Source organism: Azolla caroliniana, unplaced genomic scaffold (genome assembly GCF_043228905.1).
Source record: "Azolla caroliniana isolate FFs.n. ecotype wild unplaced genomic scaffold, voAzoCaro1.0.p SCAF_4, whole genome shotgun sequence".
NCBI classification, from domain to species: Eukaryota; Viridiplantae; Streptophyta; class Polypodiopsida; order Salviniales; family Salviniaceae; genus Azolla; species Azolla caroliniana.
This window is the reverse complement of record NW_028230439.1, coordinates 1,654,268-1,715,215: the sequence shown is the minus strand read 5'-3', so window position 1 is coordinate 1,715,215 and position 60,948 is coordinate 1,654,268. Positions and strand designations below refer to the sequence as shown.

Genomic DNA, 60,948 nt, shown 5'->3' with positions numbered 1-60,948 from the left:
ATTCTCCATATTCTAGCCTTTTGAGTGCCCACCTCATTGGACAAAAACCTCTCCCACTCCACTAATGCATTCCCTTGGGCATTGATTAACTCAGCCCATTTGAAACCTGTTTTTTGGCCTATCATCAGCCCATCCACATCTCTAATCAATGGATTCCACACAATTGGCATGTATATCCGCGCATATGCATCATTTCTCCACCTACATATGATCCCCTTTCTGATTTCTTGCCATGCTTTCATAATTCCGATAGCACAAAGACTCTGCATACTTCCCCAATATTTGGGCCTCATTTATGGCACAAAGCCCCAAAATGGGCTGCTAGGCCAACATCCACCTTGTCTTGGCAGCCACATCTTCCATCTACGCCGCCATAGAACTTTCCAAGGTGCCTCATGAGGTTGTAGGCTCCGGACCACTAGTTTGCCTAGCAAGGCCTTCGTTTGCATCACGGGATCTATCAATCCCACCCCCCCTTCACTTTTCCTTTTTATAAGTGTGGTCCAAGCAATCTTTGCAACGGCTTGTTTTTCCTCTGTGCCCCCCCATAAGAAATTTCTAATGATCTTTTTTATCAATTTCATCGACTTGGGCACGATTATCCAGCATGCAGCAGTGTGCCATATAGTGGCCATTAGAATCTGATTTGCAATCACAATCTTTCCCGCAAAGGATAGTTTTCTTGCATTCCACCATATTAGCTTCATTTTTATTTTATCCACTAGTAGATTGTAGTGTTCTGCCCGATCAATGTCCCTACCAATTTTGAAGCCCAAGTATCTAGTAGCTTCTCCTTTCCTCAACCATCTAAAATTGGGGTCGGGGACCCAGTTTAACATGGGTTTATTACTGATCCAAATGCCCACAGATTTATTCCAATTTATTTTAGCATCGGATCCCCTACAAAACTCATCAATTGCATTTTGCAATCTGCCCAAGTTGTGTGCATCACCTTTGACATAGGTCATTGTGTCATCAGCATATGTCGTATCAAGCACCATAACTTTAGCATCGGGTAAGGTAAGGCCTTGTACTTGCCAAGATCTATCAGCAATTTGATAATGCAAAGCTTCTGCTGCAATTATGTATAAATACGGGGCTAATGGGCATCCTTGGCGTACCGAATGTAGCATCTTAAAGCTCTTCCCCATACTTCCAGCCATTAACACTTGGCTGGATGCACCTCTGTAGAAGGCACCCATTCCACGGATCCATTGTTGTTCAAAACCTAGGGCTGCCATCACTGCCTCTAGGAAATCACATTAGTTATTGGTCATTTCTTGTTAATATGTAGGTTTTTAGTTTTCTGTATACCTATGTTCTCTCTCTCTCTCTCTCTCTCTCTCTCTCTCTCTCTCATACACACACACACACACACTTCTTCCACTACACAAAATCACACTCGATTATTTACAGGGTCTATCTCAAGTATATTGACTCCATCAAATAATGTTATTTGTATTTGACCAATTTGAGAACTACACTAACTGAGTATATTGCTCAAGTAAATAAATGCTATCTATACTCATAATATCCTCCCCAATTTAAGAATTACAATATTTATGTTGGATAATATCATAAAAAATCACACTGAATGCATGTTCATTTGGTGGATATATGATAAAATAATGCTAATTAAATCTCATACCCATAAATGGCCCCCATAAATCTCACCATTTAGGAGATATGATGCAAGATACAATTCATGTAATGATGGTAGGTTGATGATGAAATCCGTTTTACAAAATTTTAAGGACTACAATAATGAGTATGGAGCCAAAATCTAGACATGCCTGTTTATAAAGTGTTTGCACCTTAGAACAATGATTAATTCACAATATAATATATGTATGTTTTCATCAACAAAATCGATCATCTCACAAATCATTTATTTTCATATGATATATATATCCTAACCATTTGGATGATGAGGGTGGGTTATGCATAAGGGAAAGTAGCAATAAAGTGATTGGAAAAATACAAAATGGCCATTGAAAGTGAGATTACAAAAGTGGAAACAATCATTAAAACAATGCATGCAAATCTTATTTACCATTCATCACCAAGGTGGAGCAATTTTGGAGATCATATGATTTTTTCATAGAAGACGGAAAAAAAATGTAAATCAATTTAGAGATTCATATGGTAGCATGGAAGTCCTCAATGTTATCAAAGTTTGAGAAGTAAATTTAGCCATGAACTCATAATATTGCATCAAGTAGAATGTACTTGAATGTATAATAAGTATCGTAAGTTATAACAATATAATATTGAAAGCAAATAACACATATATGGCATGGAGTTATAGGGACTCGATAATCCATGTTTTCTAACGTCTAGGGGAGTAACTATTAAAGCTACTCCGTGTCCACATTTGGCTTGAGAACATAAAATGACATTTTATGACAAAAACATAAAAGTTAACCAAAGTTTTATGTCATGGTGTGTTGCACATAAGATTGAAACTCGCACAATCATCGATCATTATTTTGCATACATATATGGTATACACTAACATATACATCTATATGAATGTGAATGTATGGTATATATACATGATACATGTATGTACATATTTATTTCTACAAGCATGTCCATTGAAATCAACGTGGTTCCACTCTCAAGCCATATGTTATTTTGATGTCATTCAAGTTGTTTATGGTTTGATTGAGGCCATTGTCGGAAGGAAGAGAAGTGGGGAATGGAGGAGGTAGTATCACCATGTGATCTGGGGGAGGTTGTAGCTTTCTTAGTATCTGCTCCAAACTTGCTTCTACAGTCTACCATCAATCAAGCTCCAATCAAAGGTTAGAGTATGTATGTACGTATGTACGTATGTACGTATGTGTGTATGTTGCATGCATGTGTTTGTGTGTATGTCGTTATGTTGCGTATATTTGTCTATATACATGTGTGTGTGCACGCGCGCGTTGTGTATCCAAATTGTTTGTGTTTGCATATTTGCATGTATCCAAACGAGTATTTGGGCATATTCTTAAATGTGTACATGTATATACATATGTGCAAATGTATGTGTATGTTTAAATGCATATGTGTGTATTTATTCTCACTTGGATTTTTGGTCTATCATTTCTATCATATGTTGTGCAGTGTATTGCAATCTCTATCACTTGTTTGTATTCATCAATTGGATAGTTCAATCCAAGTCTTGGATCAATGATAGCCCTCACATTCCCAGTCTCTTTGAGCTTTCCATTCACCTGATCAAGATAGGAGGGGTTTATATACAACCACCATTCTTATCGTAGGCAAGTGTTTTATATATGTTCTTTACATTTTGGTTTATCACTAATGGTTGCACCTACACATTTATTTTTTTTGCCTTTGGTCCTAAACCTTGGCTAAATAATTATTGGTCTTCTTATGCCTTAATTAGTCATTTTATGTGAAGAAAGTCATTGCAAGAGCTTTATACAGTTTTATTTATTTAAGAAATGAGATCTAAAATCAAGTCCCATTATAACTGAACACAACAATGCATATATCTAGAAATTTTCCTTAGATGGAATTCATCTCCATTTGATTTTTCATGTTATAAAAAATTAAGGTGTCTACTAGTTCAAATGCCATTATATTGTATACCTAATTTGAGTGACTAGAGAACTCATTTAGAATAAAAACAATGTTGCATATTTTGTTTGACCGCTTCCTAAATACCATAAGTAAGAGCTTACTCTAGCTTTAATTCACCCATGATAATGTATTTTAAGCATATGCTCATTGTAACAACATCTACAATATATAATATCATGGAATCTATTCATTTTATTCTTTGGAAACATCCTTAAATCACTTCAAAAGACAAGCTAATTACCCAATCGACAAGGTTATAATCCTCGATACGCCTGTGATCAATGGCAACTTGACCTGTGAGCAACTCAAGCAATACTACTCCATAGCCATACACATCACTAGCCGTGGTTAATTGACGTCGTAAGAAGTACTGTGGATCTAGATAACTATAAAATAACGATTATAATCGCATTTGCGTTAGGCTTTGTTTTAAGAAACTATGATAAGTTCATTGTGTTGTCTCTTGTTTCATTTTAAACTTGATATTTTCCTTGTACTTTCTCAATGTTATAAGAAATTATGATATGCCAATGTAGTGAGTAAGTACTTACCCAGCAGTGCCGGCTGGGCTTGTTGATACATGTGTATCCATTTCTGGATTGGCCTTGGATATGCCAAAATCTGATACTTTGGCGATCATATTGCCATCGAGTAGAATGTTGCTAGGCTTCACATCTCTATGGATAACAGGAGGATCCTAGATCCATAATGCAATAACACATCACCTTCCTCACATAAGGCACATACACATGAATAAAGTATATATATTCTCATACGCACAATTTCAATATTATGTGAACACATAACAAATTATTTACATAGAAATCGAGTCAATGAACATTTGCCAATTAGACATATAGTGTGGGCATCTCAAATATATGATTATAATCTGTTTGATAAGATAAGAGTCGATGAATATTAAAATAATATCATGCATATAGTGTGGATAATTATGGTTTGAAGAAAGTGATTTTGGGCTGGAAATATAAAGAACTAATAGGCCTATATATCTTTAGGCCTTGTGTATTTGTACATCAATCAAGACATTCACATGTATATTAGGCTGTAGGAACTTACAGCAAAAGTGTGAAGATATTCTAGGCCTTGAGCAACGCCAAGTGCTATCTCAAGTCTTCTATACCAGTTCAAAGCGGATGCATCCTTATCTAAAGCGGATGCATCCTTATCTGTCTCATGAGATCACAAATAGCACCAAGTAAGATTCATTTCTCATAAATTGCCCTTCAAATTGGTTCTTATATTAGAAAATACCCTTAACAATTTTTCTGAAATTATGATGTGATTCTTGATCTTATGCCTAAAAAAAATGTAGAGTTAGAAAACAAAATACTCAATTTGGACGGGCGTATGAGATATATCATTAGATAAGTTCCAATTGAAGGGTGTGTTGTGTTTGAGAGCATCCTCTTCATTTCTAAATATAATTGCAAAGTTAGGTGTTTTTACCAAAGAGATGTTGATGCAAGTTCCCATTTTTCATATATTCATAGATGAGAATCTACAACAAAATCAATGTTCAAAACAGATAAGTTTCTAGCTTGGTATAGATTTTTAATGCTAGCACGTTCTAATACATATATTGTCAAGAGCCTAGAGGCACCATACACAATATACCTGCTCATCTTTGTCATCACAAAATCCTTCGAGCCGAACGAGATGGCGATGGTGTAATCGACTGAGTAATGTAATTTCATTCTAGAACTCTTTTATACCTTGAAAACTTACGTCAGAGGCCCTTTTATCGCAACTTGTTTATTATCATCAAGGTGTGCCAAGTAACCTTTTCCGAAACCAACTTCTCCTATTTCACAATCCTTGTTAAATGATTTTGTGGCTTTCATTATCTCTTTGTATGTAAACCGCCTAACACCAGGGGGAACTTCCCAATCACCAGTATCTTGATCTACTTCAAAGATTAAAAATAGGAAATTATAGGTTATGCACTTAATTTGGAGAGATCTTGATCCTTAAATGCTTAGAGGATTTGTGATCACACCATTTCTATATCTCATACGATTCGTTGAGGTGGAAAAAGGCATGAACCACCATATTAAGGTAATTATTCCACATAAGATCACCACCACTCCAATCACGGATCCAATGATTGCTCCTATTGGAAATGTTTTTTTCTCTAGAAAAGAAGTTGGAGATTTAGGTGCTTGCAAATAGTCAAGAATTTGGTGCATTTTATAATGATTTGATACACATGTTAAAACGTAAAACCAAATTTCGATAAATGATTGGGACCAACCCTTAACAAACGTGGGATTCTTTTCTCGTCTAATCAAGGGTTAGACATCATATAATCTTGCACTTTATACGACTCTCTTAGTGATCCCTTGGTCTTGCTTTCTTTCTTGATTACTCTTTTTTACCATCTCTAAATAGTGGGTACATGGTCACCAAGGTCCTTACACTCATGTTGTGGGAAGGCCATGTTCGGCAAGAGTCAACATGCAACTATAATAAGAAGTCCTAGGCACCTCCTACGCATATGTCATACTATAAGTTTGATGTATGTAGTACCCTACCTAAAGGAAATCAACAGGATACTTTGATCCAAGCCCTCACATTCCCGATCCATTTGAGCTTTCCATTCACTTGATCAAGATTGGAGGGGTTTATATGCAACCACCGTTCTTATCATAGAAGTGTAACTGTATATTATTATGTTCTTTACATTTTGGTTTATCACTAATGGTTGCCACCTATACATTTATTGTTTTTGTCTTTGGTCCTAAGCCTTGGCTAAATAATTAAACGGTCTTCTTATGCCTTAATTGGTCATTTTATGTGAAGAAAGTCATTGCGTGAGCTTTATAAGGTTTTATTTATTTAAGAAATGAGCTCTAAAATCAAGTACCACTATAACAGAACCCAACAATGCATATATCTCGAATTTTTCTTTACATGGAATTCATCTTCATTTGATTTTTTATGTTATAATACATTATGGCGTCGACTAGTTCAAATGCCATTACATATATTCTATACCTAATTTGAGTGACTAGAGAACTCATTTAGAATAAAAACAATGTAAGTGCATATATTTGTTTGAACGCTTCCTAAATAGCATAAGTAAGACCTTACTCTAGCTTTAATTCACCCATGGTAATGTATTTTAAGCATATGCTCATAGTATCAACATCTACAATATATAATATCATGGAATCTTATGCATTGTTATGTATTCTATTCATTTCTTTTAGCAAACAAATTACTCAGCAATTTTTGGAAACATCCTTAAATCACTTCAAAAAGAAAGAAAGGAAAGTTCAAAAGACAAGCTAATTACCCAACCGACAAGATTATAATCCTCAATATGCTTCTGATCGATGGCGGTGGGCAACTCAAGCAATACTACTCCATAGCCATACGCATCACTGGCGGTGGTTAATTCTCAAAGTTTTCCGATTAGGGTTTGCACAATATACTTTCTTTTCAATTCCTCTATCTGTTTCTATTGTCAGAATTTATTCAATTACTCTTCTTGTCACTTCTTGGGTGCAGGCTTACTCATTTGTTTTCATTCCCCGTTTTCCCTATCAATTTACTTTTGGTAAGCATGACTTCGTTTCCTCATTTCTCATATCACAAACTTCCTTTTATGGGGTTAAGTTTTACTAATTTTTTCTGCTTTTAGTTCTTCCAGTAAATGTGCCTCTGCAAACACTCATCTGTGTTTCTCTTGGTTCGTTCTTCTAAAGCCTAAATGTCACTCATGCATTCCATTTTTCACATCATCGTGAGAAAAACAGGCTTTCTTGAAGTAAACATTGGTTAAAGTTTTGGTCTTTTTCTTCAAATATAATGATGCATTTAGGGTTTTATTGAAGTAATCTCATTGTTTGAAGAAAATATTAATAATTTCATCATTCTTCATTTCACTCATAGCTGTTGGCATCATCAGTCTCGCTGTTAGTGGATTAGGCGTTTTTTGTTTAAAGGAAACTTGGCTGACCTTAAGAATATTGTTAATTTTTGAGGGAATTTCTGCTAATTTGACACGTCTTTTTTCTGAAAGAAAAAAATGGAAATGATTTAAGTGCTTACTAGGAATCCAAATTTGAGATAAATAGGATAAAGATGCACAAATGTAAATTTACAAGTTCTAGCTATTAATTTATATATACTATTCAGGTTTTGGTTCTAAGTTTATGTCAAAGGCAAAAAGAAGCATTAATAGATGTATTTTTGTTGAAAATGACCACATTCATTATTTAAGTATTGGCAAGTGCACCTCTCTCTCTCTCTCTCTCAGTGTCTGGCTTTAAATGTGGGGTTTCTGGCTTTATATTAAGATTTTAATTGAGATTTATATTATTGCTTATATACTAAGATGTGGATCAGCATGCAAACAATTGCATGTGATGCATATAAGCATACAATCCTTGATACCTGCATATAAGAATAAATACACTAATGCATTTGTACATATATCCGGTCTTGTATGTATGCATACGCATACATATATTCAAGTTACTAGAAGTTTATAAAAAGGTTAAAAACATTATGGAAAATTGTTTCACGTAAATTGTTAGGTCAAGCTTTTGTTTTCAATTTTTGAGGTTAATGTGAAGTTCCTTGAAAAACATTTGTGCTTGTTTCAACATGTCTTTGTTCGATGGACATATGATTGTATCCATGTCATTGCAAAGTAAGTCTGCAGCTATATGGCAACAAGAAGAATTTTGATGTATATGTTCTCAAAACATAATAAATGTGGCCCATCGAATACCAGTTGGACTTGTATCTAAAGTCATGTAGATGAGCATGTAGGAGGTTGGAGGAGAACATTGGACTTCTGATTCTTTGCCTATACTATGTAGGCTCGCACATGCTGCCAGAGTCTTTGTAGAACTTTAAGTTGTGATCAAGAGGGGTGGAGATGGGCTTACAGTCGGCTATGCGGAATTTAAATAGTAAACTCAATATGTAATGGCATTGCGTGAGTAAGATCCTATTGGATGTCCGGATGACTTCAATTCCAAGGAAGTAATGGAGCTCATCAAGATACTTCATCTCAAACTTGATGTTTTCGAGGATGTCTCTTCTAATCACTAGGGCATTGATATACAAGATGATAACGAGCAAGCCTTGTCGACTCCAAACATACAGTGAGTTGTCCGATTTCAACACTTCGAAACAAATTTGGTGAAGATATTGAAATCAGGTGCACTTTGGACTTGGTTCGAGGTGGTTGTACCATGTACATTTCTTCTTCAAGCTCCCCATGGAGGAATAACAATAGTATTCATGGATTGTGCTAGCTCAAAGCAGCTAACTGGATATCAATCTCATTCCTCATGTAGCTACATAGTTTACACGGTTTACAATAAAGTGTGCTTTCACACACTTCGGTTTATACACACATGTGCGCATGTGTTGAGCTTGTCTTTCAACAATATGCATATATGTGGCATGTTGTCTTATGATTGAATGAAATAAAAACCTTCACAAATTGGACCCTAACCATATGGATGATGATTGTCGTTCAAAATTAGATTCAAGTGGTTGGAAGAATATAAAGAGGCCATTGCAAGTTTATAAATGTGGGAACAATCCTTAAAAAAATGCATGCAATCTTATTTACCATTCATCTCTCAGTTGAAGGGCCAAGGCAGAGCAATTTGGACATTATATGATTTTGTCGAACCTCTCCAAAACATCGAAAAATATGTATATTAACCTAGAGATTCATATGCTAGCATGGAAGTGCAAAGTGATATATTCAAACTCTGGGAACTAAATTAAGCCATCAACTCCAAAATATTGCATCAAGTAGGCCTTTCTCGAATGTATAATACTTGGTCTCCACACCCCCCCCATGATATACTCGATCTCACAACATTTTAATGACAAAATGTGTTTCAAGATCTTATGTTGTGGTGCGGAGCACACACGATCAACACTCATTTTTTATTAGCTTACATGCATAAGCATGAATAAATATGTGAATAGATATGGTATATACCAATCTCTACTTTCACACAGATGAATGTGAATGTATATATATGATGCATGCATGCATGCATACTGTACATACACAATGCATGCATGTTCATTGAAATCAACGTGGTTCCACTCCAAAACCATATGAATGTCTTATTTTGATCTCTTGCAAGTTGTTTGTGGTTTGAATATGAATGTATGGAGTATATGTATATACATCATGCATGCATTTTTCTGCATACAGGTTCATTGAAATCAACGTGGTTCCACTTCCGATACATATGTTATTTTGATGTCATTCAAGCTGTTTGTGGTTTGGTCGAGTCCCTTGTTCACAGGAAGAGAAGTGGTGGATGGAGGAGGTACTACCATCATGTGCTCAGGAGGAGGTTGTAGCATGCTCAATATCTGCTCCAAACTTGCTGACACATCCTAGCATCAATGAAACGCCCAAATACAGGTCCATTCCTAAATTAGCCCATTCTTCCTTTGTGTGTGTGTGTGTATGTGTGTGTATGTATGTATGTATGGATAGATGGATGGATGGAAAGATGTATGCAAGTATGCATGCATGCATGTGTGCATTTATGTCTTTATCTGCATCTATGCATGCATCTAAACATATGTTCAAACGCATCTGTATGTCTAAATGCATGTGTGCATCTTTGCATGTATCCAGGCTAGTGTTTGGGCATATTCCTAAATGTGTATATATGTATATACTTATGTCCAAATGTATGTTGTGTATGTCTGTATTATGCTCACCTGCATTTTTGGTCTATCATTTCTGTCATATGTTGTGCATTGTATTGCAATCTCCATCACTCGTTTGTAGTCATCAACAGGATAGTTTGATCCAAGTCTTGAATCAATTATAGTCATCACATTTTCGTTCGATTTCAGCTTTCCGTTTACCTGATCTTTCATCAACAGTGGAGGGATTATATACAACCTCAGCTTTCATCATTGGTAAGAGCTTTATGTGTTATTTATCTCTTCATTTATCACTAATTGTTCCACATATTCATTTGTTTTTGGCTCTTTGGTCCTATGTCGTGAATTCTTGGTCTTGTTACATTATATCTAAAATGGTGAACTGGAGACAGTCATGTATATATCTAAATTGGTTGTTATACAACGAATTCATCATGGGCCTAGAGTGAAGTATTTGATTTTATATTTTATGACATTTAGATCCCTACCAATTTTTCAAATAGCATGACATTCTAGAACTAATTTAATTGAGTGCAGTGTTGTTTTAGACTGCAAATCATGTTGCATCTTTTATTTGAAAGCTTCCTAGATGTTGTAAAGTAGAGATTTCCAATCTTAATGCACAGCATAGTTTATGAATATGCATTTGTCATGTATTGTTCCGATTTGTTTGCAGCAAACAAATTGATTAGCAATTTTTGGAAACATCCTTAAATAACTTCAAAATGAAAGGAAATTTCGGAAGGCAAGCTAATTACCCAACCGACAAGGTTATAATCCTCGGTACGTTTGTGATCAATGGCAAGTTGACCTGTGATCAACTCAAGTAATACAACTCCATAGCCATACACATCACTTGCAGTGGTTAATTGGCGGCGTAGGAAGTACTCTGGATCCAGATATCTGTAAGGTAATAATTCAAATGGGATTTTCATTAAGTCTCTCTTTGTATTGGGGACGAAAGCTATGCTTACCCAACAGTGCCTGCTGGTCTTGTTGATACATGTGTATCCATTTCAGGATTTGCCTTGGATATGCCGAAATCAGATACTTTGGCGATCATATTGTCATCGAGTAGAATATTGCTAGGCTTCAAATCTCTATGGATAACCGGAGGATTCTGGATAATGGCCAAGGATACAGAAGTCACATGCATGTTTGAATGAAAATTGTTTTTCAAGGATATATATTCTCTTATTTGGAATTTCAATGTTATGTGAACACATAACAAAGCATTTATATAAGATTCGCCTCAGTGAAGACTTGCCCATTAGACACATACTATGGATATCTCAAATAAATAATCATGATCTAAGAAATAAGATAAGAGTGGAGGAATGTTAAAAACAGATTGTAGTTCCACCACATATATAGTGTGGATAGGTGGCAATCTTGATGAAGCATTGGCAAGAATCGAAGGCATGAATCGCAGGCATGAATGGAGGTCCAAATAAGGCTAATAGCTCCTAAAATGCTTGTACAACATTCAAGACCTTCACATGTATAATAGGCAGGAGTCACTTACAGCAAAAGTGTGAAGATATTCTAGGCCTTGAGCAATGGCCAGTGCTATCTCAAGCCTTCTATACCAGTTCAAAGTTGACACATCCTTACCTGTTACATACCATCATGATTAGCACCAACAAAGATGCATTCACGATATATTGCTCTTCAAATTGGTTTAGATGTTTCAAATTTTCAGCAAGATATTTATAATTATTATAGAATGCCTAATTCAAGGGTATGTTGTATTTGAGAAATTCCTCTTCCTTTCTAAATATAATTGCAAAGTTACGTGTTTTTACTAAAGAGGTGGCGATGCAGATTTCCGTGTTTCATAAATTCGTAGACTAGGATCTACAACGAAGCCAACATTGAAAACAAATAAGTAAATTTGTAATATATATATTACCAAGATCCTAGTAGAGGCATCATATACAAAATATATACCTGCTCATCTTTGTCATCACAAAATCCTTCAAGCTGAACGAGATGGCGATGGTGTAATCGACTAAGTAACACAATCTCATTCCGAAACTCTTTTATACCTTGAAAACTTACACCAGAGGCCCGTTTTATTGCAACTTGTTGATTATCATCGAGTTGTGCTAAGTACACTTTTCCAAAACCACCTTCCCCTATCTCAAAATTCTTGTTGAATGATTTTGTGGCTTTCATAATCTCTTTGTATGTAAACCGTTTGACACCAGGGGGAACTTCCCAATCACTAGTACCTTGATCTATTTCAAATGACCAAAATTTAATATATGATCTATTTCAAATGACCAAAATTTAATATATGCCAAACCATTTCTATGTCTCCTACCTTGCTTTGGTGATGAAAAAGGCTTGAACCACCAGAGTAAAGAAATAATTCCACATAAGATCATCAATGCTCCAAGCACAAGGCCAATGATTGCTTTTTTAGGCAATGCTTTTCCATCTGTACAAGAAGTTTGAGATTTTAGAGCTCATAAATAATTAAGAATTTGGTATATTTAAATATGAAGGAAGTTTGTTATTTGCCAGTTGGCACAATGTTGTTGGTTGCAAGACAGTGAGTTTAAGTTAACATGTTAGCACTAGATGGCAAAAAAAATGTGTCTCAATATTCTCTTCCTCCCTAACTTGAATAAATGTGGCTATATTGTCATGTGTGCAAGCATGTTTTCAAAGTGAATATATGAGAAGTGCAATCTTATGGAGAAGAGATTGTAAAGAGCTCGTGATCCTTTGACAAGCCTCTAAAATAAATTAGCATCTTTTTATTACTTGTTTGTGTGCATGTGGGGAAAGGATCCTAGATGTTTCTACCATATAATGAATAAACGTACGAGATATTATTATTGAAAAGGATGATGTTAGAACTTGAAATCTACATAATATTAAAGACACATCAAATCACATCTAAAAGGAAAGAGTAAGTAGCTTACTTGGCAATGGATCACAACTTGTATTGTTTCCGCAAGAACTTGGCAATGGATCACAACTTGTATTGTTTCCGCAAGAACTTGGCAATGGATCACAACTTGTATTGTCTCCGCAAGAGCTTATAAATTGCTCACAACTTGTCTTGTCTCCGCATACTTGTTTGTGAGCCCCAAAGTCTGAATCAAAGCAATTTCCTTTCCAACTAGATGGACACAAAAATGAGGATTTATCTTATGGCTTTTAACATCATTGTTTCATATATCTAGTGAAAAACTACTGAAATACCCCTGGAGTTTTCCGTTATTTTTTCAAAGCCATGAGTTATTAATTCCTTGGCTAGATCTAGGAAAATAGTTGTTTTGCTAAAAACTTACGGGCATTTGAGGAAATAAAGGAGAATTTGGAGCTATTTTTGGAGTTTGTATTTTTATAGCATTTGAATTAAGATCCACGAACATGGTTTCAGAGTATATGCTCTTTAGAGTGCTTAATGTTTGTATGCTTTTCATCTAATTTGGAGAGTCTAAAGCTAAACCATCAATTTTCAATAGTGTTTAGTTCGTGTTGCTTTGACGACGGTGGCTCTTTTTTATGGTTAAAAGTGTTATCCTTTAATTCAAGATCTTATCATTTATTAAGGGAAGATTGATGGCACAAATTTAATAGTGTTAAGTCTCTTTGATGATTAGAATTAGTATCCCTTGATTTTGGAACCCATCATTTAGGAAATTGCATTTAGTAGGTTCGCATGACTTACATGCTATCGTTAAAGAAAGTTGGGTATGGTCCTTGTAGGAAATTGCATTTAAGGTCCCTGCAATCCATACATACATATATGAACTTTAAGAATTTTTATTCATATGAAAACTTAAAGATTTGGTTTTAAAAGGCATCTCTGTATGTATATATGTATAGTTACATATATTTGTATACATATGGTATTCTTATATATTATGCTTACATGCGTAGATAAATACGCTAGCAACATGTATGTCATATTTATATATTTACACATTTGGATACATGAATGTACATACATACAATAGTTTTTGCTTGGCTCTTACACTCTGTCAGCAGTAAGTGTGAGATATTTCATCCAAGATGGAACAACGCCACTCAGCTTATTCCAACTCATTCGCCTGTGTATAATATAATAAGATATTGTTATTTAGGTAATTTGTTATGATTGGGGTGTCAGGATTTTCTGCCCTAAATAAGAAACAATTTTTATGCATACAATTCCTTCAGATTTGTCATGCGTGCCCAGCTCTCAGGAATAGATCCTGTCAGATCATTATTATAAAGGACCCTACATACAATTAAGAAGTAGAATAAAGTTTAAATTGCATCTTCATGACATTAAAAAACATTGCATATATATATCAATCCATTCAATGGTTATGTAAAAGAATAAAATCTTCTTTCCCTATATCAAGTGAAGATTAAAAATGGTATTGAGCAAGGTTTATGTGGGATACATACAGCCTTTGCAGTTTAGTGAAGCTAGCTCCCCACTCTTCTGGTAAAGTCCCTGTGAGGTTAATATCATGCAAATTCCTGTCTAGGAAAAGAAGACTTCAATATACATCATTTTAAATTCGATGTCTCCTGATTCAAAGATGTTTACTTAAAAAGACTCTAAATTTGGTCTAACTTATATAATATGCATCATTTATTGATCAATAATGATTATTAGTCACTTCATTTGGTTTGGTATTAGATCAACGCAATGCTTAATTGTGAATAAGAAACTGAAGGTAAACTGGAGTCGGGCAAGTCCTTCACACAAAGCCATGTAACACAAATGCTTATTTATACAATCATGCAATGAAGGGAATTATTATGCTCTAGTGAAAACATGAAGTTATTTAATGGTTTGTATGCACTTCCCCATGTTTACATGTAATCTTCTAACCATTACTTTAGCTAATGGCTTGTATGCACCCAAATCGCTTCAGCATAGACCAATATGAAATCCTTGCTTTTTGTATGGCAACCTTATAAAAAGAGTAAGTTGTTCACTTACAAGTATGTCAAGTTGACCCATATTAAACCCCATTCTGATGGCAGTTGAGTTATTTGTAGATCAACATTCCCCCAAGCACTTCTGTACAATGTCAGCAACAAAACACCCAATTCTTGTGAACACATATTTTGGATTACTATGACAAAAGAAAACCCATCAGAGGCATCAAATAATTTGTGCTTACAAAACAGTCAAGTGAAGAAGAGATGAAAGACTTTTGGGTAAGGATGTGAGTGAGTTATTTCCAAGCCACCTGCACAGGCAATTAGGCAATTCTCTCCCTCTCTCTCGCTCTCATATATATATATATATATAGTATGTATGTATATTGTTTTCTTCGATTATCTAATTGGAACAACTAGTGAGCGCAGCTTATTGGGCTCACAATTCTTGGAGGTTGGATAAGGCAGATATCCCTTCTGGAACTGCACCTTGGAATCTGTTGTTGTCAAGGCGCCTGAAAAGAATTGTCAAAGACTTTTTACATGGTAATGCATGTTGTCTTTATTTTGTTGTGTCTTTCAAAACGGCATACAGACTTTGTGAATTCCTTCATGTATTGTTGTACATCAGATTGCATGCTTCATGTCAATGCGATAACCAATTGTGTGGATGGAGAAATCAAGACAAATTATCAAACAACGTACAATTCTATGAGTTGTTTTAAGCTTAGTATGTCGTTTGGAAATTCTTGGCTGAATACATTGGAACTTAAATTCCTGCAATGTAAATGTAATGTAAGAAATTACTAGTATTAGAGTAATGAGTTGCAAGTTCGTTAAAAAAACAGAATAAGAGCTGGTCTATATTATTTTCTGAAAGGGAGATTCACATACAAGTCATGTAATTGTGTCAACATAGATATCGATGGCAAAGGACTTGTCAGGAAATTGTTTGATAGATCCAACGATGTCAATGCCGTAAGGCTTGCAAACGAATCACTCGGTAATGTCCCTTGCAATCCAAATTGTGGCATAATCCTAAAATGAAGTTAAAATATTCATGATGATCATAATTAGAACGCAATCAATGATAACTACATGGCAAGTTAGCATTTGTTAACTGTTGTAATAGACCATAATTAGCACTTGCAAGAGTGCATAATTAGCATTAATGAAATATACAACATACTTTGCATTAATGAAATATACAAAATTAACATGAATATGGCATGATTAGCATTTATCGAGAGGTAAATGGAAAATTATGGAATAATTACAGAGCTTTAACACGATTAGAGGAGGAGCATGTGACCCCGGTCCAATTACAAGGATTGGATGCAGAACTATTCCATGATGTTATGATTGAAGCTGAACCCCCGACTGCAGTCTTAATACTCAGGAGTGCTTGAACTGTAATTGATGTAAGCAATCAGTTGATTTAGATTATTAAAAAATAATGCTCTCAACAAATTAAATCTAGTAGGCAACACGATTAATAAAGACCAAATTATGAAGAGAAAGTAAGGACTGAATGATGGATCAATTTAATGGTGACAAAGTAGCGATCAAGTGATGGATCAAATTGAGGATAAAGTAAGGATCAAATTGAAGAATAATAACAGTCTATCCAACGAAGAATAGACGAGGGAATGATGCCAGATCAAATGAAGAACAATCAGAGATGCAATGTAAGGTAGCAAAGATGGAAAGAAACGAGATTGTGAAGAAAGATCGTTGCTAGATACAAACAATTTCTATAGTGACGCTGAAGATTGATTATGGATCAAAATTCAAATGGAGAATAAGTGAGGAAAAAATTGAAAGTAATTGAAGGATATATCTGAAGAATGATTCTTAGTATCAAATAAAAGATACTTAGGTATCAAATCGAATTTATCTGTGGAGCGTAGGTTGTTAATAAACAATGTTGGCATCCAGAAACTTGTAATTACCTTCATTGTTTTGAGCTTTGACATGGGAATGTTGGGGAAGAAGAAGAATCAGAAGAAGCAGAAGAATGACAGAGAAACACGCATAAATTGGTATGATCTTCATGATGTGGTGATCATGGGGTTTCAACATGAATGAAGCAGGGTTTTGTTTTGATTATTAAGAGATTTGGTTTAATTAAATTGGTTGAAGCTAATAATGAATGATTAGGTAGCTGTGCAGAAGAGGAAAGCAGTGATCAAACTTCCTAGGAACGTTCAAAAATACAAAAAACAAAACTCCACCATTGATTGATTGTTTGAGGACATATCCCCACCATTGATTTGAAAATATGTAGAAAGACATCATCAGTCTAGTCTTCGTGTGAATGGGTCTTCAGGCATGTCCCATCCATAATTTATGTCAGTGGATAAAGTAGGACTAATTCAATACACTCCTTGCTCCATGTGACAAATTTATGTTTTCGCCATGTTCCATTCATAATTAGGTTTAAAACCAATGTAATCAACATATTACATACATTTGAAAACACTGTGAATAATTGAGATAATTGCAACCTTGAACACAATATTGATGATGATGATGATAAGGAAGAATCAAGTCCACCAATACAGTATTAGCTTGTGAGGAAAAATCACAACGTGATGTACGATGACGATGTGAAAAAATGGAAGGACATGAAAAATGAGATGGAGACTGAACCCAATGTGAGAACTTTGTCGGATATACTCACTCTTCTCATACAGTTATTCAGAAACAGAAGAACACGGATTCTGATCCTTAGAACATAAAATGTCAAATGTTTGGTTTTTGTCAATGTTTTTTGCTCTTGAATTTTTCATGTGCCAATGTTTGCCGATGGTTACTATGCAGACATACAGATGATGCTTTGAAATACATAAAAGTATTCAAACCTTTAATTTAAATGATGTCGACTGTAATGTACTTTATATGTGATAATGATGCACACACACATAAGAGTAGGAATACAGTCCTTGTTCCAACTACAATTTTATGTCTTTTGGCGTGTCCCACTCATAATTAGCTTTTTGACCCCAAACCTTGAACACGATATATGATGATAAGGAATAATTATCAAAGTCCAATGAATTAACCATACCACATTACATATTTGCTGAGTTTTTGGCAGAGTGCGCTTACCACTTTGATTATTGGTGTAGTAAATAGAGATGTAAGATGCGTAGGAAATGGACCAATTACTGGTGTGTGATGTGTTTCGTAAAACATATAATTGGAGGTGTCAATTATAATAGTTTATAGTTAAATGCCTATTATAAGGTGTAACCTATCAACAAGTGTTCTCTGTTCTTCCGTACGTTTCTAGAGTTAGGGTTTGCATCCTAGGGGTATGCTTTATATTCTAGAGTTCCATCTGTCTCTAGGTTTAGATTCTAGGGGGGAAAGTTAGGGTTTTGTCTAATTCTTTTGTTTTGTTCGTGACTTTTGTTAAAAGTTTAAAGGGTTATTGTTCACTTTTGGACGGACGGATCAGACTCAATTGCTAAGTTTAAAGTTAGGGTTTGCACTATGTATATACTTTTGTTTGCAGAATATCTTCCATCCAATATCTGTTTCTAGGAAGGAAGGGGATCCCCTTTCTAAGGCTTATGATTGCACTGTTTACCTTTAGTCATCTGCGTTTCGCTTGGTCCGTTCATTCTGCTACAGCCTAAAATGGTACACTCTCATCATGCATTCCATTTTTCACATCATCGTGAAAAAAACAGGCTTTCTTGATTGAAGTAAACATTGGTTAAAGTTTTTTTGTATTTTTCTGCAGAATATTAACCATACATTGTTTAAAGAAAATATTGACAAAGCTTCATCATTCTTCATTTCACTTGGTAGCATAATGTTTTCTTCTTCAAGCTCCCCATGGAGGAATAACAATATCTAAGTATTCATTGATTGTACTAGCTCAAAGTGGCTAACTGGATATCAATCTCATTCCTCATGTAGCTACATAGGTCAAACAATGGTTACGTGGGATTTTACAAGCTGATTGTGTTTAGGATGTTTATGCTGGTCCTCGTGGATTTTATGAGGTTGTTTTGGTATCACAAGAGGATAAAGAGAAATTACTCAATAAATTGCCAGTTTTTTATGAGAAAAGTTTGGTTCATATTGTTCCGTGGAGACCATTAGTGGAATATCAAGATATATTAAAGCAAGAGTGTCCCGTATGGGTTGAGGTAGAGTGCACATATTTAGTGGTTTGGCCAATATTACGGTCAGCGATGGAAAAGTTGGGAAAGATCTTGGTGCCTCCTAGTGCTAATGCTCAAAATCGATATCGGATGTGTATTCTTTGGAATACTGCTATAAAGAGGCCAAGTTGTTTACAGATTGCATGTTCTGGTATGCCACCTATGTATTTTCGGCTTACATGGGGTACATTTGCAAGACATTGTTTCCATTGTGGCGTGTTGGGGCATTTTATGGCTGAATGTCCTCAAAAAAGAAATAATGTAGTGGAAGTGGTACATGAAGAGCCTACAACTCATGATTAGATTCAAGATTTGACAATTTCAGAGCAAACAAAGGAACCACAAATTGTGAATGAGAAGGATGGAAAGACTCTAGAGGATGAAGGACAATGGTCAATAGTTTCTGGAAAGATGAAGAAGTCTAATAAAAATGTTGGGCATAATGTATCTATGGAGAAGGTCACATCGACACATCCCATGCGGAATAAACCATGGGCTCGTCAAGAGGACTATCCAAAGAAATTATCTTTTAATAATAAAGGTAATTTGTATGTTCCTTGGAATAAATGGAAATCGGTGCCTCGTTCACATGAGGAGCCATCGGGGTCTAGAGTTTTGCATTCCCATAGTAATTCATATGCAATCTTAGGGGATTTATTTCAGGATATGGCAGAAACATTAGCAGTGAAGGAGAAGGAGATTTCTCGAATAAAAGGAAAAAATAAAGTATGAAGATCACCACATGGAATGTGAGGGGATTGTGTTCTAGATTTAGAATGCATGAGGTTTGGAGGATTGTGTTAAGTGAGCAATGGGATGTTTTATGTGCAGTAGAGCATAAAGATCATCAGAATGCTAGTTTAATTAGTTATTTTAAGGGTTATACATTATGTTATGCTGGCAAGGTTCATGGGGACTATTTTGGGATTGTCATGTTTATAAGAGATAAATTTCACCCAAAAGTAATTGTTTCAGATGAATTTGGAAGATTTATTATGGTAGAGATATGTTATGAAGGGCAAGCTATTTGGTTAGTTGGTGTGTATGCATCAAATGTTTCACAAGAACGAAAGTTGTTATGGAGATCTCTAAACTCAGTGCTTCATAATGGTAGACCGGGTTTATTGATGGGAGATTTTAATGTTTGTTGTGAGACAGATCAATCAACATCTATCCACTCTATTATGGATGGACTAGAGGCTCAAGAATGGGGAGATTTTGAGACTAAAGTCATGTTAAGGGATGTATGGAAATGGATCAAGGGAGATGAACCTGGCTATACCTTTCAATCGGCTCAATATAAGGATACTTGGAGTAGGTTGGATCGAACGTATGTAATGCATACCGAAGGTTTTTTACAAGAGATTTTGGATATTTCAGTGTTTTATGGGTCAATTATGTCAGATCATTTCCCATTAATTTTTGAGTTCAATCACCACTCAATTAGAGGTTTTCATGAGTTTTTAGGAAAACCACTGTTGATTTTTAATTCATCATTTTTGGATCATGAGGTCTTCCATGCCTATATGTGTCAATTGATTGATGCATTTGCCTATCGTGTTCAATTTGATGGGTATGAAGCGTGGGAAGTATTTGTTGCAAATGTTCAGAGGTTAACTAGATATTATGGAATTCACCATGCTTTTAAAAGGAGAAAGAAATTAAGTCTCCTAGTTAATTTGCTTGATAAATGCAACTCATTGTTAACTTTTTGGCCAACGGATGTAGAGTTGATGGGATATCAAGAGGTATTAATTTCTGCGATGCATGACCTAACGGCAAAAAATTATCAGCATGCTAGACTACATCGTCTAAGACAAGAAGTGGATGATGCTAATTGTCAATCACATAAGTTTTTCCATGACCTTCATGAATCACATGCACGACATAATGTGGTAAGGTTAGAGGAAAATGGTATCATGTGTTCCGATCCTCAAGAAATTGTGAAGAAATGCATAGAATATTTTACACAATTGTTGGATGTACAAGTGTGTATCGACGATAATGTTAAAAAGGATAGAGATGTCTTTTTTAATGGAGTGAAAAATCATGTATCGCATGATGTGGCACAATCATTAGATGCTAATATTTTAGAGGATGAGGTGGAACATGTCATGTCACATCTTGCTAATGATAAGAGTCCTGGGTGGGATGGATTAACACATGAACTCTTTAAGAAATATGTGATTAAGTTAAAGGGGCCTTTTACGATTTTATTTTAGAAGGTGTGGACATCAGGGGAAATGCCTCATTCTTGGAAGATTGGTTTGATCAAGCTTTTGCCGAAGGTGCCTTCTCCATCTTCCTTTGCTCAATGGAGGCCTATTTCATTGATGGGGGGAATGTACAAGATATTTGCAAAAGTGATGGCCAATAGGTTGCATAAGGTTTTACCTTCTATTATTCACAATGCTCAATATGGGTTTTTAGCAAAACGAGACATTTTACATAATATTTTAAATGTTCAAATGGCAATTGACTATGCAAAGGAGTCTAAACAAGAATTAGTGTTGCTACAATTGGATATTGAGAAAGCCTATGATAATGTGGATTGGTCATTTATAAATCAATTGATGTCTCATATGGGTTTTGGTGATCGTATGTCTAAGTTGATATACACATTAGGGGAGGGTTCGGTTTCACATGCGATGTTTAATGGAGGAGTAACCCAACCGATTTCTATTCGGAGGTCAGTTAGACAAGGATGCCCGGTAAGTCCTTTACTATTCACTATTGTGACACATCCTATTCTTGTTAAGTTACACAATATGGCTATGGGGGAAGAATTGCTTGGACTAAGGTTGCCATCAGGGAAGCCATGTATTGTTCAAGCTCTCGCAGATGACCATATTATGTTTTTGGCACCTAATTGGGAAAATATTAGTAAGACAAGAGATGTGTGGGAATTGTTTTCAAATGCTTCGGGGTTGAGAATTAATATACATAAATCTGTCCTCATTTCATGTACAGAACAAGATGTGTTAGGGTTGGGGTGGTCAGGAAGGATAGTACATCGTGGTATGATTTGTCGTCATCTTGGATATCCAATTGGGGTGGAAGTTTCTCATGTGAAACTTATTGAGTGGGTATCCAAAAGGTTGGAGGATAAGTTTATGTATTGGAGGTCTCCATTTTGGCCTTTTCATGTACGACTTAAGGTGGTCCAATCGATTATGGTCTCTATGGTATCTTATTATCTTCCTTTGCTCCCATGGTCAAAGAAAGCTCTTGAAATGTTGTCACGCTTGATGCGAATGTTGTTATGGAAAAGAAAAGGGAAAAGTGCCTTGTCATGGTTGGCATGGGATCATGTTTGTACTTCGAAGCGTCTTGGTGGGGCATCAATATTGAATCTATATGAGCATATGGTGGCTCGTCGATTTACTTTCATTCGATTCATGTTTGAAGGTGTACAACCTTGGACAGAAATGGTGGCATACTTTATAGAGAAGAACGGAATAAAGCTTGGAAACATGAAGGTTGAAGCGAATTGGTGGAATGTAATTAATTCTGATAGGGATGTCAAATGTACAAGGTCTATGATAGTTAATCATTTGTTGACATCTTGGCAAAGTATGTTGGATTTTGTGGAATGGCATCCCCCACAAGAAAGGGGATGTGCCAATTCATTACAAATGGAGGTTTTGGCAACATCAAGGTTGTTGAGGTGGGAAGGTAAACAAATTCTTAACCTTCAATTTAATCGGATGGCTAGATTGGGTTTGGTAAGAGTTAAGGATGCTATGTTGGTTTCACAAAGAAGATTAATGGCTTTTCGAACAATAAGATCAACATTTCGTATTCCAAAAGGTTATAACTTTATTTGGGATAAGTTGCAACAAATACTATCTTCGCATGAGCCAATTCCTGATTTAGATGGGCGATCTCAAGAGCTTGATTGGAGGTTTGTTGGAAATAAGAGATTGACTATGATCTCAACGAATGTTGCTTATCACAAGTTGATTGACAAACATAAGTGGTTGGAAGAAAGGGTTATAAAGATATGGGGTTTTCATAAGCCCATTACTTGGTGGTTTCATGTGATCAAGGCAGGTTGGTGTTCTCGATTGATGCTACGAGCCAAGGTATTTATTTGGAGAGTTATGGTTGGAGCTTTACCATTAGGGGATGCATTAAAAAGAAGAAACATTACTAAAGGATTGTGTTTCTTTTGTTCGGTGGAATTGGAACATAGTAGGCATCGATTTATTTCATGCCCGATGGCAAGGATGGTTTGGAGGTGTATCAGTTTAGTGTGGATGTCTCTAACAGGAGTAAGTCTTCTTCCTTCAGTTGGGTTTTTGCACAATGAACCGATGCCTCATTTTCAAATTATTTTTGAGTTCTTGAGGTATTGGGGGCTATGGTTCAATTGGAATATGCGGAATGCCTTCATTTTTGATTCACAAGTTGGGGTGAGAAAATATGTTCTTAAGTTAAAAGGACTTCTTTTGTGGCAATTGACAGTGCTAAAGAAGTCACAAAATCTCAACCAAGAAGAGAGAGAACTTTGCAAGGTCACATATCATCATATTCGCCATTTGAATTGGTGTGTAGGGTGGCATTGAGTTTGGTGTCGTAGTTTTTTTTAGATCCCTAGATAGAAGGGGTTCTATAGTTTGTTGTAAGTTAGTCATGGTGGTGTTTTTTCTTTCGTAATGAAAGCCATTATTTACGAAAAAAAAAAGTGAGAGAGGCTACATAGAGGGGGGAGAGAGATAGAGGGAGAGAGTCGAGACCACAGACATGAGAGAGAGTGGGAGGGAGAGCTTGTACAATGTATAGTATATAGTATATAGTATATAGTATATAGTGGATCATCTGAGAGGGAGAGAGAGAGAGAGAGGGAGGTTTCCAAGCCGTTTACCAAACCGGTTTAATAGGTTTGAGATCCTGTAAACGGTTTAGGTTTAGCCCATTTGGCTTGGATCAGGCCAAATTGGCTAAGCCTAAACCGAACCGTTGTTGATCCCTACTCAGTAACTATTTTGCATTATCAGTCCTATTAGTTAGTTAGTTAATTAGATTAGGCCTCCTTTTTTGTTCCAGAGGAAACTTGGTTGCCTTAAGAATAGCGTTAATTTTTTAGTAAGATCTTATCAAATATTAGGATGATTCCTAGGAAGTAATGGAGCTCGTCAAGACTCTTTATCTCGAACTTGCAAAAAGTTGTGTTTTCACCAGCTTAATGTCTACGAGGAGGCGTTCTCCTCCAATCACTAGGTTGTCGACCTACAAGAAGATAAAGAGCATGCCTCATCGACCCTTTCAAATATAGATTGAGTTATTTGATTTCTACATTTCGAAGCCAATTCGGTGTAGATATTGCATTAACTTCGAGTGCCATGCCCTTGGAGCTTGTTTCAAGACATAGAGAGACTTCTTTAGTTGGCATATTGCAAGCAGGTGCGCTTTGGACTTGAATTCAGGTGGTTGTACCATGTACATTTCTTCTTCGCACTCCCCTTGGAGGAATAAGAATGCGTAAGTATTCTTTGATGAAACTACCTCCAAGCACCTAATTGGATATTGAATCTAGTTCATAGTTGACACGGTTTACAATAAAGTGTGGTTTCTCACACTTCCATTTATATACACATACATGCATGTTTAGCTTGTCTCTGAAGAGTATGTATGCATATATATGGCATGTTGTCTTAGGATTGAATGAAATGAAAACCCTAACAAATTGGACCCTAACCATTTGGATGATGATTATGGGTCATGTAAAAGCTAGATTAGAAATCAAGTGGTTGGAAAAATATGAACTGGCCATTGCAAGATTATAAATGTGGGACTCACCATTTATAAAATACAATCACCTTATTTACCATTCATCACTTGTTTGAAGGACCACGCTAGAGCAATTTTGGACATCATATGATTTTGTTCAAGCTCTCACACAACATAGAAAAATATGTACATCAACCTGGAGATTCATATACTAGCATGGAATTCCACAGTGATATATTCAAACCTTGAGAACTAAATTAAGCCGTCAACTCCAGAAAAAATATCTAGAGACAAGTAACACAAAAAATGACATGAACTTGAAGGGACTCAACGATTCTAGACATTTCCATGCAACTACTTGATCTCCACATCCACCTCAAGAACACTCAAAACTCACATTTTAATGACAAAATGTCTTCCAAGCTCTTATGTCGTGGTGCCGTGCACACACAATCAACACTAATTCTTTATTACCTTACATGCATAAGCATAAATGAATATGTGTGGATATAGGTAGGGTATATACCAATCTATACATGCACACATATGAATGTGAATGTATGTTGTATACATACACAACGCATGCATGTCCATCAACATCAACGTGGTTCCACTTCCAATACATATGTTATTTTGATGTCATTCAAGTTGTTCGTGGTTTGGTTGAGTTTTGTTCACAAGAAGAGAAGTATCATCATGTGCTCTAGAGGAGGTTGCAACCTTCTCAAGATCTCCTCCAAACTTGCTGAGATAGTCTGGCATCAATGAAACCCCCAAATAGAGGTCGATTCGTAACTTAGCCCATTCTTCTGCTACATTTACCTTCTCCATTATTGTCCCAACTTTGTTAGATACTTATGTATCAAGCCAATTGCACGACCATGAATCTTTCTTGCAGGATTCTTTTATCGTCTAGTCAAGGGCCAGACATCACAAAATCTTTCACTTATAGGACTCAAGTCTTAGTGATCTCTTGGTCTTGCTTTCTTTCTTGATTACTCTTTTTTACCATGTCCTTAATGTTATCAAAGTTTGGGAAGTAAATTTCGCCATGAACTCATAATATTGCATCAAGTAGAATGTATTTGAATGTATAATAAGTATCATAACAATATAATATTGAAAGCAAGCAACTTATATATGGCATGGAGTTATAAGGACTCAATAATCCATGTCTTCGAGCGTCTAGGGGGGTAGCCATTAAAGTTACTCCATCTCCACATCTAGCTTCAGAACACGAAATGACATTTTATGAAAAAAACTTAAAAGTTAACCAAAATCTTATGTCATGGTGGGTTGCACATACAATTTCACACTCGCACAATCATCGGTCATTATTTTGCATGCGTATATGGTACATACTAACATATACATCTATATGAATCTGAATTTGAATGTATGGTATATATACATGATACATGTGCATACATTTTCTTTCTACGAGAATTTTCATTGAAATCAATGTGGTTCCACTCCCAAGCCATATGTTATTTTGATGTCATTCAAGTTGTTTGTGGTTTGATCAAGTCCATTGTTGGAGGGAAGAGAAGTGGAGGATGGAGGAGGTAGTATCACCATGTGCTCTGGAGGAGGTTCTAGCCTTCTCAATATCTGCTCCAAATTTGCTGCTATAGTCTACCATCAATCAAGCTCCCAATCAAAGGTTAGACATGTTAGAGTATGTATGTACATATGTGTGTGTGTGTGTGTGTATGTTGCATGCATGTGTTTGTGTTTGTGGTTATGGTGCATATATTTGTCTATATACATGTGTTGTGTATCCAAATTGTTTGTATTTGCATCTTTGCATGTATCCAAACGAGTGTTTGGGCATTTTCCTAATTGTGTATATATGTATGTATATACATATTATGTCTAAAATGTACATTGTGTATTTCTAAATGCGTATATATGTATTTAGGTTCACCTGCATTTTTGGTCTATCATTTCTATCATACGTTGTGCATTGCACTGCAACCTCTACCACTTGTTTGTATTCATCAAATGGATAGTTCGATCCAAGTCTTGGATCAATGATAGCCCTCACATTCCCATCACATTTGAGCTTTCCATTCACCTGATCAAGATTGGAGGGGTCTATATACAACCACCATTCTCATCATAGGCAAGTGTTTTATATATGTTCTTTACGTTTTGGTTGATCACTAATGGTTGCACCTATACATTTATTGTTTTTGCCTTTGGTCCTAAGCCTTGGCTAAAGAATTATTGGTCTTGTTATGCCTTAATTGGTCATTTTATGTGAGGAAAGTCATTGCATGAGCTTTATCAAGTTTTATTTATTTAAGAATTGAGATCTAAAATCAAGTACCATTAGAACTGAACACAACAATGCATATATCTAAAAGATTTCTTTACATGGAATTCACCTCCATTTGATTTTTTATGACATTATCTACTAGTTCAATTGCCATTATATTCTATACCTAATTTGAGCTCATTTAGAATAAAAACAACGTTGCATATTCCTAAACATTGTAAGTAAGAGCCTCTAGCTTTAATTCACCCATGGTAATGTATTTTAAGCATATTCTCATAGTAGCAACATCTACAATATATAATATCATGGAGTCTTATGCATTGTTTGTTATGTTGTTTCCATCCTAATGGGAGAAGTAAGAGCCGGTTATGGATCGGCCAGGAGCACTTTTAGGTTTTTGTTTAGTTGATAAATTCTCTCTTCTTTAGGGTTCTTGAGCTCGAACGCTCTTAGGGTTCTGGTGTATCTACTCCGATCACTGTGCAAGGCCTCCACTCGCATTCACGAGCCTGAGATCTCCCTTATTGGAAGCTTGCCTGTGGATATTCATTGTATCTTGATTGATGTTGGCCGGCTCGATGCTGCGATGGTAAACAATTGGGTTTAGCTTTTGTCATTAATCGATTCATATCATGTTGTGGTTGAATCTGCGTCATTTGTATTTGGAGGCCTACAAGTTTGGAGATGCTCATACAAGACATCTCGAATGAAAGGCGACTCACGGGATTCACTTGAGTCGTACGCCAAGCATCCATTCGAGGCACTCGAAGTACAAGCAGACTACTGCAATTGGTCAGAGTTTGAGGAGCGACTCCTCAAAAGATAGGACTTGATGACTTGCTCTGGTTGTCGAAGAAGCTCCTTGGGATTGGAAGGAAGACAACAACGCTCCTTCAAGATTTTGAAAAGGGCTTTGCACGATTGTCGGCACTGGATAGGACTGTGCTCGATACGAGCAAGGTTCTATCGTTCATAAAAGAGGTCGATGTGGGAGACAGAGAGAAGCTAGGTCTCCTCTTGGAGACAGATGACAGGCTCAACCCATGGTGAAAAGGGTCTACAACCATTTTGATGAAAGACGAATGAAATGATGAAGGGTCCTCATGTGGACCAATTGCCGAGAGCAAAGCTGTGGAAGTCACGACTTGAAAAGAAGAAGTGAGAAGATGGGCTGACACAGGTCTAGTAGCACAAACAAACGTTACCAGCCGACCGTCCGGAGGAGCGGCATTGGATGAGCTCACAAAGATGGTGAGGGATCTGGGGATTTACCAAGCCCGGAGGGATGACGGGGAACCTAATCGTGATCGGCGGTCATCGTGCATCTAGCGGTGTATGTAGTGTGATCACATCCAGAAAGACTGCACTGACATTGCGAAAGCACTAAGGAATAATGTGGTATACCTCTGGAACGATCGAGTGCATGCTAGCGAAATGTGGAGGCCCCTAGAGATGAACAGTGGACGAGGAGGCATGAATAGGATAATGGAGGAGGTGGCAGCACGACACGTCGAGGTTGTCCACTACTCGACATCGGCCAATATCCAAGTAGGTGACGAGAAGAGTGCCGGGACAGGGAATGACGCCGGATTCTAGCTAGTCATACTTGAAGGCTTCTCCGAAAAGAAGTTGAAGGAGGAGAAAGCGGACCGTGCGGAGAGATGGATCCGGGTCCAGCTTACCAGATGGGACGATCCAGTGGAAGAGAGGACCAACTTCATAGAAGGTGCATGCCAAAACTACGGGGTTATGGCCGACAAGAGACGGGTCAAAAAGGGCGGAGGGGCAAGCCCCTCAAGAATATATGATACTCGAAACGTGTCGCGAAGAGACGGGGGCAATCCAACCCACACGCAAAACGAAAGGGGGAAGAAGAAATCGACGGACCAGTGGAAGGTCCTAGAGGAGAGAATCTTCAATAACCTTGTCAAAATCACGTTGAGGGAGTTGCTTCGTATTGCAAAGAAAGAATTGCACGACAACATGATCAACCTCATGACAAGAAAGCGACTTTCGACGGAGCAAGAGAGCGCAAAACCTGTTGTTGTAAGCATGGTGGCAATAGACGAAGTGGTGGTAGAAGAAGAAAATCTAGATAGCCACTACACTAGCCTAAGGCCACATTGGGCAAGGGCAATGATTGAGATACCGGTCCGATCGAAGACGTGAAGGAGCTGGTCGTGGTGCTGCTCAATCACGAATCGGAGGTCAACCTGATGTTCATGTACTTTAACAAGAAGGGAAAGTGACCCATCAAAACCAAGCATGGGTAGAAGATAGTTTGGCGACCTGTGCTACGGAGGAGGAATTACATGGGGCATGCCCAAACATTTGGGTGAAGGTGGGGGATGTAGAGATTGACCAACACTTCTTCATGTAAGAAGCGTTCTCTCATCCGGTCATATTAGGCGAACCGTACATCACAACGAACCGGATGGAGAATAAGGTGCTAGACAATGGGTCGGCCTATACGTGAGTGAAGAGCCAAGAAGGAAGGCCCTCCGTCCAATTTCTAACAATTCGGCCAAACCACGAACGTAACATGGACTCCCTCGATGGCGAAGGCTGAGAGGATTTTTGAGGACTATTAAGGTATGGGGCCGAGATAGTCCGGGGAATTGATCGAAACCCCACCCCTATACCACCACATGTCAAATAGGTAAGAAGTTAGAGGATATATCATAGCTAGCATCGACAGCCGAGAGAAGCACAAAGTTATAAAAATCGAGAAATACTTGAAGAAGTGCAGAGCGATGGATCTCGATGACTTTATCAGTGGCATCATGGAAGCAGTTTCGTTCGACGATACCCTCGGTGAATTGTAAAGGGTGATCATGACAGGCCTGAATGAGGACGAGATGATTCTGGTTAACTTGATTGAGATATATGAGGCGATTGCGAGATTCGAGCAAATGGTCGGACCGGAAGATAAGGCCAACATTGACACCCTTACCGAAGGATAGTTGGGAATGGATGAAGGGGGTTGCGGCTGTCCTTAGCTTACAAGACCAATGCAGAATTGGACACTGATTCATTGACATGACACTACGAAAGCTCAAGATCGGTGGGGGTGGCTTCATGCGGCCCGTGGAAGAGAACAAGTTCCAAAGAATGATCGAAAGCCCTGGGAAGGCTTTCGCTTTCGCACTTGACAAGATAAGGTGTGCCAATCTGGAAGTCGTGGATATCAACGACATCGGCTGAGAGCCGGCTATCGTGTAAGGGTCGTGTCAGCTTACGGCTAAGAGCCGTTGAAATTGGCCGAGGCCTAAAATGTAAATAATATATACTTACACATAAACATGTGTATATATATTTAACAGTACCTGGCAAGACTATATATATAACATTATAAATTTATATGCATATGGAGATACAGAGTGTGGATATACAGAGTTGTATGCAAAACAGAGAACAGTGAGAAAGAGAGCATGAAAGCAATTGAGGATCCTGCACACACTACAGACGCATAGGACAGAGTTCTGGCATGAGAGCAGCTTTCTTGTCTGAGTCCTATATCTGGTGTTTTTGTTCTGTGTTATCTCTATTGTTTTTTCGTGATTTCCCTGTTTTAGGGTTTTCCACATAAAACTGCGTGTCTTTGTATTTTACATTTCTGTTTGTATTTTGTCTTGTGTTTCTTGATCAGCTGAATCAAATTCCTGAGGGGTTGGCCGGCTCCGACCTGTATTCCTATCATCGTTATGTATTCTATTCATTTTTTTTAGCAAACAAATCAATCAAATTTTTTTGGAAACATCCTTAAATCACTTCAAAAAGAAAGAAATGAAAGTTTAAAAGACAAGCTAATTACCCAACCGACAAGATTATAATCCTCAATACGCTCATGATCGATGGCAACTTGACCTGTGAGCAACTCGAGCAACACTACTCCATAGCCATACACATCACTAGCAGTGGTTAATTGACGTCGTAAGAAGTATTCTGGATCTAGATAACTATAAAATAACGATTATAATCGTATTTGCGTTAGTCTGTGTTATTCAAGCTATAAGAAACAATGATAAGTTCATGGTATTGTCTCTTGTTTCATTGTAAATTATGATAACTATGACATTTGATTGTAGTTTTCAGTGTTATAAAAAATTATGATATTCCAATGTAGTGGGCAAGTACTTACCCAGCTGTGCCTGCTGGTCTTGTTGATACATGTGTATCCATTTCCGGATTGGCCTTGGATATGCCAAAATCTGATACTTTAGCAATCATATTTCCATCAAGTAGAATGTTGCTAGGCTTCACATCTCTATGGATAACAGGAGGATCCTGGATCCATAATGCAATAATAAATCATCTTCCTCACATAAGTTACATACACACATCAATAAAGTATATTTTTCAAAGATATAAATTCTCTTATCTGCAATTTCAATGTTATATGAGCACATAACAAATTATTTACACAGGAATCAGAATCAACTAGACATATATTGTGGACATCTCAAATAAATGATAATGATCTATTTGATAAAGATAAGAGTGGATGAACATTAAAAGTATATCACAATTCGCATCAGCATATAGTGTGGATGATTATGGTTTGAAGACAAGTGATTTTGGGAAGGAAATACAATACATGCCTATTAGGCGTATATATCATTCAAGACATTCACATGTGTAAGGCAGGAGCAATTTACAGCAAAAGTGTGAAGATATTCCAAGCCTTGAGCAACGCCAAGTGCTATCTCAAGCCTTCTATACCAGTTCAAAGCTGATGCATCCTTATCTGTCTCATGAGATCACGAGTAGCAGTAACTAAGATTCATTTATCATAAATTGCCCTTCAAATTGGTTCTTATTTTACAAAATACCCTTAATACTTTTTCTGAAATTATGATGTGATTCTTGATCTTCTGGATAAAACAAATGTAGAGTTAGGAAAAAAAAATACTCAATTTGGAAAAGTGTGAGATTTATCATTATATAAGTTCCAATTCGAGAACTTCCTCTTCATTTCTAAATATAATTGCAAAGTTAGGTGATTTTACCAAACAGATGGTGATGCAAGTTCCCGTTTTTCAGATATTCATAGACGAGGATCTACAGCCAAATCAACGTTGAAAACAGATAAGTTCCTAGCTTGGTATAAATTTTTAATGTGACCAAGCTTTAATCTATATATTATCAAGAGCCTAAAACCAACGTACACAATATACCTGCTCATCTTTGTCATCACAAAATCCTTCGAGCCGAACGAGATGGCGGTGGTGTAATCGACTAAGCAACATAATTTCATTCTGGAACTCTTTTATACCTTGAAAACTTACGTCAGAGGCCCTTTTTATCGCAACTTGTTTATTATCATCAAGGTGTGCCAAGTAAACTTTTCCAAAACCACCTTCTCCTATTTCACAATCCTTGTTAAATGATTTTGTGGCTTTCATTATCTCTTTGTATGTAAACCGCCTAACACCAGGAGGAACTTCCCAATCACCACTATCTTGATCTACTTCAAAGATTAAAAATAGGAAACTGTAGGTTAGGCACACAATTTGGAGATACCTTGATCCTTAAAAGCATAGAGGATTTGTGATCACACCATTTCTATATCTCCTACGATTCTTTGAGGTGGAAAAAGGCTTGAACCACCATATTAAGGCAATTATTCCACATAAGATCACCACCACTCCAATCATGGATCCAATGATTGCTCCTATTGGAAATTTCTTTGTCTCTGTAAAAGAAGTTGGAGATTTAGGTGCTTGCATATAACCAAGAATTTGGTGCATCTCATAATAATTTGCTACACATCTTAAAACCTGAACCAAATCTGGATTAATGATTGATTCCATTTGCAGAAAGCTAGTAGCTTACTTGTAAAAAAAATTTCACAGCTTTTATCATCTCCACATACTTGCTTGTGAGCCCCAAAGTCAGAATCAAAGCAGTTTCCTTTCCATCTGGACAGGTGAACGCGAAAAACAAAGTATTTATCTTATGCCTCTCACATCACTGTTTTAAACATGAGCGACGATGATCTAGTTTCTCACGTATCTAGAAGAAAACTACCAAGATACCCACAAGTGTTGCTTTATTTTTCCGATGCCCTTGAGTTCTTAATTCCCTGGCTAGTTCTCATAGGAGAACTGTTTTGATGAAAACTCAGCGGCATTTCAAAGTAAATGTTGGGGATATTCTGGAGTTTTTATTTTAGTGTACCATAATAGAGTCTGCATTTTTGTAATATAGGGTATATGCCCTTTATAGTACTTTAAATTTATATAATTGTCATCTAGTTTGGAGAATCTATGGGTAAATCTTCAACATTGACTGCAATGGCTCTCTTAGAATGGTTAGATGTGTTCAGGATGTCATCCTTTATTAGGGAAAGAGTGATGGTGGACGTACACATGACTTACGTGTTATCGTCGAATGAATCTGGGTATGATCCTTGTAAGAAATTGCATTGAAACTGCCTGCAATCCATGTACTATGATGTTTAGGAGTTTTTATTCATTTGGTCTGATCCATGAAATTTCAAGAATTGGTTAAGAAAGGCATTTATATACGTATATTTACATACATACGTAAATGTATGTAGTTACATGTGTACATATGTACATACAAATAGGTTTTTCTTGAGGCTTACACTCTGTCTGCAGTATTCTGGAGATTCCCTATCCAAGATGGAACATTGCCACTGAGCTCATTTGTATACATTCTCCTGTGTACACAATAAGATAGTACGTTTTATTTTCTCTAATCAGTTATTTTTGTGTTGACATCCTGATTTTTTTATGTTAATTGAGAAACAGTTCTCTATACATACAGTTCCGTCAAGCTTGTCATGGTTTTCCAGCTCTCAGGAATAGATCCACTCAACCTATTTTCGTAAAGGTTCCTGCATATAGTTAAGAAATAGAAAAAATATTAATTGCATCTGCATGAAATTAAAACATTATTGGAAGATGCTCTCCAGAATCATATCACTCCATTCAATGGCTGACTAAATGCAATACAATTCCTTTCACTATATCAGATGAAGAGGAAAAATGGTATTGAGCAAGGTTTGTGAGGATACATACAGCAATTTCAGTTTAGTAAAGTTAGCTCCCCACGCTGATGGTAAAGTCCCAGTGAGGTCAATACCATGCAAATTCCTAATTGAGAAGAAGAAGAAGACTTTATCAGAACAGTTGTGTTATTTAAAAGACTCTTTAAATTTTGTTCAAAAATTATAATTATATGCGTCCATTATTGACAAATAATGATTTATAGAGAGTTCAACTTGTTTGATATTTAGTCAAAATCATGCTTAATTCCGAATAAAAATACTGACGATGGACTCAAGGCTAATTGTCTCAAAAGAACAGACTAGAGTTGGGCAAGTCATTTGCACAACGCTGTTTTTCAGGTGTATAATCTCAGAATTAAACATACTTATGCTTGTGTAAAAATGTGAGGATAATGCCTTGGATGCACCTATCATCATGTTAAATCACATGTATTCTTCCTATCATTACTTAAGATAAAGGCTCGTATGCACCAAAATCACTTAAGCATAGACCAATATGAAACCCTCATTTTATTTATGTATTGCACCTCATAAAAAGAGTAGGTTGTTCACTTACAAGTGTGTCAAGTTGACCCATACACCCCATTCTGGTGGTAGTTGAGTTATTTTTAGATCAGAATTCCCCCAAGCATTTCTGTAAAAATGTCAGCAACAAGCATCCAATTCTTTCAAGCACATAAATACAATTGCATATTTGGATTACGTATGTAATATTGAAATTAATTACTATGACAAAATAAAACCCAATAGTGGAGTCAAGTAATCTGTGCTTACAAAACAGTCAAGTCAACAAGAGATGGAAGACTTTTGGGTAAGGATGTGAATGAGTTATTTCCAAGCCACCTGTATTTGCAATTCTGGAAAATAGTATGTATATTGTTTTCTTGGATGGTCTAATTGAAAGACTTAATGAGAGAAGCTTATTGGGCTCACAATTCCTGGAGGTTGGATAAGGCAGATATCCCTTCTGGAATTGCACCTTCGAAGAAATTGTTGTCTATGTGCCTGGAAAGAAGTGAAGACTTTTTACATGTTAATGCATGTTATCTTTATTTTACTTTGTGAATTCCTTCATGTATTGCTGTTTCACAGTATACATCAGATTGCATGCATGCCTTTTGTTATTATTGTCAATGCGATAACCAATTGCGGATGGAGAAATGAAGATATATTATGAAAAGGGTTTCATAATCAAAAAGAAAAACTTACAATTTCACAAGTTGTTTTAAGGTTAGTACGTCGTTTGGAAATTCTTGGCTGAATGCATTGTAACTTAAATTCCTGCAATATGTAATCATAATGCAACTCATATTTAGTATTAGAGTATTGAGTTGCAAGTTAGTAAGAAAAACAGAATTATATTATTTTCTGAAAGGGAGAACATACAAGTTATGTAATTGTGTCAACATAGATATCCGTGGCAAAGGACTTGTCAGGAAATTGTTTGATAGATCCAATGATGTTAATGCCGTAAGGCTTGTGAACACGTCACTTGGTAATGTGCCTTGTAGCCCAAATCGTGACATATTCCTAAAACATTTTTAAAATAGTCATGGAGATCATAATTAGAACACAATCAATGTTAACTACATGGAAAATTAGCATTAGTTGACTGTAGTAATAGACCATAATGAGCACTTGCAAGACCTGATTATCATTAACTAAACGGCATAATTAGCATTAAGGAAATATAGGACATATTTGCATTATCGAACAAGAATTAATTTGAATAGGACATAATTAACATTAATCTAGGGGTTAATGGATCATTAAGAAGCAATTACAGTGATATAACACGAGTGGAGAAGCATGTGACCCCAGTCCAATTACAAGGATTGGATGCAGAACTATCCCATGATGTTATGTTTGACGCTGAACCACCGACCGCAGTCTTAATACTCAGGAGTGCTTGAACTGTAATTGATATAAGCAATCAGTTGATTTTAAATGCTACAAATTAATGCCCTCAACAAGACTTTAAGTCTAGCTAATGGGGTTAACAAAGATCAAATTATGAAGAGAAAGTAATTAGGATTGAATGACAGATCACATGGAGACAAAGAAGGGACCAAATGATGATTCAAATGGAGGGGAAAGTAACGATCGAATGTACGAATAGGAACAGATCTGATGTAGAATAAATCAGGGAATGACGTCCAATCAAATGAGGAGTGGGGAAGGATGGAATGAAGCTCAATTGTGAAGAGAGATGATAGCTAGATACAAATAAATTTTGATAGTGAAGCTGAAGATTGATTATGGCTCAAAATTCAAATGGATAATAAGTGAGGATAGAATTGAAAGTAATTGAAGGAGATATCTGAAGAATAATTCTCAGTATCAAATAAAGGACGCTTAGGGAGCAAATCGAATTGATCGGTAGAATTGTTAATAAACAATGTTGGTATCCAGAAACTTGTAGTTACCTTCATTGTTTTGAGCTTTGACATGGGAATGTTGGGGAAGAAGAAGAAGAAGCAGAAGCAGAAGAATGAAAGAGAAACACGCATAAATTGGTATGATCTTCATGATGTGATGATCATGGGGTTTCAACATGAATGAAGCAGGGAATTTGGTTTGATAAGAGAATTGGCTGAATTATGTTGATTGAAGCTGATACTGAATTAGTAGGGAGCTGTGCAGAAGAGGAAAGCAGTGATCAAACTTCCGAGGAATGTTCAAAAATACAAAAACAAAACCCCACCACTGATTTGAAAATATGTAGAAAGACATCAGGCATATCCCATCCATAATTTATGTCAGTGGATAAAGTAGGACTAATTCAATACAATCCTTGCTGCAAGAGACAATTTTATGTCTTCACACACACACACACACACACACACACACACACACACACACACACACACACACACACAATACAATCCAGACCATATTTAGGTTTAGGACCATAATCAACATATTACATACATTTGAAAACAATGTACCACCACTACATGTATCAATAATTGAGATAATTGCAACCTTGAAAACAATCTTGATGATGAGGATGATAAGGAAGAACCAAGTCCACCAATACAGTATTAACTTGTGAGGACAAATCACAACTTGATGTACGATGTGATTGATATCTTTAATAGACTCGAAGGGCATTCAAAGAAAAAATGGAAGGACATGAAAAATGAGATGGAGACTGAACCCAATGTGAGAACTTTGTCGGATATAATAATATACACAATCTTCTCATTACAGTTACTACTCACAAACAGAAGAAGACGGATTCTGATCCTTAGAACATAAAATGTCAAATGTTTTTTTTTTTTTGTCAATGTTTCTTGCTTTTGAATTGTTTATGTGTCAATGTTTGCCGATGGTGACTACGCAGACATATCGATGAAGCTTTGAATTACATAAAGTATTCAAACCTTTAATTTAAATGATGTCTACTTTAATGTACTTTGTATGTGATAATGATGCACACACAGAGTAGGAATACAGTCCTTGTCCTGACTACAATTTTATGTCTGTTTGGCGTGTCGCACTCATAATTAGCTTTATGACCCCAATGTTTAAACACGATATATGATGATAAGGAATAATTATCAAGTCCAATGAATTAACCATACCACACACATTATATACTTTCCGATTGTGGGCTGGGTTTGAGTTTTTGGCAAGAGTGCATTTACCATTTACCATTTTGACACCTCCAATGATTATCATTGGAGGTGTCAATAGTTTATTCTTAAATGTTCGGCTGAATCGCTGGCTTGTTGGACTTGTTGGCTTGGCCGTCTTCAATTGTGGGCTTGCTCCAATCGGTGACTTGTTGATCTTGTGGGTCCACTTCGATTGTGAGCTCATTGAAATTTGACAAAAACAAGGAAACACTTTGTAAGATTTGATCGACTGAAATTGTGAAACAATCAATGTGATATCAAGTGAAGTCTCTAACCATTGTACATGAGCTAAGAAAAGCATTGTGATGCCTACAATAAAACATGTTTGTGTGGGGGAATATCCATGCTAGATAACATTGAACTAGTGAATTGGGCTTTCTCTCTGAGTGGATTGTGTCATCTCAAGATGCTTCCACCGAATGCATTCTCAAAAAAGAGAAGTTCCATCTCCTCGCTAAGATCATATGCGGGGGCTCGAACATTGTATTCCCACTTGATGGCAAGTCGAATGAGAGTGGTTATCAAGCACTCTCAAGTTGCTAACCTCATATACAAAGAGTCAACGAACTCTCATTGTCCTCTCTTGTTCAAGGCATCTAGCCAAGAAACTAATTATTGTCTCAATAGGACCTAACTGTTGAGTACATTAGATATATGACACATATACTAATAAGAACAAAACCACACTTCCATTCACAAGCTCTACCAAAATATGCCTACAAAGAGATTAAGACTTACTCGAAAACCATATTCTTTGACGAATGTAGAACTACACATGTTGCTATAATAAGAAGTCCTAGGCACCTACACATACTATAAGTTTGATGCATGTAGTAGCCTACTTAAAGCTAATCACAATTGTAATGATATCAATTCACATGTTATCAATTCAATTGTAATCTAATTGTATTATTCTGTTTAATTAAACTAATCAAATGTTGCAAAGTTCCTCAGAGATGAGAGAAACATAGTTGTTGTTGGCGAGTTGTATGATTCCAAATCAGTAGCTCAATTCGAGAATGTAGTTTGGGTAAATAAATATTCTTTGTTTATGATCTAGGTGTATGCCTTCGTACAATTCTTGGCCTAATGGATCTATCTTAAGTATATTGACTCCGTCAAATAATGTTATTTGTATTCGTAACATTCTACCAATTTGAGAACTACAATAATTGAGTGTGTATATTGGCTCAAGTAAGTAAATGCTATCTATACTATACTATGAGTTCCCCAATTTAAGAATTATGATATTGATGTTGGATAATATCATGGAAAATAAGACTCCATGCATGTCATAGATATATGATAAAATCATGCTAATTAAATGTCACATCCATAAATGGTCCCAATAAATCTCACCCTTTAAGAGATATGATGCAAGATACAATACATGAACATACAATGATGGTAGGTTGATGATGAAATCGGTTTTACAATATTATATGGACCACAAAAATGAGTATGGAGCCAAAATCTAGACATGCATGTTTATAATGTCTTTGCACCTTAGAACAATGATTAATTCACCACATAATATATGTATGTATTCATTAACAAAATCAATCATGTCACAAAGTAATTTTTTTCATATGACATACATATATATCCTAGAACAATTTGGATGATAAGGGAAAGTAGAAATAAAGTGATTGGAAAAGTACAATATGGCCATCACAAGTGAGATTACAAAAGTGGGAACAATCATTATTACAATGCATGCAAATTGTATAGTAGCATGATACATGCGTAAATATTTCTTTCTATGTGCATTTTCATCGAAATCAACGTGGTTCCACACCCAAGCTATATGTTACGTTGATGTCATTCAAGCTGTTTGTCGTTTGATCAAGTCCCTTGTTGGAAGCAAGAGAAGTGGGGGATGGAGGAGGCAGTATAACCATATGCTCTGGAGGAGGTTGTAGCCCTCTCAATATTTGCTCCAACCTTGCTGCTACAGTCTGCCATCAATCAAGCTCCCATTCATAAGTTAGTATTATGTATGTATGTATGTATGTATGTATGTATGTACATGTGTGGGTATGTATGTTGCATGCATGTGTCTGTGGGTATGTGGGTATCTTGCATATATCTGTCTATATGCATGTGTGTGTGTGTGTGTGTGTGTGTGTGTGTGTTGTGTATCCAAATTGTCTGTGTTTACATCTTTGCATGTATCCAAACAAGTTTTTGGGCATTTTCCTAAATGTGTATATATGTATATACATATTATGTCTAAAATGTACATTGTGTATTTCTAAATGCGTATATATGTATTTAGATTCACCTGCATTTTTGGTCTTTCATTTCTATCATATGTTGTGCATTGCGTTGCAATCTCTACCACTTCTTTGTATTCATCAATTGGATAGTTCGATCCAAGTCTTGGATCAATGATTGCCCTCACATTCCAGTTCCGTTTGAGCTTTCCATTCACCTGATCAAGATTGGAGGGGTTTATATACAATCATCGTTCTCATCATACGCAAGTGTTTTATATATGTTCTTTACGTTTTGGTTTATCACTAATGTTTGCACCTATACATTTATTGTTTTTGCCTTTTGTCCTAAGCCTTGGTTAAATAATTACTAGTCTTCTTATGCCTTAATTGGTCATTTTATGTGAAGAAAGTCATAAAATGACATCTAAAATCAAATACCATTATAACTGAACAGAACGATACATATATCTAAAATCTTTCTTTACATGGAATTCATCTCCACTTGACTTTTTATAAAACATTAAGGTCTCTACTAGTTCAAATGCCATTATATTCTATACCTAATTTGAGTGACTAGAGAGCTTATTTAGAATAAAAACAATGTTACATATTTTGTTTGAACGCTTCTAAATACCATAAGTCAGAACTTACACTAGCTTTAATTCACCCATGGTAATGTATTTTATATATAATCTACAATAGATAATATCATGGAATCTTATGCATTGTTATGTATTCTAATAATTTTTTTAGTAAACAAATTAATCAACAAATTCCTTAAATCACTTCAAAAAGAATGAAAGGAAAGTTCAAAAGGCAAGCTAATTACCCAACCAACAAGATTATAATCCTCCATACGCTTGTGATCGATGGCAACTTGGCCTGTGAGCAATTCGAGCAATACTACTCCATAGCCATACACATCACTAGCAGTGGTTAATTGACGTCGTAAGAAGTACTCTGGATCTAGATAACTGTAAAATAACGATTATAATCGCATTTGCGTGAGTCTTTGTTTTACTCAAGCTATAAGAAACTATGATAATTTCATACTGTTGTCTCTTGTTTCATTTTAAACTTGATATTTTGCTTGTAGTTTTCAGTGTTATAAGAAATTATGATATGCCAATGTAGTGAGTAAGTACTTACCCAGCAGTGCCTGCTGGTCTTGTTGATACATGTGTATCCATTTCCGGATTGGCCTTGGATATGCCAAAATCTGATACTTTGGCGATCATATTGCCATCGAGTAGAATGTTGCTAGGCTTCACATCTCTATGGATAACAGGAGGATCCTGGATCCATAATGCAATAACAGATCACCTTCCTCACATAAGGCACATACACATGAATAAAGAATGGTTTTCAAGGATATATATTCTCTTATGTGCAATTCCAATGTCATGTGAACACATAACAAATTATTTACATAGCAATGAATCGTGTCAATGAGCATTTGCCAATTAGACATATAATGTGGACATCTCAAATAAACTATTATGATCTATTTGATAAGATAAGAGTCGATGAACATTAAAAGTATATGAAAATTCCATCATGCATATAGTGTGAATAATTACGGTTTGAAGGCCTGTGCATCATTCAAGACATTCAAATGTGTAAGGCACGAGCAATTTACAGCAAAAGTGTGAAGATATTCCAAGCCTTGAGCAACGCCAAGTGCTATCTCAAGCCTTCTATACCAGTTCAAACTGGATGCATCCTTATCTGTGTCATGAGATCACAAATAACGCCAGGTAAGATTCATTTATGGTCAATTTCCCTTCAACTTTATTCTTATATAAGAAAATACCCTTAACACATTTCCCAATTTTATCTTGTGCCTATAACAAATGTAGAGTTAGAAAAAAAACGTTACTCAATTTGGAGAAGTGTATGAGATTTATCATTATATAAGTTCCAATTTGAGAACTTCCTCTTCATTTCTACATATAATTGCAAAGGTAGGTGGTTTTACCAAAGAGATGGTGATGCAAGTTCCCGTTTTTCAGATATTCATAGACGAGGATCTACAGCCAAATAAATGTTGAAAACAGATAAGTTCCTAGCTTGGTATAAATTTTTAATGTTACCAAGCTCTAATCTATATATTAGCAAGATCCTAGAGGCATCCATACACAATAATATATACCTGCTCATCTTTGTCATCACAAAATCCTTCGAGCCGAACGAGATGGCGGTGGTGTAATCGACTAAGCAACGTAATTTCATTCTGGAACTCTTTTATACCTTGAAAACTTACGTCAGAGGCCCTTTTTATCGCAACTTGTTTATTATCTTCAAGGTGTGCAAAGTAAACTTTTCCAAAACCACCTTCTCCTATTTCACAATCCTTGTTAAATGATTTTGTGGCTTTCATTATCTCTTTGTATGTAAACCGCCTAACACCAGGAGGAACTTCCCAATCACCACTATCTTGATCTACTTCAAAGATTAAAAATAGGAAACTGTAGGTTAGGCACACAATTTGGAGAGATCTTGATCCTTAAAAGCATAGAGGATTTGTGATCACACCATTTCTATATCTCCTATGATTCTTTGAGGTGGAAAAAGGCTTGAACCACCATATTAAGGCAATTATTCCACATAAGATCACCACCACTCCAATCATGGATCCAATGATTGCTCCTATCGGAAATGTTTTTTTCTCTATAAAAGAAGTTGGAGAAATTTATAGGTGCTTGCAAAATAATCAAGAATTTCGTGCATTTTATAATGATTTGCTAGACATGTTAAAACCTAAACCTAGATATAAAGTTACATCAAACCAAATCTGGATTAATGATTGATTCCATGTGCAAAAAGTAAGTAGCTTACTTGCAAAAAATTGTTCACAGCTTTCCTTGTCTCCACATTCTTGCTTGTGAGCCCCAAAGTCTGAATCGAAGCAGTTTCCTTTCCATCTGGACATTTGAACGTGAAAAAGAACGATTTATCGTATGCCTCTCACATGATTGTTTCAAACATGAGCAATGATCTAGTTCCTCACATATCTAGCAAAAAACTACCGAGATACCCACAAATTTTGCTTTATTTCTCTGATGCCCTTGAGTTCTTGATTCCCTGGCTAGTTCCCATAGGAGAATTGTATTGATGAAAACTCAGAGGCATTTGAAAGCAAACATTGGGGCTATTCTGGAGTTTTTATTTGTAATGTACCATAATGGAGTTTGCATTTTTGTAAGGTTTGAGGGTATATGGCCTTTGGAGTACTTAAATTAATATAATTGTCATCAAGTTTGGAGAATCTATGGCTAAACCTTCAGGTTTGACTGCAATGGCTCTCTTTGATTGTTAGATGTGTTATCCCTTGATTCAGGATCTCATAATTTATTAGGGGATGATAGATGGTGCAGCTGCACATGACTTACGTGGAATCGTTATAGGAAGCTGGGTGTGGTCCTTGTAAGAAATTGCATTTAAATAACCTGCAATCCATGTATGAAATCTTATTCATTTGGTGTGATCCATGAAATCCTAAGAATTGGTTAAGAAAAGCATTTATATATGTATGTATATTTACATACATATGTAAATTTATGTAGTTACATGTGTACGTATGTACATAAAAATAATTTGTTGCTTGAGGCTTACACTTTGGATGCAGTATTTTGGAGATTTCCTATCCATGATGGAACATTGCCACTGAGCTCATTTACATCCATTCTCCTGTGTATACAATAAGATACATTTTATTTTCCCTAATCAGTTACTTTTGGTTTGTCATGATTTTTTTTCGTTAATTGAGAAACAGTTCTCTATACATACAGTTCCGTCAAGTTTGTCATGGTTTTCCAGCTCTCTGGAATAGATCCTCTCAACTTATTATTATAAAGGTGCCTGCATATAGTTAAGAAATAGAAGAAAAATTAATTGCATCTACATGACATTAAAACATTATTGGAATATCAATCCATTCAATGGCTGAGTAAATCCAATACGATTCCTTTCATTATATTGCGTGACCAAGGTTTGTGTGAATACATACAGCCTTCGCACTTTAGTAAAGTTAGCTCCCCACTCTGATGGTAAAGTCCCACTGAGGGCAATATCATGCAAATTCCTATTGAGAAGAAGAACAAGACTTTATCAGAATTATGTCACTTCAAAGACTCTTTAAATTTGGTTCAAATTATAATATGCATCTGTTATTGATCAATAATGGTTTATAGAGAGTTCGATTTGTTTGATATTTATTCAAAATCATGCTTAATTCTGAATAAAAATACTGAAGATGGACTCGAGGCTAATTTTCTCAAAAGAACAGACTAGAGATGGGCAAGTCATTAGTGTATAATTTCAGAATTAAACATACTTATGCTTGTGTAAAAATGTGAGAATAATATCTTGGATGCACCTATCATCATGTTTACATGTATTCTTCATATCATTACTTAAGATAATGACTTGTATGCACCAAAATCACTTCAGCATAGACCATGAAAGCCTTAATTCCTGTATTGCACCTCATAAAAAGAATAAATTGTTCACTTACAAGTATGTCAAGTTGACCCAAACACCCCATTCTGCTGGTAGTTGAGTTATTTTTAGATCAGAATTCCCCCAAGCTGTTCTGTAAAAATGTCAGCAACAAACACCCAATTCTTAGAAGCACATAAATACAACTACATATTTGGATTACACATGTAATATTGAAATTAATTACTATATGACAAAAGAAAGCCCAATAGAGGAATCATGTAATTTGTGCTTACAAAACAGTCAACTGAACAAGAGATGGAAGACTTTCAGGTAAGGATGTTAGTGAGTTATTTCCAAACCACCTGCAGATGCAATTAGGGAACAGAATTAATCTCTCTCGCTCTCAATTAGGTACTACGACACCTGCGGACACTACACGCAGATGGTGTGGAAGAAATCATTGCTTGTGTCAAAACCCTACAAATCATTACTGGTGTCAAAAAGTTCCTTGGGATCTCATACAAACAATGCAAGATAAGGTGATTGGTGTTTCCATCCATTGATTTTGAACCATCATACATCTAATTGATCTCATAATTTGCCTTTTCTTGTGAAGAACCTACATCCATATTTATTTATGTATGTATGTAGGTTGGTATATTGTTTTCTTCAATGGTCTAATTGACGGAAGTAATGAGAGCAATCAATTCGGCTCACAATTCTTGCAGGTTGGTTAAAGCGGATATCCCTTCTGGAACTGCACCTTGGAATCTGTTGTTGTCAATGTGCCTGAAAAGAAGTGAAGACTTTTTACATGTTAATGCATGTCATAATTACTTTGTTGAGTCTTTTCAAACGGGCATACAGACTCTGTGAATTCCTTCATGTATTGCTGTATAGCAGTAAACAATTGTGGATGGAGAAATGAAGATAATTTATCGAGAAGGGTTTCATAATCAAAAAGAAAAACTTACAATTTCACTAGTTGTTTTAAGCTTAGTATGTCGTTTGGAAATTCTTGTCTGAATACATTGGAACTTAAATTCCTGCAATATGTAATCATAATGTAAGACATTATTAGTATTAGAGTAATGTGTTGCAAGTTAGTAAAAAAACAAAATTATATTATTTTCTGAAAGGGAGAACATACAAGTCATGTAATTGTGTCAACATAGATATCGATGGCAAAGGACTTGTCAGGAAATTGTTTGATAGATCCAACGATGTTAATTCAGTAAGGCTTGCGAACGAATCACTCGGTAATGTCCCTTGTAGTTCAAAATGTGACATATTCCTAAAATGAAATTAAAATATTCATGATGATCATAATTAAACGCAATCAATGTTAAGTACATGGCAGATTAGCATTTGTTAACTGTAGTAATAGTCCATAATAGCACTTGCAAGACCTGATTATCATTAACTACAGGGCGTAATTAGCATTAATGAAATATACAACATACTTTGCATTATCAAAGTAGAATTAACATGAATATGACATCATTAGCATTTATCAGGAGGTTTATGGAAAATTAAGGAGAAATTACAGAGCTATAACACGATTAAAGGAGCATGTGACTCCGGTCCAATTACAAGGATTGGATGCAGAACTATCCCATGATGCTGTGTTGGACGCTGAACCCCCGACTGCAGTTTTAATACTCAGGAGTGCTTGAACTGTAATGTTGATTTAGATTATTAAAAAAATTGTTCTCCACAAATTAAGTCTAGCCAATGGCATGAATAAAGACCAAATTATGAAGAGAAAGTAAGGACTGAATGATGGATCAATTAATGGCGACAAAATATGGATCAAATTGAGGATAAAGTAAGGATCAAATTGAAGAATAATAACATATCGGACGAAGAATAAATAAGGGAACGATGGATCAAATGAAGAACAATCAGAGATGCAATGAAGAGTAGGAAAGATGGATCGAAACGAGATTGTGAAGGAAGATCATTGCTAGATACAAACAATACCCCCCTCCCCCCTTAAGTATCAATAAAATGAAGGATACTTAGGGATCAATGCAATTGCTAATAAACAATGTATTGGTATCCAGAAACTTGTAATTACCTTCATTGTTTTGAGCTTTGACATGGAAATATTGGGGAAGAAGAAGAAACTGAAGAAGAAGAATGAAAGAGAAACACACATAAATTGGCATGATATTCATGATGTGGTGATCAAGGGGTTTCAACATGAATGAAGCAGGGAATTTGGTTTCATAAGAAATTTGGCTTAATTATCTTCATTGAAGCTGATGGTAATTAGGTAGCTGTGCAGAAGAGGAAAGCAGTGATCAAACTTCGTAGGAACGTTCAAAACCCCACCATTGATTGATTGTTTGAGGACAAATCCCCACCATTGATTTGAAAATATGTAGGAAGACATCATCAGTTTATTCTTTGTGAGAATGGGTCTTCAGGCATGTCCCATCCATAATTTATGGCAGTGGATAAAGTAGGACTAATTCACAACACTCCTTGCTCCTAAGTGACAATTTTCTGGTTTCGCCATGTCCCATCCATAATTAGGTTTAGGATCATAATCAACATATTACATACATTTGAAAACACTATACTACCACTACATATATCAATAATTGAGATAATTGCAACCTTGAACACAATATTGAGGATGATGATGATAAGGATGATAAGGAAGAACCAAGTCCACCAACACAGTATTAACTTGTGAGGACAAATCACAACTTGATGTGCGATGTGATTGATATCTTTAATAGACTCGAAGGGGCGTTAGAAGAAAAAATGGAAGGACGTTAAAAATAAGATGGAGACTGAATCCAATGTGAGAACTTTGTCGGATATAATAATATACACAATCTTCTCATTACAGTTACTACTCACAAACAGAAGAACATAAAATGTGAAATGTTTCTTTTTGTATGTCAATGGTTGCCCATGGTCACTATGCGCTCGCACGCACGCACTTGCGCGCTCGTGACTAACTACTACCAAAAATTTAAGAGGGCAAGTGAGGGAATCGCGGGCGCGGACAGTGCAGGTCGCATCTCTGATGGTGCGTGCGATCTCCACCGCCCAATGTGGATAAAAAGCTGACAACGAACTGTCACCAGGAGCTCGACTCTCTGACAGCCTCTGTCACTAGAACCCCAACTCAATCATAAGGAGTCCCGCCATCTCACAACCTTTGTAACAAGGAGCCCGACTGTGCCAAAAAGAGCCCCGTTGTCTGACAACCTTTGTCACTAGGAGCCCGACCGACTCAGGGTAGGAGCCACTTGGAAAAAAACATCAAAAACACCAAAAAATTGTAAGTGTACAACAAATATTTGCCATGAAAATGACGCATAAAATTACTCAAAAAATCCTGAACTTCCAATTGCTCAAAACCTAAAACCTAAAACTTAAAACTCAAAAATCACACAAACTTATATCTAATAACAAATCAACTTAAAGATTCAAATAACAAGTCTTACATAAAAGATTGAAACGTCAAATGTTGACAATGGGAATAATCCAAGCTTTGGAACCCTAAAATGAAATATGAATACACACGTCACATATAACAATTATGGCTCATGTCGGGATGATGGCAAAATGCAACCACAATTTTTACAGCATGTAACAATCGAGTCCCTTGATTCAGAAGTCAAGGTCAAGCCATCGCAACGCAAACACCGAACCTTCTCATGGTAACATATCTGCAATTGCCACCTAGCCCGACCTGCACCTCTTTATAGTTTTCCAGTGTGGGATTTGGAAGTGTTTGAGGAGTTGCCAATAAGTTCTTGCAAGATGTCTATTGTTGCGCTTCTTTTGGCACCGATTTGTTGGTTACGACTTATTGATTTTCCATCTTCGTCGTTGGTTGATTTTGGTGCACCAACACGATACACCTTCTTAGTCATATCTTCCAATGTTTGTATACATTCCAAAATAGTTGCACGGTCAAAGGTTTATAACCTTTGCTTGGGACATTGTAGTGCTTCCTCGGTCGTTTGTATTTTGGACTCGTCCTACCTCTGTCTCCACATCTATTTCCGTATTATGGTCCATTCACATTTGGGTCGCGTGATCTATAAAAGGTAATGAGCCACATAAATGTGGCATGTGCCTCTCAATAATCATTTGGATACCGAGTAAATCATTACATTTACTCACAAGGTCTTGGAAATCACAACATGAGCATTGGAGTCAGACATTATACCATAGAGTGGGAGTCGTCATACTCAAGATTCTAAACCAATATCGGGCCTCATCCACAATATGCATTTTGGAAGTATCATTGACATACCTTTCCAATATTCTCTCCACCACTTTAAGTTGTGACCTTTTATCCCTACAATTTGCACGGGGTGCACATCCACCACTCTCACATATTTCTTGTCATTGCTTGTACTACTCTACGATCTTTCCTCCGATGCAAGTGCTAGTTTCATTGTCCTCGATTAAGACATGCACAAGGTTGGTAATTGATCGGGTTATTTTTCCTCTCAAGGTAGTATACTTGATAAATTGCTAATGTCTTTCCACATATATAGTAGCAATTAAACTCTCCATATAACATTATTGTAGATTACTTTGTGTACCTTAGTGCAATGTTCAGAGAGTCTATCTCTTGCCTATCTTCTCCATTATTGACTTACTAGGGCCTTCCTCTATCTTCACCCCCGAGGCAATATTACATGAATGTCATGTGCCTTCTGTAAGTGATCCTCCATCTCAGCTTTCTTGCAAAACCTCGTACCTCTTTTCTGCATGAATCTCCAACGATACATGTGTGACATTTGTTACTTATCGACTCTCTTCCACACTTGTAGAGGGACATAGGGTCTACTACAACATTGGTGTGACATTTGCATTAGAAAAACCCAATAATACTTACTTCAATAATGATTACAAAAATGTACATTAGCTCACCATTTAGTTTGACATCTTCAACAGATGGTCCCACGTCGTGTATGGGGTTCGTATCCATGTTCGAGTCATTCATAGGCTTTTCAGTAATGATGTTTTCAGCATCCATATCGTTGGATTTGGGGCACCTACCACCCTTTCTTACAAAAACCTTAAACCATCATTCACGTTAGCAGACAAACATCACTATTTATACACAATATATAGTTGGGAAATGATTCAAGCCATACCTCCCTTCATAGGGTATTGTTTCACCCCCAATTCGCATCAAAGTCTATGAAGGTCTTGGACCAACTAGTCATTTGTACAAACCACATTCAATCTTCAATAACCACCAATATGTCCATTGCATTCAAGAGAGAAAAGAAAGAGACATGAATGAAAGCTTGCAAACCATAAGATTAAAAGCCTTGATCAAATGTAAATGAAATGAAAAGATATGTCGATGTAAAAAATAGAAATAACCATCAAAATACATACCTATTATCGCCTTCATTTTGCAGATCGAATGAGGATGGTAGGTGGTTGGGAAGTGCTCGTTGGTGGAAAGTGGTGCTCCTCTCTAATTCTTTCCTCTAAATACCCTAAAACTTTGTTTGAAAAATAGGTTCAAAATGAGCGATTTAGGGTTTTTATAGTCAGTGCTCATTAATGAGCAAGGATCCTAGTCGGGCTCTTGATTAATGAGTAGGGCTCCTAGTCGAGCTCCTGATTAGTGATCGAGCCTCCTAGTTAGGATCCCTAATAACCAATCATTTCTTCGTGTATTTTTTTTCCACATCAGACAGTGCAGATTGCACGTGCCCTTGGCTGCACGATCTGCATCGTCCCTCTTCGTGATTCCCTCACTTGCCCTCTTCAATTTTTGTATGTATTTAGACACGTCGCACACACACACACACACACACACACACACACACATGAAGCTTTGAATTACATAAAGTATTCAAACCTTTAAAATGGTGTCGACTTTAATTTACTTTATATGTGATAATGATGCACGCACAGAGTAGGATACACTCCTTGTTCCAACTACGATTTTATTTCTTTTGGCATGTCCCACTTATAATTAGCTTTATGACCCCAAACCTTGAGGATGATATATGATGACAAGGAATAATTATCAAGTCCAATGAATTAACCATGCCACATTATATATTTTCGAGTTTTTGGCAAATAGCATTTTGATTCTTGGTGTAAATAGATGTAAACTGCGTAGAAAATGGATCAAACATTGGAGGTGTCAATAGTTTGTTGTTAAATCTTGGGATATTGTCGTTGCTTGTTCTTGCGTGATCCTTCCATTGACCCAAGGGTTTTTGATTCATTCGTGCAGCTATTTATTTCCGTTTCCGTTTCTTATACATTTGTGCATTGTATACAGTCTACAGATATTGTTTGTTTGAGGGTTTGGGTTTTACTAAAATGTGTGTATTTTCAATTCTTCCATACGTTTCTAGGGTTAGGGTTTGCATTCAAGGGGTATGCTTTATATTCTAGAGTTCCATCTATTGTTAGGTTTAGGGTCTAGGGTTAAAGTTAGGGTTTCGTCTAATTCTTTTCTTTAAAGTACTTCTCCAAATTTGGTAAGTAAATACATGGCATGTTGTCTTATGATTGAATGAAATGGAAACCCTCACAAATTGGACCCTAACCATTTGGATGATGATTATGGGTCATGTAAAAGTTAAATTAGAAATCAAGTGGTCTAGAAAAATATAAAATGGCCATTGCAATATTACAAATGTGGGACAAACCCTTAATAAAATATATGTACCATGACACTCTTATTTACCATTCATTACATGTTTGAAGGACCAAGGTATAGCAATATTGGACATTATATGATTTTGTCAAATATATGTACATCAACCTAGAGATACATATGCTAGCATGGAATTCCACTATGATATATTTAAACCTTGAGAAGTAAAGTAAGCCATCAACTCCCCACAAAATATCTACAGACAAGTAACACAAAAAATGACATGAACTTGAACAGACTCTGATGATCCACATTTCCAAGCAGGCTACAACTACTTGGTCTCCATATCCACCTCATGATACACTCAAACTGACATTTTAATGAAAAAATGTCTTTCAAGTTCTTATGACATGGTGCCATGCACACACATTCTTTATTGGCGTAAATGCATAAGCATAAATAATATGTGTATATATATGGTATATACTGAATGTGAATGTATGTTGCATATATACATGATGCATGAATGCATGTCCATTGAAATCAACGTGCTTCCACTCCCAAACCATATGAATGTCCTATTTTCATCTCTTGCAAGTTGTTTGTGGTTTGAATATGAATGTATGGAGTATATGTATACATCATGCATGCATTTTTCCGCATACAGGTTCATTGAAATCAACATGGTTCCACTTCCGATACATATGTTATTTTGATGTCATTCAAGTTGTTTGTGGTTTGGTCGAGTCCTTGTTCTCAAGAGGTACTACCATCATGTGCTCAAGAGGAGGTTGTAGCATGTTCAAGATCTACTCCAAACTTGCAAGGTTGGATGGATGGATGTATGCAAGTATGGATGCATGTACTTGTGCAATTATGTGTGTCCAAATTGTCTTTGTCTTCATCTAAACTTGTTTATCTACACATGTCCAAACGCATATATGTATGTGTAAATGCATCTATATATATATCCGCACCTACATTTTTGGTTTATCATTTCTGCCATATGTTGTGCATTGTATTGCAATCTCTATCACTCGTTTGTATTCATCAACTGGATAGTTTGATCCAAGGCTCAGATAAATTATAGCCCTCTCGTTCTCATTCCATTTCAGTTTTCCGTTTACCTTATCAACATTGGAGGGACTTATATACAACCTCTAGTTTCATTATTGGTAAGAGTTTTATGTGTGTTATTTATCTCTTAGTTTTTCATTGATTGTTCCACATATACAATTTCTTTGGCCCTTTTGTCCTATGTCGTGAATTATCAGTAGTATAATGCATGCATATGCTCATAAGAGCACAACTAGCAATGTGTAATATAACGGAATTGTATGCATTTGTTATGTATTCTATCGATTTTTTGGAGCAAACAAATTGATTAACAATTTTGGGAAACATCCTTAAATAACTAGAGAAAGAAAGGAAAGTTTGAAAGATAAGCTAATTACCCAACCGACTAGGTTAATATCCTCAAGAAGCTTGTGATCATTGGCAAGTTGATCTATAAGAAACTCAAGTAATACAACTCCATAGCTATACACATAACTTGCAGTAGTTAATTGGCGGCGTAGGAAGTACTCTGGATCCAAATATCTATAAGGTAATAATTCAAATGGCATTTCATTTAAGTCTCTCTTTGTATTGAAGATGAAAGCTATGCTTACCCAACAATGCATGCTAGTCTTGTGGATATATGTGTATCCATTTCAGGATTTGCTTTGGATATGCTGAAATCTAAGACTTTGGCAATCATATTGCCATCGGGTAGACTATTGAGAGGCTTCACATCACTATGGATAACCGGAGGATCCTTGAATATCCATGTAAAGAATCGTATATGATTCTGTGCAGTGGAAGAGATATGTGTGTGTGTGTGTGTTTGTGTGTGTGTGGCCGAGAGAGACAGAGAGAGAGAGAATAATGTAAACAGAAAACACCGAAAAATTGCATTAACAAGATTAAGACAACCCACATTACAAGGAGAGGGAGAGAAGTGCTTATATAGTCACCTTCTCACTATATTCTCTTTTTACAACCACCACTTACTAAAGAGAGGTGGAGACTTAACTACACTAAATATGTGTTATAGAACTTTAAAGTTCTATGACACACTAATTACTATATTAGGAGGTGCAGTGTTCACACACTTGAATATGTATGCTAAGGGGTGTTCCCACACTAGGGAAGTTGAGTTTTGATTCTCAACACGCCCCTTCAAACACATCCGATCGCCGAAAAGTTAGTTCGGGTCGGCGTTGACTCGGCTTTGGCTTTGGCTTTGATGGTCGGCTTTACTCCTATGTTCGCTCTGGTCCGTTTGATGTCATGTCAGAAGGCTCCTTATCCATACTCCCCCTCGAGCTCAGGTGTTTGGTGATCGAGAGACCGAGATTTGTGAATATGTGTTGTAGGTCGACGTCTCCGACCAGGACATGTTCTCGGATGAAATGATAGTGCACCTCAATGTGCTTGGTTCGAGCATGAAAGACAAGGTTCCAGGCAGATGAATCTTACTCATATTGTTGCAATACATGAGAATCGGATTGTTCATGGGAACGCCCATATCAATATTCTTTTGTGCCAAACGGCTTCACATGCGGCGACAGTCGTGCCCCTGTATGCAGCTTCTGTGCTCGACATTGCAATTGTCGGCTGCTTCTTACTGCTCCATGATATGGCACCGTTGCCGAGGGAGAAGACGAATCCCGATGTTGATTGCATGTTGGCTTTGTAACTGCCCCAATCGGCATCGGTGTAACCTTCTAGTCAAATTGGTGTGGCTGATTTGTAGAGGATGCCGAAATCCATCATCCCACTCACATAGCATAACACTCATTTAGCACATTGCAAATGAATGTTTCATGGTATCTGCATGAACTGGCTAAGGAGGCCGACTGGGTAGTTGAGGTCGAGCTGAGTGATGATGAGATAGATAAGGCTTCTCGTTGCGAGATCATGATGACGTGAGGGGTCCGAATTACTTCTATCCCCAAAAAGTAATGGACCTCCTTCATGTCCTTCATTTTGAATTGGTCGTAGAGTAGCTTCTTGGTATGTTCGATATCGTTGATGTGCTCTCCTCGAATGACCAAGTCGTCCACATAAATTATGATGAATAGTTGTCCCATGGAGTCGTTCCGGATGAATAGAGAATTGTTGGACTTCGACATTTTGAAATCCGATTTGGTGAAGATATTCGGTTATCTTCGAATGCCATGCTCTTAGTGCCTGCTTGTGACCGTACAGAGGCTTTTTGAGTTGTCAAACAATAGTTGGATGCATACTCGACTTGAATTCGGGTGGTTGTACCATGCACACCTCCTCTTCTAACTCGTCTTGGAGAAAGGCGTTCTTCATGTCCATTTGGTGGAGGTACCACCCTTTTGCTGCTGCAAGTGCAATCACGGTTTGAATGGTTGTTATTTTTGCCACCGGGGCAAAGGTCTCTTCGTAATTGATCCCATGCGTCTATGCATACCCTTTTGTCACAAGTTGAGCCTTATACCGATTAACGGTGTCGTCGGCATTGTATTTCACCTTGAATATCCATCGGCATTCGATTGCCTTTTGATGGGGTGAAGAGGGGATGAGATCCCATGTCTCATTTTTGGAGACTGCTTGCATCTCCTCATTCATCATCTCGACCCATCATGGGTCCTTCACGGCATTGGAAAATGTTTCCTGCTCTCGGATTGTCGCCACCTTCTTCATGAATGGATAGTGATATGCCATATAGCTATTGTAGCCAAATCGGCTAACTAAATTCTTTTCTCGGGTGGAGCAACATGTTGTTCACTTGTCTTTGTGAACGCTTTCTCAGCTCCTGATGACCTCATGATAGGCACATCCAATCCACCATACTCACTTTCAGGTGAGTGATCGGATTCGTTTCTTCCAAATCTTCGTACACAGGCATTTTGGCCTTTGCTTTGTCCTTCTTCGAACTCAGCCGCGACATGCTTTGGTCGTTTGGAGGCTTGTGTTGGTCCACTCAGCATGGTTGAGATTGGACTTTCCTCTGTTGTAAGCCTTTGTCGATCATCCTCCTCTAAGTCGATTATATCGAAATTTGTTTTGATGAGGTCGGATGGAGTTGAGTTGATTGTGCACCAAGATGTTGATTTGTCGAATATGACATCCCTACTCACTCATACCTTCTTCGGACTCGGCCCCGATGTTGTCGTGTTGTTCCGCTTTCGCGTAGGAAATAAGGCGGGACCGCGGGGGCCTTGAACCGAGGAGCAAGAGAGAGAAGAAGGCAGAGTGGGAGAAGAGCGCAAGTGTAGGCCGGTCAGGCCTGTTTGCAACTGATAGCGCTTGCCTGCTAAATGAACCACTATGCATATCTGAACAAGATGCACATTCACGTAAAAGAGAGCTCAGTTCCCAGTCCGATAGCACCTTGTCCTTGCCAAAATGCGATATATCCCCCCCCCCCCCTTCCTGTGTTTTTGTTCTTTTGTTCTTTTCCTTTCCTTTATAGGTCGTCGGGGAGGGACCGTTACATCCTGGTCACATCACTTTTATTCTCTGTCCCTTCGAACAGAGATCCGCTTCGATTTACTAGCCTATTAATATATTCTCCCTAGGATATACACATCATGCTGTCCTATTCCTAGTTATGTGCAGTGTGTTGGTTTGAGTGCACATGCGTAAGTGCCGTTTCACGCGCCGAATTCCATGATTCTACCTAAGGCAGGTTTTCTCCATTACAACGTGATTTGGTCGTTTGGAGGTTCCTTTGGTCCACACAACATGGTTGAGATTGGACTTGCCTCTGTTGTAAGCCTTTGTCGATCATCCTCCTCTGAATTGATTATATCGAAATCTGTTTCGATGAGGTCGAATGGAGTTGAGTCGACTATGTACCAGGATGTCGATTCGTCAAATACGACATACTTACTCACTCATACCTTCTTGTTAGAGGGTTGATGCACTTATACCCCTTTTGTTCGAGCGAGTATCCCACGAGGATACATTTCTCTAACTTAGGATCGAGCTTTTGTCGTTTCTCGTCAGGAATATGTACGAAGGCGATAGAACTAAATATCTTGACGAGGGATAAGTTCGGCTTCTTTCCAGAGAACGTTTCGTGGGGGGTGACACTGTGCACTTCGAATGTTCTGCACCGATTCATTAGATAGATGGTTGTGTTCGTCGCTTCAACCCAGTATAATATTGAGCAGACATTTCTCATTCATCATTGCCCTTGCCACCTCGAGTATATGCTAGTTCTTTTGTTCGGCCACTCCGTTCTACTGAGGTTTGTGTCGGCAGGTAAACTCCCACTGAATTCCATCTTGTCAAAGGTATGTTGTGAACACATCGGAGAAATACTCCTTGCCGCCGTCCAATGGAAGGCATCGGACATGCCGACCGATTGCCTTTTCGCCTTCGTTTTTAAATTTTTGGAAGTGACCGAACACTTCGCGTTTCTACCGCATAAGGTAGATCCAATTGTGTCTGGAGAAGTTGTCCATGAACGTCGTATAGCATCGGCAACCACCGAATGTTGCCATTTGGGTTGGTCCCCATACATCTGAATGTACTACATCTAGGATCCCTTTGCTCACGTTCCTCTCTTTCAAGAACGGTTGACGATGTTGTTTACCGAACTGGCAAGCTTCGCATACATTGTCGTGAAGATTTCCGGCTATAGTGTGAAACCAAGGTGTAATGGGCGAGTCGGTGGTGTGCAACATGTGCACATGTATAGTAGGAAAACGGTGTATAGAATAACGGGGAGTATTTATCCCACATTGTAATGTCCCTCCCTCCTTGGGCTATAAAAGGAAGGGGGGGGTTTCTTGTGAAGGGTTTGCCCATTTTGAGTCATAAGGGTATACCATTTTGGTCGAGGGTCATTTTGTTAAGAACTTCTAGGGTTAGTAACTTCTTGGTAGTCTTCTTCTTCTTCTCCTTCTTGAGAAGTGGGGCGTCGCAGCCATGGCGGCAAAGCTCTGTTAGGGTTAAGATCTTCTTCTTCTGGATGTGGCCCAGCTCAAAGCCGGGGGTTGTATCTTCCCCCTTTACATATATATACTTTGTCTTCTCTTCGTCTTGGTGGAGGGGTGCGTTGTCTCAGTTTTCTGTTAGGGTTTCGGTGACTTCTGTGTGCGTGCGTAGGTGGTGTGATCGGTTGTGGTAGCTGGCATGCGGACTGTCTGTGCTTCCCCCGAGTTCTTGCTCGTTGGCTCTTAGCACTCCGCTATCCGGCATGTCTGCGTGTGTGTGTGTAGGTGATGGCTTCCATCGCTTATGCAGAGCCTACGCGCTAGGTGGTTCGCTGGCAGGTCTCCCTCCATGGCGCACAAGACCCCACTCGGTTCAGCGAGCACGTGCGCTCCCTGAAGGCGGCTTGGCACAAGAGGCGGTCGTTCCGGAAGAGGCGTGCCCTGCATGAGGGTCCCGTTGCGCGGACGAGCCCGAGAGCTCCCCGACCGGCCCTAGGATGTAGGTTCCCACTTCCCCTCCGTGTGGAACTGGCCTCGTAGCGAGCGTTGCGTGTGTAGGTGTGTGTGTGTGTGTCCGGTTAGCGTAGGGTCCGAGAGCGGGTGCGTGTGTGGTCTCCGGTGTAGAGGTGTTGGTTGTAACCGGGTGTGTATATGGGTGTGTGCGTGTGTGCGGGCGCGGTTAACCGAGCCGCGTCCCATGCCTCTTTTGGGCTCCTTGTACATATGGGTGAAAGGGGCGGCAAGGACGAGGGCGCACTCTCTCGCTTCCCGTGCAGTTACCGGTCGTGTCCTGAGAGTATCCAGGATCGAACCGGTCGGGGACGCGGCAAGCTCCGGAAGATTCGGGTCCCCGACAACTCCTCCCCTCCTGGTCCATGACCCTGGTGGTCGCGCCCGGATCCGACATGCAAGCGCGGACTCCCATGACAACGTCCATAATGTCCTTCTTAGTAAAGGTCGGGAGTCTGATGAAGACGCTTTTCGACTGCATTCCTTTGAGCTTCTAGAGATTAATGTGGTTGATTCGTTTGTGCCACATCTCTATGTCGGCGTCGGCTTTATGGCCCTTGCCAAACATTGTCGATTTCATCTTGTGAGAGTCGAGGATAAACATTCGTCCTTCTCTTCGACATTGAGCGATAATCCGGCCTTCCTTTTCGATGAAGCACCCATTGTCGTTGAAGCGAACTTGCATGCCCCATTCCACGATCTAGCTGACCGAGACCAGATTCTTCATTATCGTTATAACATGCAAGACGTTCTAGATTTAGGTTTGGTTACCCTATTCGCCGAAAGAGACATTTTCGACATGATGAATGGGGTGGATTGTGTCATCCCCAGTTTCAACATAGTCAGGTCGTTCGGACTTTCCAAGTTCTTGAAACCAATCTTTATGAGACATCATGTGATTAGATGCACCCCAATCGACAAGCCATACATCATCTAAGTTGCAAATGCTTGTCAAACACGATGTCGTCTTCGAATTCACTCTATGCCGCATCATGAACATTCCACCATGATCATCGTAGTCGAAGGTTGAGGCGTAGTTGGTGAGTTGTCGGCTAGTGAATGTTGTCTCACTTTTCTTTTCCCAACACTCTGCCTCGTAGTGGCCGAATTTTCCATAATATCCGCACTAGATGGAGTTGTTCTATCGGTTGGGTGTTCCAACATGATTGCACCCCCTTCTACTAGACACTCCGCCTCGCGCGTTTGAAACATCTTGCCAATAGTAGAAGTTGTGTTCTCGGGGTTGTTCTTGGTTGTGTCAGCCTTGGCCAAATCGACCTCGTCTTCCACGATCTTCTCCTCTTCCTCCATCAAAATTTGAATAGAGCATGTGTCCTTGCATATTGCTTCTTGTTCGAACATGTCATTTATTCTCTTCAACCAGCAGCATCGACTAGAGATCAAAGGAGGGAGGATTCTCCCTCGCGAGGACTATCGATGGCGCTGAATCGAGGTGTTAAGCGTCCGAGACGAATCTACATTGTTTCATCGTCGTCAAGGTTGACATTGATCGACCCGAGGGCATCACATAACTCCTTGATCTTCAAGGTGTAGCTGTCGATGGATACGTCCCTCTGTTGAAGCTTGTATGCAGCCGTGTTGGCCGCGAAAATCTTCTTGTGGTGTAGCCGAGCATGTGATCATGAACGCATGATGCAAGGCAGTACAACACACTGCTCGCAACGTGCTCCCATGCTGGGTAGTCGGCATTTTTTGGGTTGGGTTGTGTTTCTTGTGCTCCCTCGATATAACCCCAATAGCCTTGGTCGACAAGGTATTGGTGCATCTTGTACTCCCAAGATGCAAAGTTATTCTTGTCGAGTTTCTTGGTGGGAAGATCGATTCCCATCTAAGTATTCATGATAAATCTTCTTCTTCTCTGTGATACGAACTGTGTAGGTAACTGCTACAACGATCAACCAGTTCTTCCTTAGCGTAGGCTTAGACACAACACACATGAATGCGTTGTTAGGAAACAGGTCCCTCCGGATGGGAAGTGAGAAGAACAGTGCTGATGAGAAACTCGATCGAGGCTGATGAGAACAGTGCTGATGAGAAACCGGATGGGGAGTACCCGGCTACGGAAGACCCGGTGAGAACCGGATGAGGAGTACCCGGCAAGAGCCGGATGGTGAAGGCCCGGTGAGAAGTGCTCACCGGATGAAGGGACATATTCATAAATACGTTTCCTGAGAGTCCATCGGGGCTATATTTGTAAATAGCCGAAAAGTCATATTAGTATAAATATGACTTAGGGCAAACTCTTTTATTGTGTGGTGGTTGTCATTCTTGTTGGTGCAAGATTAGAGCGCAACAGTGTACAGAGAGAGAGATAGGAAGACACGAACAGGTCGTTGCCTCTGTTGTAACTGCCGCTTGTGGCGAAGACAGTGAACAAGAGGTCGTTGCCTCTGTGTTCATCTTTTTTGTATATTGTTACATAGTGATAGTTAGCAGGCAGTGGACTGCCGTGGTTTTTCCCATGTTTGGGTTTTCCACGTAAACATCCTGTGTACTCTTCTCTCCATCGTGTCGTGCATTCATTCCCCGTTTCTGTGTTTTGATTCTAAACTCGGTTGTGGCCGAGCGTTGTTCATCTGGAGCGTGTAGTTCCTATCATGCACTTAGATCATGCTACCAATCGCTCTGATACCATGTAAAGAATCGGATATGATTATGTGCAATGGAAGAGATATTTGTGTGTGTGTGTGTGTGTGTGTGTGTGGCTGAGAGAGATAGATAGATAGATAGATTATATTATCTTCTTCGAAGGTCAAATATAACCTATGAGACCAAAAATATTACATTTCACGTGATACGTGTGAAAGTGAGTAGTGACTCTCGATGGTCAAGAACTTTACCAATTAATGTTGCAATCGAGATTGCACATGGTGGTTGTGAGAGAAATTTGAGCAAGGATTGGGCTCAATCAAAGAGATATAGAAAGCATGATCGAATATTATCAAAGGCAGAGCATTTTATCAAAGTGTGATACTCAAACTCGCAAACTTGTTTAGGGAAAAGTATGCATAGCCGACCACTCTCATCACTTGTGCCCTAACGCCCTATCTCACATCGCAATGCATGTGAGCTAAGTTGCATGGAAGCAATGGTTCGAATGACAGATAATGGGACGGGCTCTAACATGTATCAA

The 60,948-nt window shown here is 37.6% G+C and overlaps 5 protein-coding genes across 5 annotated transcripts; all 5 read right to left on the bottom strand.

The window, feature by feature from the left end:
- Positions 1–2,416: 2,416 nt before the first annotated feature.
- Positions 2,417–7,198, bottom strand: LOC147864720 (putative serine/threonine-protein kinase PIX13). Its single transcript, XM_087318575.1, has 4 exons — positions 7,170–7,198; positions 6,911–6,998; positions 3,072–3,221; positions 2,417–2,780 (listed from the first exon to the last, which is right to left on the bottom strand). The coding sequence occupies exons 1-4, from the start codon at positions 7,196–7,198 to the stop codon at positions 2,604–2,606; spliced, it is 444 nt and encodes a 147-aa protein (XP_087174701.1). The 3' UTR covers positions 2,417–2,603.
- A 2,954-nt stretch (positions 7,199–10,152) lies between these two features.
- LOC147864719 (putative serine/threonine-protein kinase PBL23) lies at positions 10,153–15,106 on the bottom strand. The gene is made up of 15 exons (XM_087318574.1): positions 15,099–15,106; positions 14,695–14,769; positions 14,450–14,521; positions 14,277–14,351; positions 13,970–14,026; positions 13,369–13,414; positions 13,096–13,156; positions 12,608–12,724; positions 12,232–12,521; positions 12,087–12,138; positions 11,807–11,895; positions 11,256–11,401; positions 11,040–11,184; positions 10,333–10,482; positions 10,153–10,170 (listed from the first exon to the last, which is right to left on the bottom strand). Exons 1-15 carry the CDS (start codon positions 15,104–15,106, stop codon positions 10,153–10,155), a joined length of 1,401 nt encoding a protein of 466 aa, XP_087174700.1.
- Positions 15,107–15,204: 98 nt separating this feature from the next.
- On the bottom strand, positions 15,205–17,358 carry LOC147864718 (uncharacterized). The gene is made up of 7 exons (XM_087318854.1): positions 17,133–17,358; positions 16,458–16,590; positions 16,075–16,218; positions 15,886–15,957; positions 15,624–15,695; positions 15,423–15,491; positions 15,205–15,319 (listed from the first exon to the last, which is right to left on the bottom strand). Exons 1-7 carry the CDS (start codon positions 17,260–17,262, stop codon positions 15,235–15,237), a joined length of 705 nt encoding a protein of 234 aa, XP_087174980.1. The 5' UTR covers positions 17,263–17,358; the 3' UTR covers positions 15,205–15,234.
- An 8,798-nt stretch (positions 17,359–26,156) lies between these two features.
- Positions 26,157–37,108, bottom strand: LOC147864717 (putative LRR receptor-like serine/threonine-protein kinase At1g67720). The gene is made up of 20 exons (XM_087318846.1): positions 36,835–37,108; positions 36,193–36,322; positions 35,795–35,938; positions 35,618–35,689; positions 35,342–35,413; positions 35,183–35,251; positions 34,965–35,042; positions 34,419–34,493; positions 34,163–34,234; positions 33,983–34,057; positions 33,753–33,809; positions 33,208–33,293; positions 32,933–33,067; positions 32,550–32,839; positions 32,382–32,433; positions 32,031–32,119; positions 31,514–31,659; positions 31,187–31,331; positions 27,019–27,168; positions 26,157–26,726 (listed from the first exon to the last, which is right to left on the bottom strand). Exons 1-20 carry the CDS (start codon positions 36,962–36,964, stop codon positions 26,550–26,552), a joined length of 2,244 nt encoding a protein of 747 aa, XP_087174972.1. The 5' UTR covers positions 36,965–37,108; the 3' UTR covers positions 26,157–26,549.
- Positions 37,109–39,682: 2,574 nt separating this feature from the next.
- Positions 39,683–47,015, bottom strand: LOC147864716 (uncharacterized). Its single transcript, XM_087318847.1, has 20 exons — positions 46,792–47,015; positions 46,259–46,388; positions 45,862–46,005; positions 45,686–45,757; positions 45,429–45,500; positions 45,005–45,073; positions 44,785–44,862; positions 44,278–44,352; positions 44,058–44,129; positions 43,884–43,958; positions 43,661–43,717; positions 43,107–43,192; positions 42,804–42,938; positions 42,421–42,710; positions 42,247–42,298; positions 41,908–41,996; positions 41,418–41,563; positions 41,098–41,242; positions 40,334–40,483; positions 39,683–40,007 (listed from the first exon to the last, which is right to left on the bottom strand). Exons 1-20 carry the CDS (start codon positions 46,916–46,918, stop codon positions 39,831–39,833), a joined length of 2,241 nt encoding a protein of 746 aa, XP_087174973.1. The 5' UTR covers positions 46,919–47,015; the 3' UTR covers positions 39,683–39,830.
- Between the last annotated feature and the right edge of the window lie 13,933 nt (positions 47,016–60,948).

Coding starts and splice junctions, on each gene's coding strand:
- LOC147864719 (XM_087318574.1), bottom strand. Junction 12,522..12,607: donor TTTTTCATCACCAAAGCAAG/GTAGGAGACATA, acceptor CATTTGAAATAG/ATCAAGGTACTAGTGATTGG. Junction 11,185..11,255: donor AGACCAGCAGGCACTGTTGG/GTAAGCATAGCT, acceptor ATTACCTTACAG/ATATCTGGATCCAGAGTACT.
- LOC147864717 (XM_087318846.1), bottom strand. CDS start 36,964: ATGTTGAAACCCCATGATCATCACATCATGAAGATCATACCAATTTAT. Junction 32,840..32,932: donor TCGTAGGAGATATAGAAATG/GTGTGATCACAA, acceptor TCTTTGAAGTAG/ATCAAGATAGTGGTGATTGG. Junction 26,727..27,018: donor ATGATAGACCAAAAATGCAG/GTGAACCTAAAT, acceptor GATTGATGGTAG/ACTATAGCAGCAAATTTGGA.
- LOC147864716 (XM_087318847.1), bottom strand. CDS start 46,918: ATGTTGAAACCCCTTGATCACCACATCATGAATATCATGCCAATTTAT. Junction 44,130..44,277: donor TTTACTAAAGTGCGAAGGCT/GTATGTATTCAC, acceptor AACTATATGCAG/GCACCTTTATAATAATAAGT. Junction 40,484..41,097: donor ATTATAATCTTGTTGGTTGG/GTAATTAGCTTG, acceptor AATCTTGATCAG/GTGAATGGAAAGCTCAAACG.
- LOC147864720 (XM_087318575.1), bottom strand. CDS start 7,198: ATGAGGAAACGAAGTCATGCTTACCAAAA. Junction 6,999..7,169: donor CGAAGTCATGCTTACCAAAA/GTAAATTGATAG, acceptor AACCACCGCCAG/TGATGCGTATGGCTATGGAG. Junction 2,781..3,071: donor ATGATAGACCAAAAATCCAA/GTGAGAATAAAT, acceptor GATTGATGGTAG/ACTGTAGAAGCAAGTTTGGA.
- LOC147864718 (XM_087318854.1), bottom strand. CDS start 17,262: ATGTTGAAACCCCATGATCACCACATCATGAAGATCATACCAATTTAT. Junction 16,219..16,457: donor TCTAATCGTGTTAAAGCTCT/GTAATTATTCCA, acceptor ACTTCATTTTAG/GATTATGCCACAATTTGGAT. Junction 15,320..15,422: donor CTTCTTCACTTGACTGTTTT/GTAAGCACAAAT, acceptor GACATTGTACAG/AAGTGCTTGGGGGAATGTTG.